This window comes from Thalassophryne amazonica, chromosome 6, assembly GCF_902500255.1.
Source record: "Thalassophryne amazonica chromosome 6, fThaAma1.1, whole genome shotgun sequence".
NCBI lineage: Eukaryota > Metazoa > Chordata > Actinopteri > Batrachoidiformes > Batrachoididae > Thalassophryne > Thalassophryne amazonica.
This window is the reverse complement of record NC_047108.1, coordinates 55,895,760-55,967,848: the sequence shown is the minus strand read 5'-3', so window position 1 is coordinate 55,967,848 and position 72,089 is coordinate 55,895,760. Positions and strand designations below refer to the sequence as shown.

General features: G+C 40.9%; 1 long non-coding RNA gene across 1 annotated transcript; it reads left to right on the top strand.

Moving 5' to 3' along the window:
- Positions 1 to 31,180: 31,180 nt before the first annotated feature.
- LOC117511627 lies at positions 31,181 to 42,569 on the top strand. The gene is made up of 3 exons (XR_004561007.1): positions 31,181 to 31,192; positions 35,622 to 35,625; positions 42,425 to 42,569. It is a non-coding gene; the product is annotated as an uncharacterized LOC117511627 (long non-coding RNA).
- The last annotated feature ends 29,520 nt before the right edge of the window (positions 42,570 to 72,089 follow it).

Below are 72,089 nucleotides of genomic sequence, written 5' to 3'. Positions count from 1 at the left end.
CAGAAACTTTGCTTCTGTGATCAGGACAATGATATTTTGAAATGTGTCTGTTTTCAAGAATATTCTTGATTCACCTTCACTACTACTGAGTAGTCTTCTAGAATATTCTTTAACTGCTAGAACTGTCCAGAATTTTCTAGAAGTTTCCAGAATTTTCTAGAAATTTCAAGAAACTTTTAGAACTTTCTAGAACATTAAAAAAAATAAAATCAAAGTTTGTGCTGAATGTAGTCATTTTTCCATAGACTTTAGACATAAGCAGTTGAAATATAACACTTGAGATGAGACCCAATGAGACCCAAACTGAAGACTTCTGTGGGGTTGATAGACTGACATCTTTGAACATGTCAGAGTAGCTTAAAATCCACTCCACGTTTTAGATGCAGTGCCCAGAGAGTGTCAGACACTGCTGTCGTCACATTAGGACAAGTCTCAGAAGCTGCAGTGCTCTGATGATGTGAGTGCTCGTCAACACAAGGTCACTCACAAGTAAGACTTTCATTTTGAATGACTTTTTCTCCAGTCGTGCTCTGGATTTTCTCCTGTTAACCGAGACCTGGCTGAAACCAGGTGAAAATAGCGCCTTTTCACAGCTCCTCCCCCCCGACTGCTCGTTTTTCAGCTCCCCACGAGCATCAGGTTGAGGTGGTGGTGTGGCCATGGTTTTTAGACAGCTTTAAATGCCGATTTTTATCTGCTAATGTCTACTCCACTTTTGAACTTCAGTTGTTTGTGATGGAGTTTGACTGTCCTGTGCTCTGTGCTGTTGTTTACAGTCCACCAAAATTTAATAAGGATTTTATTCAAGAGTTTTCTGAGTTTCTGGCAGATTTTATCCCAAAATATGACAAACCTTTAGCCTGTGGTGATTTTAATATTCATATCTGTTGTCCTTCTAATCAGCTGGCTGATGATTATAAAAGTCTCTTGAACTCTTTTGGTCTAACACAAGTTGTGGATGGACCAGCACATAATCTTGGACACACTTTGGACCTGGTCATTTCTTATTGGCTCTCAGTTTCCCTTCAGGACATATCAGACATTGCTATTTCAGATCACTTTCCTGTTGTTTTTGAATTTACTGCTCCTCCATCTGCTGGTAAACCACTTGTTCCTGTCTGTCGCTGCCGTTTGGTTACCTCCTCGACGGTGGGGGACTTTGCTGCTGCCTTCATGGACTCTCAGTTTTATGCCATGAATGGACTGGTTTCTCCATTACTCCCAGATAACATCCTCTCTTCTTTCCACTCCACATGCACAGTAATTTTGGACTCTGTTGCACCGATGCGCTGCAAATCCAGGAAATCAAAATCCGACCCCTGGTTAAATGCCACGACCTGTGCCCTCAGGCAACGCTGCAGACAGGTGGAAAGAAAATGGAAAAAGGACAAACTACAGGTGTCTCTGGGTTTTCTGAGGGACAGTCTGACTATCAGAAGGCTGTGAAGGAGGCAAAAGCACAATATCTGTCTCATATTATTTTTAGTAATTGCCATTGTCCCAATGTGTTATTTCAAACTATAAACTCAGTTGTAAATCCACACACCTCTGTTCTGATGGACGCTACAACCACAACTTGTGAGGAGTTTCTTCAGTTTTTTATTGACAAAGTTTCATCAGTCAGACAGAACGCTGATCAGAACTGTAATGTTGAGTTGTCTGTTACTCGTGCACATTCTGCTGTGCTCAAGCAGTTTGAGCACATTTCTTTTGCATCTCTTGGTGAAGTTGTGAAACACATAAAACCTACAAGTGTTGGGAAAGTGTAAGTACACGGACCCACAACAGGGGGCGCAAATGAACGGACAATGGAATAGGTCAAATAACAACACTTTACTGTTGCGAACGTGCACAACAAATACAACAGATTACACAATAGATCAGAGGTCAAATTACAAGGTGTCGTGTGGGCAGGCTCGAAGATAGGAGACACCTGTCCAAAGCAGAACCGGAACCACACGATTTCCTCCGCCACCAGACCCCGGGAATACTGGAGCCGCCAAGTCCCGAACTCCCAGGTGGCCACTGCCTCCGCGTGTCGGACCTGGTACTGCTGGAACAAAAACACAATTAAACGTGGGTGCGTCTGCACCCAGCAATCTGCACGGCAGGGAAGCTACCTCCACCTCTCGTTGGAGAAAAAGTCTGTTATCACTCACAAAAATCACAAAAAGGGCTTTCTATCAAGCAGTCAGGCTGAGGATATTACCTTTCAGGTAGAACGATATCTCGGCAAAGAGGTGGAGATGACGTCTTGCTGATATACCGATGCAGATCAGATGAGTGGTGACAGCTGTCACAGGTGATGAGTGTCAGCTGTCACCCCGGCTGCTCCTGTGAGGCGGCAGCGCCCTCTGGTGCCTGGAGCCCGCACTCCAGGCAGGGTGCCCTCTGGTGGTGGTGGGCCAGCAGTACCTCCTCTTCAGCGGCCCACACAACAACAAGTTGTCCTTTAGATGTTGTTCCAGCTAAGGTGTAGAAGGAGGTTTTTAATACTGTTGGGGCGGTTCTCCTAACTTTTATCAATGCTTGTCTTAGATCAGGGTCTGTTCCAGCTGCTTTTAAACATGCTCTTCACACCATATGACAAGGGGTTGAACCACAGAGTTCAACCCCTTCTTAAAAAACCTAACCTGGACTTGTCAGTTTTATCCAATTTTAGACCTGTGTCTCATCTGCCATTTCTGTCTAAGGTTCCAAAACTTCCTTTACCTGAATGATTGTAAAACTGAGATCACAGTGTTTGAGTGGTCTGTCATACCAAATGTGGTAACACCAAATTTTGGTGCTCTGACTAATTATGTAAAACCAGCTGTCAAGAATTTGGGAGTGATATTTGACAACTGTTTGAGGTTCGATCAACAGATAAACTCTGTTGTCAAAGCAAGTTTTTTCCAGCTTTGACTTTTGGCTAAAATAAAGCACTTCCTCAGTAGACATGATCTTGAGATGGCCATTCATGCTTTCATCAGCTCCAGACTTGATTATTGTAATGCACTTTATCCTGGCATTAATCAGTCTTCTCTTGCACGTCTCCAGTTGGTGCAGAATGCTGCTGCACAAATACTTTTAGACGTGAGCTTATTACGCCTCTCCTGTACTCACTCCACTGGCTTCCAGTTCATTTTAGAATTGATTTTAAGATTTTTTTGTCTGAAATTTTAATTTGCGCACTTACAGTAGGACATTACGGGCATCTGGCCAGCTTTACTTAGATGTTCTGAGGTCAAGATACAAATGCTGGGGTGATCATGTTTTTGCGGTAGCTGGCCCCAGACTGTGGAGCAAGGTACCTCTTGAATTATGTACTATTACTGACCTAGCACTTTTTAAATCTAAGTTAAAGACATATTTATTTAAACTGGCTTTTTAACACCTAGTGGGGACGTGACATGTTCTGTTTTTATGTGTTGTTTTAAATTTTTTTTGTATTTGTGTTTTATTTTTGTGAATTTGTGTTTTTAATGTTAAGAGCTTTGGACACCAGTTGGTGCTCTAAAGCGCTCTATAAATAAATGTTGATTGATTGATTGATTGATTGGATCTGTTCCAGAACTGTAAAGTGGAACCGTGCCAGATTTGGGCCAGGGTGCAAAAACTGTCCGGACCGGATCCGTTTTCCGGATTGGTACCAGATGTTGGACTACACCTGGCCCGGATCCATTTGCTGTCTAGGCAATGTGTAGGATTTCAGCGTGTTAGCAGAAAAGGAATAAAGCATTCATAACCATCTGTTCATTAGTGTATAATTAATTCCCTGGAAAACTGAGTTGATGTATTTTCATGATCTTATAATGAGTCCTTCTTATCTACATAGCTGGGCCACCTCACTGCCATGTTGCACTACCTTGTTGATATAGCAGCCCCAAAGGGACATACAGTACCTGCTCCATCTTTTGCATTTGCAGTGATGACTGAAGAAAAAAGAAAGGGAATCAGAGGTACCACCCTAATTCATTACCGTGGAAATTGACAAAGCAGCATTAGCGGGGTATTGTTTTCACTGGTGTGTGCATATGTTTGTGAACAGCTGGATGGATTTTCTTCAAGCTTGGTGGGAAGAATATTTAGAGGTGATCAGATTTTGGAGTAGTTTGGTCAAAAGTCAATGTTAAGGAAAACATTGTCTGACAAACACTTTAATTTCATTTATATAGCGCCAAATCACAGCAAAGCTGTCTCAAGTAGAGGTGAGCAATACCAGGAATTTTGGTATTGATCCGATACCAAGTAAATACAGGCCCAGTATCGCCGATATCGATACTGATACTTTTTCATATTTAAGCTTCATAGATCCAAAGGATCCAAAAGACCTAGGATATCATTTTGCCAAACATTGTGCGTGACAACAAAATACTTTATTATCACAATCAACATTTTTGTTTAAAAAAATCACTCAACACAACTTAAAACAAAATCTCCTGAGGTAGAGGGCTGACAAACCACAATACAAGGGTGTGCTGCTCCGTGTTGTGTGACACAGCGCAACGCTGCCCTTACAAACAGAGAGTAGACTTTGATGAATCTGTGTGCGCAGCAGTCAGTGCTTGCGGGAGAGAAAAAAAGCTTGAGTATCAATCTTTTTACATGAGGATCGTTCAGTATCAATACCAGCATTGGTATCTATTTTATCGATATTAGATCGATCCGCCCACCTCTAGTCTCAAGGCTCTTCACACAAGTAAGGTCTAACCTTAACAACCTCTAGAGCAAGCACACAGGTAAAGAAAAACACCCTGTGATGATTTGAGGAATAAACTTCAAGCAGTCCAGACTCAAAGGGGTCACCCACTACTAGGTCACACTGATAAAAAAAACACTTTTAACAATGCAGAGGAACATCAAATTTTTGAGAGTTCAAAAAACAAGAAGCGTAGATATATGATGTGAAGCATATATTGATCAGTAATGTATTTGCGATTGATAAGTAGGAATGAATTCCTGAAGAAGTCACACATAAGTCATACATAGTCAAAAACACCATTACATACATATGTATTTTCCCTTGTACATTTACAGTAGTGTTCAGAATAATAGTAGTGCTATGTCACTAAAAAGATTAATCCAGGTTTTGAGTGTATTTCTTATTGTTACCTGGGAAACAAGGTACCAGTAGATTCAGTAGATTCTCACAAATCCAACAAGACCAAGCATTCATGATATGCACACTCTTAAGGCTATGAAATTGGGCTATTAGTAAAAAAAAAAAAAGTATGAATGAATGAATGAATGGATTTATTCGGCACACACACAAATCCGAAAGAACAGAAACATACCAATAATATGAATGTTATATAAACAAGCCTGTGAGTCCGAAAGGGTGTGGGCAGAAGCAAAGCTTATCAAAGCCCACCCCTGCTAGAATGAGTCCAACAATTATAACAGTCATAACAACATATACACAAATTCACAACACACTACATATCACCACAGACATACACTTCAATATTCAATTACATTTCAATTCATGTATAAGTATGTTATGTATAAAGCGCCAAATCACAGCAAACTTGGCCCAAGTCACTCCATATTAACCCTGCCAACCCCCAGAGCAAGCACTAGGCAACTGTGGTGAGGAAAAACTCCCTCTTAGGAAGAAACCTCAAGCAGACCAGGCTCTAGGGGGTGACCCTCTGCTTGGGCCGTGCATATATACCTGTATACGTACATACATACACACACATTATATACATATATACACTTATACACACACATATACACACTCACATATGTACCTATATACATACCCACTAACACATAAATAAATATACACTACATATATATACACATACATACATTTATACCTACACATACATATACATACCCCTACACATATACACATATATATATACACGCACACATATACATACATACACACACACACATGTATACATATATACACATACATACTACATATATGCATATACATATATACACACACATATACACGTACATATACATACATATTGACTGATGGATCATTTATTTTGAGTTTTACAAAATAAGCATTTCTTTGACATCCACATTTACCCACATTGGGTTGAAAAGAACAGGAGATACAAACATACACGCATACATACCCGCGCACTTAACCCGAAAAGGGGTGGGATGAAGACGAACTTATTTAATCCCACCCCCAAATACCCATACGTTATTACGACTACCGAGTGTGACCAATATTCCTTTTTTATTACTATGTAATTGATATCATATATTAGTGATGAGTATCTATAATAATAATAATAATAATAATGATGATTAAAAACAATTCCCACCATAATAGACAGTAATAATGACAATAATTATTGTCAATCAAAATTTTTAATTTTTTTATTTTTTTATTTCTATTATTATTATTACTACCATTTTTTTTAATTGCTATTGATATTGCTGGTGTCATTCCTTAAGCCATTTTCATATGTCAATAAATTCCCCACATTTACTCAGAAAATGACTATTTAAAAGGACTATTCTTGTGTATGTCGATGGTCTGTCTCAATATATATATATATATATATATACACATCATACATGCGAACATACATACACAAAATACACACATACATCACCTATACACACGTATACACATAATACATATACATATATACAATTATGCTACATTCATTTTATTTTATTAATTTAATTACCTTAACATTTTATTAATTTATCATTATCATTATTATTATTATTATTTTCTTTTTTCTTTTTTTTTTTCCCCTTCCCCTCCTTCCCCATTTGTCATGTGTGTGGTGCATTAAAAGATGCAAAGTATTTTGTAAACCTGCTGCCAGCGAGGGGTCGCCCCCTGACACAGGTCCACCCTTTGCTGAATGTCCTAGGCTCTGCATTAAAAGACAAGGTTTTGGAGTCTGCTGGCAGAAGGGGGAGATCTTGGAGCAACAGACCCCCACTTGCCGACCCTGATCTGGTGATAATGATGTAAGTGATGTAAGAGGGGGAAACAAGGAGGAAAGAAAAGGAAAAGTCTTTTTATGTATCAATAAACTTACATATGTACATATTTATATAAATGTAAACATCAATATACATATATGTATATATACATACATACACACCCACATATACATACATATTATACATACACATATATACATACACACATACACATATATATATACGTACATACATACATACACACACGCATACACATATATATACGCATACATATATACATACATACACATACATGTTTCCCCCTCTCTCTAAGTTATTACCATCATCACCATACTTCTATTTGACTAGCATTTCAACTACAGGATCATGATGTATAAAAATAATACTTTTGACCATGGTTACGACACCGGCAATAACAGGTATTATGTCTTTGATCATCCTGGAGGTGATCAATGGGTGAGCCTTTGCCATTCTGGTTATTCTTCTATCCATTTTGATGGTTGTTTTCCATTTTCTTCCACGTCTCTGTTTTTTTTTTTTTTTTTGTCCATTTTAAAGCATTGGAGATCATTGTAGATGAACAGCCTATAATTTTTTGCACCTGCATTTAAGTTTTCCCCTCTCCAATCAACTTTTTAATCAAACTACGCTGTTCTTCTGAACAATGTCTTGAACGTCCCATTTTCCTCAGGCTTTCAAAGAGAAAAGCATGTTCAACAGGTGCTGGCTTCATCCTTAAATAAGGGACACCTGATTCACACCTGTTTGTTCCACAAAATTGACAAACTCACTGACTGAATGCCACACTACTATTATTGTGAACACCCCTTTTCTACTTTTTTTTACTAATAGCCCAATTTCATAGCCTTAAGAGTGTGCATATCATGAATGCTTGGTCTTGTTGGATTTGTGCGAATCTACTGAATCTACTGGTACCTTGTTTCCCATGTAACAATAAGAAATATACTCAAAACCTGGATTCATCTTTTTAGTCACATAGCACTATTATTAATCTGAACACTACTGTATATTGCAGTGCATAGAGTGCCCAGGATATGCCTCAGCCTTCTGATGCCTTTCATTTGTAGTTTGGTGGTTAAGGACGGAGAAACAAACAGACTGTTGGGACATGGTGGACGTATGTGCTCTCTGAAGCCTGTGGGAAATTGGTGTCCAAAGCGTAATTTGCCCCCACATGGGTGCAGTAGTTATAAAAGGAGGACAGATGGACTGGTGTACTAAACACAAATGTCACATTGGGAATGATGTACTGCATGTACTTAGTTGTGTTCTAGTTTTTCCACCTTCCCTGTAGCTGGAGGGTCAGCATTTGGGCTGTTGTGTGGCATATATAGAGCCACACACAACACCAGTGCATGCTTCTCATCTTGACCTGTCTTGCCATTTCACTATGTTGATCATGTTGAGTTGTTCACAAGTGGTAATAATTTACCTCTGCTAAAATGAGCAAACCTTCATCTTTAAAGCACCCTCTTTTCCTCAGATCATATTTATTTCAGTAAACCAACAGCTCATGTATATTTCAGTAACTGTACCTCGAGGCAGATGACACAGGCAGAGAGGAGGGACAGAGATAAACACACATTAAAACACACAGTGGAACAGAAGCGCACCAGTTTAGTACTCATTATGCAGCATTAATCATCTTTAATCTGTTCCTAATCCAGTATATTTAACTCACCTTATTAATGAGCCATATTTCAGGATTGGAGATCACCATAAACTTTGAGTGTCAGACACATTAGGAAAGGGAGGAAAGAGATGAGTGAGGGAGAGGTTGATTCAGGAAAAAAGAAATGCAAAAGAATTAAAAAGCAAATTGTTAGATTTTTCCTATGTGGGTGAATATGATCTAAGTACATTTTTTTTTTCTCTCTACACAGTATCTAAAACAAGCACCATACGTCTTGGTGCATGTCCAGACCCTGTCCTGACAGTAGGCTTTGAATATGAAATTCAAAAACAGTGAGATCATGCTTCATTCTCTTGTGTTTTAATGGTTATAAACCAAATCAAGTTTAACTCTTTGAAATATTAAATGAGTTGGTGATGTATTGAGGCACCATATAGCACAGCTCACAGTCATTCGTTTAATTTGGAGTCCGGAGCACCTTTTGAAACAGATTGCAATATTCTGGATCAGGGTTTTGAATAAGCATCATTAAAGATTTGGCACCATCCAGTGACATGAAATGATATGAACGAATGAATGAATGATTGAATAAATAAGATTTTTTTATTATTATTATCATCCCAAGCCACACAGTCTATCTATCGTTTACTTCAGCTTTTACGAGGTCTGTCAATAAAGTAACGGTCCTTTTTATTTTTTTCAAAAACTATATGGATTTCATTCATATGTTTTTACGTCAGACATGCTTGAACCCTCGTGCGCATGCGTGAGTTTTTCCACGCCTGTCGGTGACGTCATTCGCCTGTGAGCATGCCTTGGGAAGGAGTGGTCCAGCCCCTCATCAGATTTTCATTGTCTGGAAATGGTGGAATGAAAAGGACTTTGTTTCCAGAAGCTGTTAGAGACAGGCACCTGGAAACCATTCGAAAAATTTATCTGGCTTTCGGTGAAAATTTTACGGGCTTCACAGAGAATAAGGTCTGTTAGTACAGCTTTAAGGACGCTCGGCATGCCACGCTCCGAGCTGCGACGATGCGGCACAAGCCACCGGACCATTTCTAAACAGATGGCTCTGTGGATACAAGACCGTCGTGTGCTCTTTCTCTGGTTATCACAAGAGCTGGACATCAGCCATTTTCCAGCAGATTTCACTTTTAACAAGAGATTTTGTCATGGAAAGCCGCGCGGAAGCTTCGCATGTCACGACCGATTCGCTTTGGAAGCGAGACAAAGGAACACCTCCGTTTCGGCGTGTCAGAGGACAAGTTTGGACATGTCCAGCTCTCCACAATTTCACTGATACTTACTGGACTGGTAAGCATTGAAAGCCGAGATAGACATGGGCCACTAAGAGGGCACTCCACCACAACCTGTGAAAGAGTCCAACAACTGCACCTCAAACAGGGAAAGAGAGAGTACAGAGCTTTTGAGCATTTAGTATTTTTGAGTAATTGTCAGCACAATCCAGCTGGGATGGACAAACTCATTCACCCACTCATGTAACTGTTTGAATACAGAGATGACCCAATGCAGAGAACAGACAGGATGGAAAGTTCAACATTCTTTAATCATAAAGCAAGGATAGTCCAATGTCATACACAGGTGATTATTAAGGCGCCCTTCGCACACAAATTTGGTCGATTTGCGAATAAAGTGCACATGAAGCAAGAATTGTGTGCAAAACATGTAAAATCATTGGTGCCTCATACACCTGTTGCTACAACTATTTTCGCACACCAGCGGCTGAAAGAGAGAGTGTGCGCTGTGCGAGCCCATCGAACCCTCTAGCGTCAGGTGTTGGGCAAATTCCAGGTGACACACACGAACATCACTCGTTTGGCACTTAGAATATTTGTAGCCACTCACACTATCATGATGAAAACAGTCAGTAGACAATCACTGTCAAGGTGGATGTGAAATTTGTCTAAGTGCCCACGACTGTAAAGTCACCGAGTGCACATGTGGCCTGCCAGAGTGTCAGCTCCCCCCATAACATGTGTGCGTGTGTTTTGTGTGCCCTCCCAACACATGAGTACGTGTGGTTTGCGCACCCCCCAGCAGGCAAGGCATCTCTCATCTGATCACAGAGTAACATCTTGGTCTGTGCGTTGACAGGACAGGGGGCGTGGCAGGCTGCCCACAGCTGCTGAGATATCTCCAGTTTTGGACATCACAGCTCCTGTCCCGTGTTTTGATGGACAAGCGCGTGTGTGTGCTTCTGTGGAAATACATAAAAACGGACCATCATGTGGACACGCAGCAGGCGATCTGAATGTCACCTCTGACAGGACATGCATGTCGAGCCGTGAGGGCTGTGAGCAGCATGCTGCAGGACCAGGACAACCACACAGTGCGACAAATATGCCACGTATCAGCAGAAATACGCTGTACCAAACGCTGTTTGGTCATTTATCACGACACTTTTTTTTCCTTTTTCTTTAGAAAATACATTTATCTGCTTGTTGATTTTAGCCATTTCACACTCCTGTGACAAAACCGTGATTGTAGTGCAGTGGTAAAATTTCTGTCTGGTAATGAGAGCGTGCGGGTTCAAATCTTGTGAGTGGCTTTTTTCATTTAATTAACCAGGGTTATTTAACTGCGGGCTTCTGTATTGCATCCCCTTTTATGTATTATTTATATATACCCAGTGATATTCAGTAATTATACAGATGGTTTTTATTTTATTTTCCTTCACATCAGCGGCATGATGTGGTGCAGCTCGTCCCACCAACACAGTGCGAGCTGCTGCAGCTGCTCACACTGTGTTCCTGCTCAAAAGACACCATCACGTGCCTGTCGGCGCGATGTTTCATGGTGCACAGTGAGAACGACCGGTATGATGGGGTCAACCATGCAAGGGCATTCCCAGTAATCCTAAAATGTATCTCCTGCCTATTGAGTAGAATATGATGATCCATGGTATTAAACACAGCACTAAGATCTAATAGCACCAGAATCGTAGTGTCTGAATCCATTGCAAGCAGAAGATCATTCACCAGTTTAGTGAGAGCTGTCTCTCAATTCAATTCAATTTAATCAGCTTATAAAGCGCCAAATCACAACAAAAGCCACCTCAAGGCACCTCACACAGAACAGTTAAACATAAAAATTTAAATAAATAAAAATTAAAAATTCAAGTACATAATTAAAAAAACAGAAGTAAAATAATAAAACTGATAAAAAAAAAAATGCAAAGTATTCATAAGAAAAAAAAAAAGGTTTTAAGTCTTGACTTAAAAATGTCCACGGACACCGACTGCCTCACAGTCACAGCGGAATGATATTTTCTAAAAGCAGACTGCAGTGGCTCAAAAAGATTATTCTCAGTAAGATAGTCCACGAGCTGCTATGAAACCACCTTTTTCAGAATTTTAGAGCAAATTGATAGATTTGATATCAGCCTATAGTTTTTCAATATACTAGGGTCAAGGTTAGATTTCTTAAGTAATGGTTTAACACTTGGAAGACCAAGGACTGGTCAAATGACCAATCTACCTCTAAAGGCCCACAGGATGGTCAAATGACCAAGATCCCCTGTGGAGAGCTACTTCTGTTATGTAAACAAGGAAGTCTCAGAACACCTCAGGGGAGGGGCTGACTTGGCTAGCCACATTCTTGTGTTTGCATATTTAATGTCTGAAAGGGCTGCTGATTTGTGCTTAGGTGGATAAATAACTTTACCCAGGGGGGAGAGATGAAATTTTGTTTTCTGAATTGTATTGAAATGTACCAAAAAACACACCAAAAGAAAACTTTTTCTGAATTGTATTGAAATGTACCAAAATGTACCAACAAACACACCAAAAGAAAACTTTGTTTTCTGAATTGTATTGAAATGTACCAAAAAACACACCAAAAGAAAACTTTTGTTTTCTGAATAGTATTGAAATGTACTAAAAAACACACCAAAAGAAAACTTTGTTTTCTGGATTTTATTGAAATGTACCAAAATGTACCAAAAAACACACCAAAAGAAAACTTTGTTTTCTGGATTTTATTGAAATGTACAAAAATGTACCAAAAAACACACCAGAAAACCAAAATATATACAATAGGTACAGGTTACAGTCACTCACAATGACTAACAGTCCCCACACTGCCATGGAAGGTCTTTTTTACATTTGCCACAAGTATACCTGTCGCATTTCAATACAATTCAGAAAACAAAATTTCATCTCTCCCCCAGGGTAAAGTTATTTATCCACCTAAGCACAAATCAGCATCCCTTTCAGCTAAGCAGGCACTTCTTCTTCTTCTTCTTTGTCTTTCGGCTGTTCCCGTTAGGGGTCGCCACAGCTGATCAATCGTTTCCATCTCATCCTGTCCTCTGTATCTTCCTCTGTCACACCAACCACCTGCATGTCCTCCCTCAGCACATCCATAAACCTCCTCTTTGTCCCCCTCTTCTCCTCCTGCCTGGTGGATCCATCCTCAGCATCCTTCTCCCTATATACCCTGGGTCCCTCCTCTGCACATGTCCAAACCATCTCAATCTCGCCTCTCTGACTTTGTCTCCAAACCGTCCCACCTGAGCTGTCCCTCTGATATGTTCATTCCTAATCTTGTCCATTCTTGTCACTCCCAAAGAGAATCTCAACATCTTCAGCTCTGCCACCTCCAGCTCTGCCTCATGTCTTTTTGTTAGTGTCACCGTCTCTAAACCATACAACATAGCTGGTCTCACTACTGTTTTGTAAACTTTCCCCTTCACTCTTGCTGATATTCTTCGGTCACAAATCACTCCTGCCACCTTTCTCCACCCACTCCACCCTGCCTGCACTCTCTTCTTCACCTCTCTCCACACTCTCCATTACTTTGGACAGTTAACCCCAAATATTTAAACTCATCTACTTTCACCACTTCTACTCCTTGTAACTGCACTATTCCACTGGGCTCCCTCTCATTCACACACATGTACTCAGTTTTGCTTCTACTGACTTTCATTCCCCTTCTCTCCAAAGCATATCTCCACTTCTCCAGACTAGACTCAACTTGCTCTCTACTCTCACTACAGATCACAATGTCATCTGCAAACATCATAGTCCATGGGGACTCCTGTCTGATCTCATCCGTCAACCTGTCAATCACCACTGCAAACAAGAAAGGACTCAGAGCTGATCCTTGATGTAATCCCACCTCCACCTTGAATGAGTCTGTCATTCCGACTGTGCATCTCATGCAAACACAAGAATGTGGCTAGCCAAGTAAGCCCCTCCCCTGAGGTGTTTTGAGACTTCCTTGTTTACATAACAGAAGTAGCTCTCCACGGGGGATCTTGGGGTCATTTGACTCTCCGTGGACTTTACAGGTAGAAGAGAAAAGCTTGGACCTCCCAGTGTTAATCCCTGCATATTTGAAACATTTAGGCACAGATCCATAAGTTAATGAGAGATTAACAATTTCCGGCACACTTGGCCCAGGAGTGGGCCACAGGTCCTTAAACAGTTTTGTTGGTATAGAATCACATAAGCAGGTTGTGCTTTTTGTAACAATTACAAGTTTTGTCAGCATACCCAGTGAGATACACAGTAAAATCACCAGTGTAAAACTAACACTGACATTGTTAAATTAACACTGCCACTGTCAGTGTTAATTTAGCACTGGTGATTTTACTGTGTACTGTCAAATTCTGTTAATCTAGGTAATACCTCAGTAATGGCACCCACCTCAATAGCAGGGTGTAGTGACTGGGTTAAGGCATGCTGGGATATGTTTAACCTAATGTCATCTATTTTCTTCTCAAAGTAATCTAAGAAATCTTGTGCTGTAAAAGGAGAGTGACTTACAGGTGGTTGCCCATGATTAAGTGTTGCCACCATGTCGAACAAGAAACTTTGAGCAATGCTTGTTTTTGTTGATCAAATTAGTGTAATAGGTCCGCTTTGTAGCCATAACGCATGCTTATAGTCTAAGATAGCATCACGCCACATGAGGTAGAATACATCTAATTTTGAAGTATGCCATTTTCATTCTCGACCTCTAGCCTTATGCTTGAGGCCACACAATCATTGAACCAAGGTGACGGTGTTTGGTGTGGCGTGGTTTTAATGGTCTGCTTGAGGTTTCTTCCTACAGTTTAACAAAAATGCCTAAGGGAGTTTTTGCTTACCACTGGTGTTGATGTGCATGCTCTGGGAGGTGGGTAACATTTGACCTTGTTTTGTGAAGGGCCTTGGAGGACCTTATGCGCTGATTTGGCGCTGCATAAATTAACATGATTTGAATTGAGCTACACTGACAAGGTCCAAATGCATACAAAACAACATAAAATAAGATATAACATGCAACAGGTTTTCATTTTCTAAAAGTATATATATATATATATATATATACATATAAAGAAAAAACTGTCCAATTACATCTACATTTATCACTGGATAGAACACTATAAATGCTTGATGTGATGTATTTGTTACAGCAATTTTACCTTTCTACTATAATCAAGTTGTGTTGAATCCCCATTAAGTGATGAAAATTACACACTAAATTAAGTATTTGATTACAATTCTATTTGGTTTCTGTACCCTGTTATAGCAACATAATCTCTATAATTTAGCTGAGTGATAATGTAATGCTTACTACAGCCTAGATGACAGGTTACCCTATCATCATAGACAATTAGGCACCCGGGAGATGATCCGCATTGCTGGTTGTTTGTCAGTATGGTCTGATATTTTTCAGATCCCTTTCACACATAATACCTGTCTACACAAAGCAACTAATTCACATTAAGAGACATACGATAATCAGAGTGAATGAAAACACTGCCAACAGGTTTTGAGAATTTTCCAAGTTAGGCTAGTGACTGAGAGATAGAAAACAAAATACTATCCATCAGTATGATTATTCAGTAAAAATAACCTATTTAATTGATCAACAGCTGAAGGATATTATCTTTACTCATCAATATCTCACTGAGGAAACAGTCACCAAGATGTCTGCAGTGCCTTACACTTAGATCTATTCTCTTTTAAAAGGGACCTCCTTTAAAATTTTTGTGGGTGATTCATTCTAAATGGTACCTCAAACTAATATCTAGTTATTTTCATTTTTTTTCCTATTAATAATTATCGCGCTAAACAAATGTGCTAAAAATAATTCACCACTAGAGGCACTGCAGGTGTGATGTCAGTGTATGGCATGTGTTCACAGCATGTGTTCAGAGATGACAGAGAGTAGTAACACCAGACAGGGTTTGATTTTTGAACCTACTAGAACTAGGACATTTTGTGAGAGTAATGACAGTGATTTTGACTACATAGAGAGGAGTGATAATGAAGAATCATCCAGGACTGAAAATCTGCTTTGTTGTTTTTGTGGTCACTGTGGATTGACGCCGTCACTTTTGGAGTTGCTCTGCTGTTAAGAAAATGACGTGCTCGGACTGAAAATGGACCATGAACCTGCGACCAGGGGCGGTCCTGGAGGTGGGCTGACCGGGCAGCCGCCTGGGGCGGCATCGCGGGGGGGGGGGGGGGGGGGGGTGTGTGGACACTGAGCGTCCACAGAGTTCAGTAGCGAAGCAAAGAGTGCAGCGAAATGAGGCGAGTCATTGGATAAATGCTGGGCTTTGTCCCGCCCATCGGACGCTCAGCGTGTCTGGGGGTCTATGGGGCAGTGGGCTGGCCTCGGCCGGCCCGGACGCTCAGCTTCTGCATGATGATTGGATGATCTGTCTGAGGCTGAATCCCTTTTTGATTGACAGCGAAATGAGCGAATCAGCGATCTTTTCATGTAAACATCCATGGGAGCATTTTTTAATTTTCATTCTGTTCTGAGTTGAACCGGAGACTTTCCTAATCCTCTTAGCGGCATTTTCTTTATTAAAAATGACTAGCAACAAATCGAGCTTCTAATTCTGGTGGGGGTTTTTTGTAGCTGCTTGTGTTTGGAGACTGACTTCTATCACTCTTTCTGACTTCTGTCGCAGTTTCTGTCCCTACCGAGCAGCGGGTGCTGCTGAGCCCCTCCACCGTCAAAAAGCACTCACAGGTGGGCACACTTCACACTAGCCTCGCGCCAGTCCCAGCTAGCGAGCTAGCTAGGTAGCAAGCTGCACATGATGGCAGACAATTTGAATGTTGTGGACCAGATTTTGGCGAAGCCATTTGATAGTCTTCCTTACGAAGAAGCCATGGCTGCTGTCATGGCTTCAGCTGTCAATGGTTTGCAGGCCAAAGTTAAAGCAATAGCCCCCGGTGCAATGTTTGTGCATTGCTATGCACACAGACTGAATCTGGTTCTGTCTCAGGGGGCTAAATGCTTATCTGAGTGCAGAATATTTTTTGCATCACTCTCTGGGTTTGCCACATTTTTCTCAAAATCCACAAAGAGGATGTCTTTTCTTGAGTCTGCAGGCTGCTCAAGGTTGCCCAGAAATGCTCCTACTCGATGGAATTTCACATCACGGATAGTGAGCACTTATTTATATGGCGTGACTTTAATGGAGGTTTAAGTCTTGTTCATTATGGTGAAAGGTACTCTATGATAATGCAAAGTGCACTCTTTGGTAAAACTGAATGACGTGCAATATTTTGCCCATCGGGTGGTGCTGTAGTGCAGTTGTGCTTTCTTAAATACCTGTACTGTACATAGTTGTAATGTGAAGTCACTGAGTCTTTTGTTTTTTATGTTCAAAAACTTTATTGAGGTAATTATTGTTTACCTTTGTGTTTGTTATTGCAGTAGTCATTAAAACCGGAAATTTGTTCTTGAAAATAGCTGTTGTGAGTTAATTTGTGGGATTGTGGGTGTTCTGGACGAAGTTAGTGTTTTCATGGGTGGTGGGGCGGAGGTGGTGGCCACGTTAGTGTGCGCGGGGGGGGGGGGCGCACGCAGGGGGTTTCGCCCGGGGAGTAAATCACTCTACGACCGCCACTGCCTGTGACTCACTGCATCTCCAACGTGGACTCGTTCAAAAGAGCTTGCCTCGAACCAGTTATTTTGGAAATTATAACGGCATCACTCAAATACGTTGCTGGTGAAGATTTGAGAAACCCTTTTTCAAACACGTCCATATGTATTTCACAGACTTTAGTATGTCTGTAGGTGTGGATATTGTCATTTTACAGGTAATTCGCCAACCTTTTGCATCGGTGTGACATTTTTATGTCAAAATATCTGACCAAAATTGCCACGGAAATGGATTCTTTTAAAAAGTGTGACGTGGAATAATAATTGTAAGACATTGTTTAATTGTATATATTATTTGTCAGTGTCTTGTCTGCAGCCCAGATTGTTTCAGTAATTCACCACTTCAATCCCCCAAATTATATTTCTATGACCACATGCTGCAGAGACCTGATGAACATTAAATGTAATTTTTCCCCACATTAATTTGGCATCAATGCTCCTCAAGAATCAATAAGTTTAAAAGCCTTGCTTGGGGTTAATTTCTCCCTTAGGAGCAATTACAGATCAGTTGAGTTTGATTGGATATTATAAATATGTACTTATATATAAGAATAAATATTCTATAATGACTATCATATAATAATAATGATATTAGCAATGATTGCCAAAAGAATCCATATCTGAAATTTCACTCTGACACCTGTGAATGCATTGTCCAAAAAATGTTTTCTTAATTATTGAATTTTATTGTTTCAGATCGTACAGATAAACAGCATACTGCAGTTTTACCTGGTGGGTCTATGGCAAATGTGGGAGGAAATTCCGAAAGGTGATTCTGGCCTGTGCAGTTATGGCGATAAGAAACAGGTTCCCAGAAGATAATGTCATTGATGAAGGCTTCCACGCTGCACTAAGTTGGGACCAGGTCCAGCTTCTCCACAAGGATCAACACATGACTTCACATTTGTAAAATGACACTTGACAAATGAAAGATTTTGGATGTGGTTGCTTGATAGAAATAAAATCAAATTATAAACTGTACATAGTGCAGATTGCTTAATTGAAAGTCAAAAAGAATAATTGCTTATTTGTTGACAAACATTTATTTGAACCTCTTATTTTGGTAAACAGAGTGTTATTGATCACCCTCTGCAATTGTTCAATGAACAACTCATATTTACCACTAGGCAGATAAGCAAACTTGCAAATATTTATATTGATATAATTGAACTTAAATTTGTCTCACATGCATTTGTGAATGGGAAATCTTTGCATTTTTTCCATAGCAGCTCAAAACATGACAGCAGTAGATGTTACTTATTCATGTGTGACAGCCATATTTCTGTTACACATAAATACTCATTCAGCAACATTTATGGATTCTTGAGACATGATTTTGGATGGCTTCCAGCTGGTTTGGCTTGTACTTCTTGCTGATGGTTTTCCTTGCTTGTTGTGGTCCAGGTATGGCACCATCTTTGGATTGACCCAAAAAACAAAAAGAATAATCTGAAAACATCATATGATGTAGCAATAACTTCCCTCAAGTGAAACAAATGAGATTTCTCCCCAAGTTTATAGCACAATGGAAAATGTCAACAACATCCAATCTATGTTCAGGACTTTCTAAATAGTTGCTTTGACAAAACAACACAAGCAGGTCTTTTTTAGATTAGTATTTTAATTGGATTAGTCATTTCCCAAACACACACACACACACACACACATATATATACTCAACAAAAATATAAACGCAACACTTTTGGTTTTGCTCCCATTTTGTATGAGATGAACTCAAAGATCTAAAACTTTTTCCACATACACAATATCACCATTTCCCTCAAATATTGTTCACAAACCAGACTAAATCTGTGATAGTGAGCACTTCTCCTTTGCTGAGATAATCCATCCCACCTCATAGGTGTGTATGGTTTCTTTTGTTTGTTTGTTTGTAATCATTGCAGTTTTCACCTTTAACTCATTGTGCAGCACACAGTTTACATTGCAGGCTGTTGCAAGTTCACAAATAAGCAGCCCTAGTAAGGTACCATTCAGTACAGAAAAAGGGTCAACCTCAAGGTCAAAGGTCAAGGTCACAGGAAGGTCAAACACTACATTCACTACACAACTTTCCTGGTCACAATTTTTGAAATATAACAGCCGTAGTAAGGTACCTTTCAGTACACAAAAGGATCAAGGTCAAAGGTCAAGGTCACAGGAAGGTCAAACACTAAATTCAGTGTCCTTGCCAAGAGGCAGGGCAGAGTTACATACACAGTTACATTTACATAGAAAACAGACACTTGAATGAGATAATACAATCAGGTAAAACATCTACAGGTCAGAGCCATTAAGAGTGATTATAAGTGTTAAGTGGCACTAGCTCTTTCAGTCTAAACTCATTTTGGAGTTAATTCCAAGAGTGGAATGTTGGAATGTTGCCTGTCAGGGGTGTGTGTGTGTGTGTGTGTGTGTGGGGGGGGGGGGGGGGGGTGTCCAAGGTGGGGTGGAAGATATCCTAGGATATCTTCACCCACGGGGGGATGCTATCCAGGGGGAGCTATACTGTTACACCGGATCACCTCCAAAATTGTATGTAAGTCTTCCATGGCCTAATATGTCCTGTCGTGGAAATCTGATGAGAATCTGTGAAATAATTTTGATGTAATCTTTCAAAGTCTATATAAAGTGAAACTTGATCCAGAATCCTGATCCAGATCACCTCCAAAATTTAACTGAGTCTTTCATGGCCTAAATATGTATCTGTGGTGAAAATGTCATCAAAATATGTGCAGTAGTTTTGATGTAATCCTGCTAACAGGCAGACAGACAGACAGACAAATAAATAAATAAATAAACTCCAATGATTTTATTATGTCCTTGGTGGACGTAAGTAGTCCAAGTGATAAAAAATGGGGTTCAGCTATTTAAAAGACTTACGGATGCAGGGACAAAGCTTGACAGGGCTCTATTTGTCCTGGAAGTAGGCGCTCTGTATCTGAGGCTTGAGGGTAAGAGGTAGAACTGACTGTTTAGAGTTTTTTGATGTCCTGTGTGATTTGTGTAGCTTTCTGCTTAGTACTTTTATTGGATGGTTCCTGCTCTTGTCCAATTTATTTTGCTGCTCGGCTTTATGATTCTGTTGGATGTTGAACAGGGCTCCAAACCAGGAAGTGATATTCAAGTTCAAGTTTATTATTATAGCCATTTCAACAATATAATAAAATAGAGTTGATAGGAATGTGCTTTGGTATGCTCAGATATCTCACATCACAATGACAACACAACATATACAAGACAAGAAGCCAAAAAAGACACATAAATAACAAAAAATACAACACTAATACACATAGAAAAGTGCATGGTTACAGAGAATAGCAGCAGTAAGGTTCAGTGGTGCAAAAAGTGCAGAGAGAGGTAGACCATGTTTGTGAGGTAAACCACAAAGTGCTTAGTGCATGTTCAGGTGTTATATAACTTGTGGATAGGACGTTGTCATGGCTGTCCCTCCTTGCTGAGGATGATGGTCTCCTAGTTGTTGGCATGGACTCTTCGGTGACTTAGGAGTCCCAGTTGCGTAGCGCACTGCCTCCCGCAGGTTGGACAGGTGGTAGTTGGTGGGAGTTTCTGCCTGTTGGAGTTTTGAAGTCACTCTTTTTTTCTTCTTCTTTTCTCTTTTGTGTAGTAGGTCCTAGCCTCTTCGAAGGCCTGAGTGCCAAGATGAATGGCGGATCTCCATTTTGGCCAATCTTTGGCTGCAGTTTCCCAGGTGTTCCAGTTGATGTTGCAATTCTTCAGGTTTAGTTTGAGCAGCAGATCTTTGTATTGCTTCTTCTGTCCTCCCTTGCTTCGGTGGCCCAGTTCCAGTTCGGAGTAGAAGACTTGTTTCGGCAGCCGGTTCTCATTCATCCGGACTACATGGCCTGTCCAGCGAAGTTGACTTTTGATGACAAGAGATTCAATGCTACACAGTTTGGCATCTTCAAGGACACTGACGTTTGTTCTGTAGTCCTCCCAGGTGATGTGGAGGATGCCTCTCAGGCAGCGTTGGTGGAAGCGTTCCAGTGCTTTGATGTGGTGATGGTAGGTGGTCCATGTTTCCGAGCCGTATAGGAGAGTTGCGATGACAATAGCCCTGTAGACTCTGCTGTTGGTCTCAGTTCAGAGGTCTCGGTTCCGAAAGACGCGAGTGCGTAGTCTACCGTAGGCTACGCCAGCGCACTGAAGACGGTGCTGGATCTCCACATCGATGTCTGCCTTGGACGACACGTGGCTGCCAAGGTAGGGAAAGTGGTTGATGTTTTTGAGGGTTTGACCCTGGAGTACGATGGTTGGAGGTTGTGGATTAGCATCGTTTGGGCGCGGTTGCAGGAGAACTTGCGTTTTCTTCAGGTTGATGTGAAGGCCGAGCTTTGTGTAAGCAAACTCGAAGGCTTCAAGGGTGGTCTGGAGTCCTGCTTCCGTGTGTGATACAACGCTGTTGTCATCTGCGTACTCGAAGTTACAGAGAGATTTTATCTTGGTCAGGTTCTTGGATCGAAGTCGGCTCAGATTGACCTTCCTGTCCGTCCAGTATCTGATCTTGATCGCCAGTGGGAGTCTGTCTTTAGTCAGGTGGAGGATGGCGGCCACGAAGATGACAAAGAGGGTGGGGGCGATGACACAGCCCTGTTTGACATCAGAGTTGACTCTGAAAGCGTCTGACCTTTCTCTGTTGGCTTGCACGGATGCCGTCATGTCATCATGAAGCAGTCGTACAACCTTGACAAACTTTTCTGGACAGCCAAACTTGGCTAGGATCTTCCAGAGAAGCGGGCGGGAGATGCTGTTGAAGGATTTCGTGAGGTAGATAAACGGCAGGTACAGTGGTAGGTGTTGTTCGCGGCACTTTTCCTGTAGATGTCGGACTGTGAAGATCATGTCCGAGGTTCCTTGTGATAGACAAAAGTCAGTTTGACTTTCTGGAAGAAAGGTTTCTACCACTGGTCTTAAATGGTTGTTGGCGATTCACACTAGGACTTTTCCCGCGATCGACAGCAGTGAGATACCATGGTAGTTTCCGCAGTCTGCCCTGTCCCCTTTCTTCTTGTAGATCATCACAATGACAGTGTCTCTCAGGTCCGCTGGGATCTTGTCTTTGACCCAGATCTTCACGATGAGCTAGTGCAGCTGTATTAGCAGGAGTGGTCCGCCCAGTTTGAAGACCTCAGCAGGGATGCCGTCCAGACCAGGGGCCTTGTTGTTCTTCAGTCCGTGGATCGCCTGGCTTGTCTCCTGGAAGCTTGGCACTCTGGCAAGATGTTCAATGATGTCATGCTCCGGCAGAAGGCTGAGGACCTCTTCCTCATCAATGACGGGGTTGATGTTCAGTAAGTCTTCGAAGTGCTCCTTCCACCTTGCACTGATCTCCATTTTGGTCTTCAGGAGTCTAGTGCCGTCTTTGCTTTGGAGTGGGGCTTGTCCCTGGGTTGATGGGCTATAGATGGCCTTGGTGGTGGAGAAGAATCCCCTGGTGTTGTTTCTGTCAGTGAGGGCTTGAATTTCAGTGGCTTTGTCGGTCCACCATTTGTTCTTCAGATTTCAGGTTTCCCTCTGGACGTCTGCCTTCTTCTGTTGGTGTAGAGCCCTCTATGCGTTGGACTTGGGATCTTTCTTGACTCCAGGAAGGCTTTGCGCTTTTGGTCCACTAGTTGTTGCAGTGCGTGGACGCTGCTGTCGAATCAGTCCTGATGTTTCTTCTGGTCATAGCCAAGGGTGTTCTGGCATGTGGCGCTGATGGATGTCTTGAGTTCTTCCCATTGGGTGGAAACTGGGGCTGAAAACTGCGCAGGCAGCTCCTGAGCGAACCATTGCTGGAATTCCTATCTGATCAAGTCGTCCTGTAGCTTTGCAACATTGTACTTCCCAGCAGTTTTGCATCCTGGTCTTCTCTTTGGCCTGATGTTTAGCCTGAGTTTGGAGCAGATGAGCCGATGATCTGTCCAGCAGTCCAGTGCGCCGGTGAGCGCTTGGTCGAGAGGACATCTTTTTGATCCCGCTTTCGGACGATGATGTAGTCCAGCAGATGCCAGTGCTTGGAGCGGGGGTGTTGCCAAGAGACCTTGAAACTCTCTCTCTGTTGGAAGACGGTGTTTGTGATGACCAGACGGTGTTCGGTGCACTTGGTGAGTAGCAGGGTTCCGCTGTCGATGCACTTTCCGACCCTGTTCCTTCCGATGACTCCGTCCCAGAGTTCTACCGACTCTGGCGTTGAAATCGCAGAGGAGGATGATCTTGTTGAATGTGGGGCTACTGCCAGGATGTCTTTGAGATGCTGGTAGAAGGCTTCTTTCATTTCATCAGAGGCATCCAGGGTGGGAGCATACGCCCTGATGACGAATGCATGCTGCTGGGATGTGAGTTGGAGTCGGAGTGTCATGAGTCTTTCGTTGACCCCAAGCGGGAGCTCAGTCAGCTTGGGGAGGAGGTGATTGTTGATAGTGTAGCCAACACCGTGAATCCAGCGTTCTTCTTCGGGGAGTCCTTTCCAGAAGAATGTGTATCCTCCCAGCTCTTCCCTCAGTTGACCCTCTCCTGGTCTTCTTCTTTCACTCAGGGCAACAATGTCCAAATTATACCTGGTGAGCTCTCTCGAGACAGCGGGGTTCTTCTTTCTGGCCAGTCTGTGTTGGTTGTATCCATTAGGGTGTGCATGTTCCACGTGCCGATTTTCAGAATCTTCTCATTGTTTCGACCACATAGTGGTGACCCTCTGGGCATGGTTACCCAGACAGGCGAAATTGAAGCAGGCTATGTTTAGGGCACCTTTTCTAGCTCCCTCCCTATTCAGGATGAGCAGAGTGGGTCCTAAAAATGGCTGCTCAGTCACGGGTGTAGCTGCCGAAAGATCCTCCTGCTTCGTCCGAGGAGTCAGTCGACTGAATCAAGTACCTGCGGCTTCCGTGCCGGGTCTGAAACTAAGGGCTCCCAGACTCACAATTCTGCCCCCGTTGCTCATTCCCAATCGCCAAAAGACTTGGAGTAGAAGGCAGATGGCAACGAAACAGTTGCCTAGGCAAGGAGACGCCTGTGTGTGTTTGTTTAGCATGGGGATGACGTTGCACTCTGTCAGGCCCACGGTTCTTGACAGTTCCACGACTGGTTCCAATGGCTGGGGAAACCAGACAAATGGGGTCAAGGTTCTGCTGCAGCCTTCTTCCACTATCACAGCCATTTGGTGTTGTTGAAACACCTTCTCCGCCTGCTCCACCATTGAGGACTTTGTTTGCTGTCCATGAGTTTGGGATTTATATACTACCAGCAAAAATGGTGTGTCAGTGGGTGGTGCTACACCTTGCCTAAGGGCGACCCAAGCACAACAGTGATTAAGAGGGAGCACCATTTCTCAAACCTCTGAACTCCCAAACAGAGACCTCACTGCAAGATGTAGTTTTAGGTCATACCCAGGATCTTGTGGATAGGTACTATCCCTAAAGCATGATGTTTAACATGTGATCCTTCTGTACCTCTTCCCTGATGGTAAGAGGATAAATAGATGGTGTGCTGAATGGGAAGGGTCAGAGGTGATGCTACTAGCTTTCCTGAAAATCTTGGTGTTATAGTGTGACTGCTATAGAAGGTAGACTACAGCCAATGATTTTAGAGGCCCTACGTACTACCCTCTCAAGCTGTTGTTTGTCCTGTCTGGTAGCACTATCATACCAGACCAGGATAGAGAAAGTGAGCACATTTTCAATGGTAGCATGATAGAAGTGGGTCATGCCTGCTTGACTGACCCCAAAATTCCTCAGCTGACGGAGGAAGTGTAGTCTCTGATGGGCTTTGGAAATAATGAGGCTGGTGTTCAGATTCCATGATAAAGACTGGTGGATGGTGGCCCACTCCACTACTTGGCCATTCATGGAGATGGGAACTACTGGCCTGGCTTTTTCCTATAGTCAACTATGAGTTATTTGGTTTTTGTTGCACTAAGGATTAGATTATTGTTGTCACACCGCTGCACTATCTGATCGACCTCACTCCAATAGGTAGATTCGTCCCCATTGCATATGATGGCTATTGCAGTGGTGTCATCTGCAAACTTGTAGTTTGACACATGCAGAATTTTATGTACAGTTGTTGGTATAAAGGGAAAATAACAGAGGTGATAAGACACACCCTTGTGGGGCCAGTGTATTGAAGGTGATTATGGATTCAATGAAACATCTTTAGAATACTGTGAGACCGGATTGTGAACCTGGAGTCTACAGAGTTTATAGAGGAAAAAGAGATGCTGCTGACATTTGGAATGGATGGTGTCAGTGTTTATTTTGAAGTTGAGTTTGTGATCAATTATTGTCCTGAGGTATATGTATGTTCCTTCTCTATCTGCTAATAGTTGACAGTCAGAGTGGGAATGGTGGAGGTGGCCTTACGGAAGTCTATTTTTCTTTTTAGTGGTAATATTCAGATCAAGACAGTTCCACCTGCACCAGTCTGAAAAAGTGACCAGCTCAGTCTGTACCTGATCTGAGGAATTGGTGAAATCCATGATGACAGATGGTGCCATTTACATGGCATGATTATAATCTGATCGTTCAGTCTGCTTGTTCAATCAGATTACTTTATGCTCCATGTACCACAGCTAGTGTCATCAGAGTACTTAATGTATGTAATGTCCAGGTTTGTGCTTCCGCACTCATTGGTGTAAAGAGTGCAAAGAACTGGAGTCCTGTGGAGCACCTGTAGAGGTCATTTTGAATGAGCTGAGGTGACGGCTGACTCTCACTTTCTGGTGTCTGCCTGTAAGAAAGGAGAGCTCACAGAGGATGAGTAGGGATTGACATCTATCTGGAGAAGTTGTTGTCCCATCAGATGGGGTTGCATTGTGTTAAAAGCACTCGAGAAGTCCACAAATGACTTGGGCTTCTCAACGTGTGTACGCTCCATGCAGCCGCATTAGTGTGGCCCTCTGTGATGTTTGTACATAAACTGAAGCAGGTCAGCGTGCCTACTGGCCTCTGCCTGCAGTTGGGTGAGAACGAGCCTCTCCAAGCCTTTTATGACCAGCCATGTTAAGGCCAAACGTAGATAGACATGGTCATAGATGGGGTTACTCTTTTTATGCATGGGGCATATGATGGAGGATTTCCAGACTGAAGGGACTGAGTGTTCGGCCAGGGAGCACTTAAAGAGATGACAGTAAACTGACTGCTGCAGGCCTTCAGCAACTGGACACAGATCTGGTCTGGCCCTGGTGCTTTAACTGCCATTAGCTTCTCCCTCTCTTGTGTGTAGTCAGATTGGTCAAACCTGCAGTAGAACTGGTTAAGGTTCTTTGCCATTTTAACACAAGCTTCTGTGGTGGGTGTTGTGGGAGGAAGCCAGCTAGAGTTATGATGCCTGGCATCCCTTGGCTTACCCTCCAGAAAGAGTTTCTCAGCTCTCTCCTTGTATTCCTTATTCACTGCTCTTATTATTATTTTTTTTTTATTTAGCTTATTTTCAGTGAGCTTGGACTGAATTTTATTTCTAAAGGAGAATGCAATTTTCTTTTCATTCAGGGTTGATTTCAGGGCTTTTGTTAACCAAGTCTTATTCTTAGAGAATACGTTAATAGTCTTAGTGAGGACAACCATCTCCTCACAGAAAGTGATGTAATTGGTGACCACATCAGAAGCCTCCTCTAGGCTGTTTCCCTGTGTTAGGACTTCCCACTCTCTGCACTCCAACCAGGCCTGCAGAGTCTCTGTTGCAGCTGTTGTGTGGGCCGCCCGAAGAGGAGGTACTGCTGGCTCATCACCAGAGGGCGCCCTGCCTGTCGTCGGGTTTCAGGCACTAGAGGGCGTAGTTGCCTCACAGGAGTCCCAGGAGCCCGGAGCTGACAGCTGTCAGAGATCTGTCATCATCACCACACACCATAAAAGCCTGGAAGAGACACCACAACTCCGCCGAGTTATCAGCTTACCCGTCAGGTAAACTCTCTCAGCTGTTTTGTGCCGTACGCACATGTTTTTGCTTCTGAACTCTTTGCAGTCGTAACCTTGTGTATACTTGTAGCTTGGAGCTGGTTTTGTGGGAGTTTGGAGGAGCTGGCGTTTCCACTCCTCAATTTCCTAAGTATTACATTAGGCACTGCACATACTCAGTTTTCCTGCTCTCTGGGAGTGGTGGATTTTTTCCCTCAGGAAGGAACTGTGACTTTGCTGACTGTTTTGCTGGGTGTACACACACCCACCCTAACCTGTGTCTGTTCCTGCCAGCAGTACCGGATCTGACAGCTGGAAGCAGTGGCCACCTGGGGACTCAGGACTTGGCGGCTCCGGTGTATTGCAGGTCTCCGTTGGCGGTGGAACCTCATGGGTCCCGGCTCTTCTCTGGATAGGCGTCTCCTACCCTCGGGCCTGCCCACGTGTCACCTTTTGTGTAGATTGATTGACAGACTAAAAGCATATTTGGATGTTGTGCACATTTGCAGAATAAATTGTTATTTATTCGGACTTCCTATTGGCCGTTCATTTACGCCCCCTGTCGTGGGTCCGTGTACTTCACTTTCTCAACAGCAGCAGTATCCCACATTTTCACCTGCTTCTTGATGACACCCTCTCTTTGCAGCCTCATGCAATATGCAGGGATAAGATCGAAAACATTATGGTCTGCAGTGCTAAGGGGAGGTTTTTTACATAACATGTAAGCGTTCTTTGCATTACTATAACAGAGGTCAATTGAGATAATTGTGCAAGTAACCTTGTAAAGATGCTGAATTCCACCTGTGTGTAATTCAGTGCACATTTGTCGAGGACTGAATTACTATAATTAATACCCCTAAGATACTGAATAGGGCTACGTGCCCTGCCCATATATGTCAGAAGTGTCAAATCAGAAATCTGAGGAGTAACTTTAGTAATCAGAGACTGATGTTCTGCTAACAGAATTAAGGGACCTCCTAAAGCCAGTGAATGAGAAAAAAATATTTTACTCTTCAATTTATTTCATTCATCTGCAGCCCACCCAATTAATCAGATTTATTTATTTATTTATTTATTTATTTTTTACCTGGGCTGAATCTGAATTTGCCAGAATAAATGCTCTCAAGCCCATGGTTTGCATGTAGATGAGATGAGATGAGATGAGATGAAATGAGATTTGTTCTCATTGTCATTACACGAGTGCAACAACAAAATTACGTTTACACTCCAATTACCTCATACAAAATACAGCAGTTAATCCACAATTATTACTAGTTGAATGTAATAATGGCACACATTAGAATTAAAGACAACGCATATACATTTGACATTGTTTATGTGAACTAAACCTGAAGCAGTCCGTCATCCGAATTGAGGCAAAGTGGGTGAAGGCCACAGCAGGGGGACCTGTGCCGCCCGTGATGGCAATAGATTTGCAACAGACTGCATAAGATCTCTGCTTTTCCCCAAACTGTCACAGTTAGCCTCTGTCTTTTGTCTCTCCTGTCTTCAACATGCCCATTTCAGGGATTCAAGGTTGCAACATGATAGCACAGTGAATGCATGCAGTTACACTAATTTGGGAGGCGCTGAAGTCTGCAGCCATTGTTTTCCTGATGTGATTGAGACCTTAAAGAGCAAACATTTGAAGTGAACAAAGATTGTCCTCTTCTGTATCATCAAGTCACTCAGTTTGGTTTTTAGTTTAACAAAACACTCACTGCTGTAATCAAAAACGAAGAAGGCAAATACCATGAGGTGAATGTGTCAAATCAAGCATCAACACAACATAGACACCTTCCCAGGTGTCAACATTGGCAGTGATGATTTTGGTCCTCTTAAACAGAAACACACAAAAAATAAACAACCTAATTTTTCCCAAGCTGTAATAGATTCAACTTGTGCAAAGTGAAGAAGGATCCTGACGTAGCAGTCTTCCAGGCAGACGTGAAATGCAGGTTTGCTGCACAGAACTCACTAATGCAATGATTCTAAAACTTTTTCTGATGTGCCCCACTTTCAAAGAGAATAAGGTTTTCATGCCTAACTCCCACTAACCGAATCAAAGTGGCTGCAAATAGCCAAGTTAAATTTCATTAAAATAACAAGATCATGAACATTTTCCCTGCCTTTGTTTCAGTAATACAGTATATGATATGCACATGAAAAAGTAACCTCACAAAAAACAAACAAACAAAAAAACTAGAGCACCACACCTGTAGAGCGCAAACCTCCACCAATAATAGTTTCCAATTACAAAAAATTTTACCTTGGAAAAAATTTCACATTCAAAGTCCTGTTAGAAGGAACTTTTCATAAGCTAAATTAGATGTAATCAAATGTCAGGAGTGTGTATTTAGTTCATGCCCTTGAGTTGAAGTTTTCTTGTGGTGTTGTCAGGTTTTTTTTTGTATCTAATTGTTTTTCAGATAATTGTCGCAGAACACTGGTTATCTCAGGCCCGGTGCCAGAAAAAAAATGTTAAGGGGGCAAAGAGTTTATCACAGGTGGCGGGGTCACCCCCCCCCCCAAAAAAAAGTGCACACCAGAGGGGACGTGCCTCTGAGCGTATGTAATGAATTGGGTTCTTTCCTGGAAAGCTCGTGTATTTAGGCCACACCGTTGTAAGAGACTGACTAAGAGTAAAGAGTGATGACAGTATTTTTTTTAATTATTATTTGAACGATAGACCCTTGGTCAAGTGATCTCCTGCATACCACAAAACCAAACCAACAACTGATCTGAGAAACCACACGAGACAGTAGATTAACCCCACATACAGCCCTCTATCACAAGCGCAAACACAGTGCAATTGGGCATGACAGTCACACAACTGGTCAAAGATAAAACTTTCATGTAGATATATTTACAACAATACATAACTTTAATATCTGTCATTGCGGGCGACTGGCCGTGAACGGAGGGACTAAGAAAATGCATACCGCACAACAACAGCATGTTATTAGCATTATTATCACTTTTTACTGAGATACACAACACGTAACACGTAAATAAAAAGTTGGCTCACTTAACTTTTGTCGTGTCAGCGAGCTGGCGCACGCTGCTCTCCAATTTAGCCAGTGCGTCCTCATCAAGCTGGCTGCTTTAGCTGCTGTTCATTGTCGTACTATCCATGAGAAAATCATCCGGAATATGGGACCAAAACACACATCTCGCATTTTCATGTTTTCCTCTGCGGACAGGTTTTTTTTTCCCCCTCTGCGGACAGTTCTTGGGCTGCGCGCGCTATGACGTCATTTGTTTATGCATAGCGGGTGGGTATAGCCACGTCGTAAATCTACGATACAAGCCCAGCAACGCCCCGGTAAAGTGATAATAATATTGAATAACTAATATTTTGCTATATTTTCCAGTATTTCTTTTTCTTTCTTTTTATTTTTTTGATAACTCTCACATCAGAGGGGGCGGGATTGATGACGTGAGGGGGCGTCGCCCCCAAACGCTGCCTCGTGGCGCCGGGTCCGGGTTATCTCTACTATGCACAATTTGTCATTGCTTTTTCACACTTGGTTTCTGACTGATAACTGGATGATAGACAACAGGCATAAAATTGGAACCTCCATCCAATTTTGGTGGTGTAGGTAAATCCATAACAGAAATATGAGCGTGATTGAGGCACGTTTGATTGAGCTATAATGCAAAATGTACCCCAAATGGGGTTTTCAATATTAAATTCAAATGTCCACAAAATCCACAATCCAGATCAGATCCAGATCAAACTTTGTCATGCGATACTGAGTGCCAATCTGTACCTCACATTGAAATATAACATTGATGGAGTGTGTATATATGTATATATGTATATATATATACAGACTAATTATCTTCCGATACATTTTTTTCAATAACTTTTAGACTGATAACGTAGTAAACAAAGCTGAACAGCAGCAAACATTTTTAAAATTTAAACTCATTGAGCACCTACCTGTTAAAAGTTTCCTAACAGATGTGTAGTTCTAGCCTCTGCAAACAGAAAAGCGCTGCTTCAAGCACGCACGCACGCACGCACGCACGCTTCCAAGAGCTTCCAGCAGGGGGCAGCATGTTTGAAGTGTGGGCTCATAGAAGTGTGGGCTCATTGTTTGGGGCTTTTGATGCTTCCAAAAGAGATTGTGGTGTTAAAACTGAAATTCAGCTTGTTAGTAGTTGCAAATGTACCAGAGACAATACCAGAATTTATTGGTTGTAACTTCTAATATATTTTTGGGTGGTTTATCTTTATCAAAGATAACTTTGCAGTTATCTGATTTTGGTTATCTGTGCCCACCAGTGTATATATATATATATATATATATATATATATATATATATGACTGACTGACTGACTATTGGGTTCTTGGTCACCTCCTTGACTAAGGCTTTTCTTCATTGATCTCTCAGTTTAGATGGCTGCCAGCTTTAGGAAGAATCCTGGTGCATCAGAACTTCTACTGTTTACAGATGATGGATGCCACTGTGCTCAATGGGACCTTGAAAGCAGCAGAAATGTTTCTGTATCCCCAGATTTGTGCCACATGACAATCCTGTCTCAGACGTCTACATACAATTCCTTTAACTTCATGCTTGGTTTGTCCTCTGACATGCACTGTCAGCTGTCGGACCTTATATGTAGGCAGGTGTGTGCCTTTCCAAATCCTGTCCAATCAACTGAATTTGCCAGAGGTGGACTCCAGTTAAGCTGTAAACACATTTTAAGCATGATTCAGGGAACCAGGATGGACCTGAGCTCAATTTTGTGCATCATGGCAAAGGCTGTGAATGCTTTTGTGCATATTATGCCTTAGTGTTTACTTTTAATAAATTTGCAAGAGAGATGAAAATGACTTCAATGAGGTAAAATATAATAACTTGTCGTATTTTTGTTGTCAGTAACGTTAACAGTGTTGTAACGATGGAAACAGTCACATTTCCTGCTACTAAAAAAAATAACATCTGTTGTAACAGTGTTTATTTTAATGGTGCTATTCTCATCAGTGGCCACCCTTTGGTACATATATTGGGGTATCAGTCAAACACATTGAACAGTGTAGATGGAGAAACCTTTATTTATTCTGGTACAGACAATGGCCCAAATCTATGACTCTTCCTTTGCCCTACCACTTCACCCTTTCACTTCCTTTTGTACATTGACATGAAAGTGCAAAATGAAAAGAAAGAGCGGAGTGGTAGGGTGAAGAAAGAATTTTGGTTGTTGGGCCATTGTTAACCATAGACAAGGAATGGGAATACTGATGTCAAAAAGATCAACAGGAGGTCTTTTAGAATAGAAATAAGTGAGAAATAACTAAATATACAGATGAACAAGAAAAACATTAATTCTACACAAGGCTGCAAGATGTATCAGGTGAAAAGAATGGATGGATGGATGAATGGATGGATGAGATTTATTGTCATTGTCATTACAAGTGCAACAACAACGAGATTACGTCCACACTCACATTACCACAAACAAACACATTTATTACTTGTTTACCGTAATAATGGCACACATCAGAATTAAGACAACACATATACATTGACATTGTTTATGTGCACTAAACTTGAAACAGTCTGTTATCCAAATTGAGGCGATGTGAGTGTGTGGTAGCCGCTGCAACTGGAGTCGCGCCGCTGCTAGCTTGGGGGGAATGGGGACCTGCCGCAGCTAAAACTGCGCAGCCCCCAGAGGGGAAAGGGGTGGCATGAGCAGTGACTGGGATGGGGTGTGTGATGGGGGACAGGAGGTGAGGTAGAAGGGAAAGTGGAGCATGCTTCGGTCTTTGTCCATGTGTGAGTCTGTCTGTCCTTGTGTACTGGAGTAAGAAAAATAAGGAGGCAGCCAATCTTCCCAAGGCCATAGAAATTCTTCTGGAGGATAAACAATGGGCATTTTATCCTTGACAGGCTGATAAGTCTGCAGTGTTTGTGGTTGAGCAGTGAAAAACACTTTTTCAGCTTCACATGAACAAACCAAAGCTTAATTATGAAAAATTCTCTGGCCTCTGAAATCTTCACTTTCTCCTGCAAGGCACGCATTTGCTCTGAGATGTTATCCAATTTGCGTCTGAGTTCAAGGGTTAATGCAGTCTGAGTATGCATCGCCTTGCCCAATTCATTAATCATGATGGACAAGCGAGGGGTTGTGGCTTTGGTGGCAGCGGTCTTGCCAATCTTCCGGTAGGTCAGGGCAGCACATAAGCCAATAAGTACCAGCCCTCCTACTATGAATCCAAATATGAATAAATCCTCAACGTCCGCCACAGAGAAAACTGGAAAGCATGTGACCTGCCAAGTCTCCCAGGCCTCGAGAACATAGCCCGCAGGGTAAGTTCCATCTGGGCACGCAGGGTCCCCAGCCCTGATCTTCTTGTGAAAAAAAAATGGTGTCAGTAGCGTTCAGAGACCAGCTGATCAATTCCATGATTAATCCGATATAGTTTGAAGAATTCACAGCCTGGTGAAGTAGGGACTTTGAAGGTTGGAGCAGAGATAGAGGAGAGAGGAGGAGATACGACCGCCCTCGCCAGAGTCCCAAGCTGAATGCACATAATATGTTCATTTTCATGTGGGGCATGAATGGTATGGTCGGAGATGAAACTGGGATTATGAAAGAATCATGGTTAAACATTGTGCAATATGAATGAGTTATTAATAACAGGAACATTGTTCCTACACAAGACCATTCACAAAGCAATGTGGGTTTCGACTAGGGATGAGCGAGTTCACCACTATCTGTATCTGTATCTCTATCTGTTCAGCCATGTAAATGATCTGTATCCATATCTGTGCTCATAGTGGGCGTGGCCTAAAGCGGAAGTGGGTGTGGTTTAACCTGAAATGGCTGGGGCTTAAATCAGTACATTATTTTAAGTCTGAAGTTGATATGGATTGATCAGAAGTTGCAATATTTAATGTTTATTTGAAAACTATTTACAGAACAGCCTCAAAGTTGAGATTCAAATCAAGTTTTTTTATGAACTCAGAACATGAATATTCTTAAGTGTATGAATGAATAACAGAACAGCCTCAGAATTGACATTCAACGTAGTAGGAAATTATGAACTACTAAGTATGCATGAACAAGAGTTGTCATACTCAACACAACTTTCTTTTTTAATTTTATGATCAAACTGATTTTTTTCAATTATTTATTTATTTTTACTACCTAACATTATTGGAATTTTTTTCCACACAAAGTTAAACAATATTGATTAAGGTGTGTGTGTGTCTGTGTGTGCATGTGTGTGTGCAAGTGTGAGTGAGAGAAAGGTTGTTATTTTTAAGAACTGCAGTGAGAAAGTGTCAGATACTGCATGCAGCCATATTTAAAAAATATATATATATATTAATATAGGTGTGTTCAGTTCAGGTATATGTGTGTATGTGTGTAAGTGGTCTGCAAGACTGTTTATTTTTTTTTAATGATCTGTGTAAACTTGGTGATTCATGCAAACATCCAATCATAGCAAACAGGGAAATAATATGTCAGCCTTGTTCACTGTGTTCGTCTCAAAAGCACTGCATTCAGTAGGAGCAAAGTTTTCCAACTGACTTTATATCACCCAACCAAATGAAGAGCAAGCAAACAGTTAAAATTAATTAATTCATTCATTCATTTAAAAAAAACGACCGGAGTGGAGGCAGTGACTGATGCGACATGAGCCGTTTTCAGCTCTGTCTTGTCAAATGCACTGCATACGATATGAAACAAGTTCACCAAGTAACTTTAAATATCATACAAAACAAAAAAGAGGTGAGCTGAAGAAAACTTGAGCACTGAGAGAGCAACACAAGGTAGAATCAAGCCAAGCACAGAGAGAGATCCTGTCTGCATGTGTGAGAGAAAGCCACAAGTCTGGCTGCAGAGAGACGTGTCTGTGTAGGGAGGGACGGAAGCTGTGTGTGACTGACCAATCACAGAACGTGAAGACGGTCAGTCAGCCAATGAGAATTTTCCTTCAGCACGAGCACAGATATTGATGAGTTTTACTTGTATCATGCTTGTACTCGTCAAAAATGCTTTATCCGTACCGGATACTCATCTGAAATGAGTATCCAGCTCAACCCTAGTTTCTACAGATGGGAAGGTGAAGAACCAGGTGGAACATGTGCTAATTGGAAAAGGGTTCAGAAATTCAGTGAAAGACACAAGAGTCTATAGGTCTGCACAATGGAAGTAATCACAATGTTGTACTTACAAGTCAAGCTGAGATTGAGCTAGCAGCCAAAGGAAAGGAAAAACAGCTGAGTCAAGTAAGATACATGCATGGTGAAAAATGAAGATGTGTTGAAGGTGTTTAACATCACAGTGAAAAATAAGTACCAGGTGGTGGACAAAGAAAAAGAGAAAACCATCAGTGGAAAAAGAAGTGGAGCCAGACTTTCAGATGAGGAAGCCACATTCAAATGCTGCAGAAACAGTCCTGGGTCAATGTCAGAAGAATAAAAAGCCATTGATCAGTGTAGAATTATAAACCAACAAGAGGACATTAATATGAAAATCTTGAGTGCAGATCTGAAAGAGTCAAGGGGCAGCTTAGGAAAAACTCGAATGCAGCGAAAAAATGAAGCAGAGCACAGCAATGCTGGATAAGAACTGAAACCTCAGCAAGACAAAGCCAGGTATCAGCCAGATCACTTTAAAGAAGAGAACAACCAGAAAATCCAATATCCAGTGAGGAAGAAAATGGGTTTGAACTGGGTGAAGTAATTGAAGAGACAGTTGTCAATGAATCAACTATAGATGAGGTAAAAGAGACAATCAAGAAATTGAAGAGTGGGAAAGCACTGGGAATTGGCAACATCACAGCTGAGTTACTGAAGTCCAATGCTGTGTGTTCGGAAGCTATATGGAATATATATTGAAATACAAAATCATTCCAGAGTCGTACAGATGAGGGCTGACTATGAAACTGGAAAAGAAGGGAAATCTAAAAGGGTGTCCGAACATCAGAGGCATTATCCTAATGTCCATTGTTGGGAAAATACTGGGGAGAATTGTGACTGACAAGTAAGAAACAGAGTTGACATGAAGCCCAGGAAGGAACAGGCAGGTAAAAGATGAGAAAGAGGGACAGAAGATCAAAATATAGAACAGATGAAATGGTCATAAGTATTTTCATATCTGAAGTTCACTGTCTTTGAAATGGTTTTTGGTTGTGTCCACACAAAAGCTTTTAGGTGATTATATGCAGAAGTACATAATCCCTGAGAAGATATTGCAAATAGTGAAATTGTTCTACATTTTCAGTGTTGAAGCAAAAATCTGAGTGTTGGTCATAGTGAGAACAGTAGATGATGGAAATTTACATCAAACCCTGACCACTTGGAGTTTGCAGAGGATACAGTTCTGTTTCCCTCTGCTGAACAACATATTCAAGACACAACCATGACACTCAGTGAAGTCAGATGTTAGGTCTAAAGATCAGTGAGGAAAGATGAAGTTGTTGAGTATACATACAAGGAACCAAGTAAAGATAATAATATCAGTGTCAATGCCAATATCAATGGCCAGAATATTGAAGCTGCTGATGAGTTCACCTCTTTAGGAGCTCAAGTGTGTAAGAAATTAAGTGAATTGAAGTATCTTAAAAACAGACTTCCAAAAGTGAGGGAGGTTTCATCAGACTCAAGAAAATTTTGAGCTCACATAACGTCTCAAGAAAAACAAAATTAAAATTGTATAACATGCTAGTGTTGCCTGTCTTGCTGTATGAGAGTGAAACATGGAAGACAAATATAGGAGACACTAAGTAAGTTAACATGTTTAACAACAACAGTTTGAGAAGGATCCTGGTGGCAAGATCATGTCAGTACAGATGAGTTGCTAGAACAGGGAAGCTTGAAATTGATGAGCAAAGAGGTGAAACTCTGCAGATGGAAGATGATGGGCCATATTCACAGACAATAATCATGACTGTAATGACACTTGTATTGGCTTTGACATAGGCACCAAATGGAAACAGAAGAGTGAAGGAATATATGAAGAGCTCTTTTCCAAAACGCTATAAATCCATTTTGATTGTTTTGAGAAAAATGACTTTTATTTATCCAGATCCACAAATTTTGCAAATATTTAGTTTGTCCTGTTGTAATAGATGGTTTGTTCAGTTTGAACATTTTCAACAATAATTGACAAATCTAACAACATTATTGTTTATAATCCAAAGTTTATTTTATTTTTTTCCAAAACACTATAAATCCACTCATTCTTTTTTCAAAATGCAAAGCAATGCAAAATGCAGTAAATCCATTCATTTTTTTTTCTGTCTTTCTGATTTTAAAATAAGAGAACATGTAGATATAAGGAAATTTCATCAAACAATTTGTAATAAAAGCAATAATAAAGTAACATTTCAATAACATTCATTCATTTTGCTTAATCTTACGTTTTAAGACTATCCAGCATGGAAAACAACTAACTAAATAACAGTCAGTTCATTTTTTAAATGCAATCCATTCAATGTGCAACCCTAAATAGCATAACAAAACCACCAGTTAAGTGCTGAACCTGTATGTGTGTGTACGGCATCCTGAGAGAGGTAAGGGGGATGTTTGACAACTCTCAAGTGTGTGTGTGTGTGTGTGTGTTAAATAACAATAATCAATATTGATACAAAATACATTCAATAGCCAAGTTATTCACTAAAGTGTTGAACCTGTATCACCAAGCTATTATCAACTTTGACAAAAAAAATACATTCAATAGTCGAGTTATTCAAGTTATTCAGTAAGGTGTTGCACCTGTATCACCAAGCTATTATCAACTTTGACAAAAAATACATTCAATAGCCAAGTTATTCAAGTTATTCAGTAAAGTGCTGAACCTGTAAAAGTAGCAACTTTACCTGTTATATAAAACAAAAATTAACACACATAGAAATTACTTTAGTGCTCAATATTAAATTAATTCTTAAATCTTGAACCTACTGAAGTGCCACCTAAATAGCATGACAAAAACACCATTTAAAAACAATAATCATTGATAATACATTCAGTAGTAAGTTTAGTGTTGAACCTGTACGTATTTGTGTGTGTCCTGAGAGAGGTTAGGCTAAGTTGTGTTTGACAACTCTGCTAGACCACAGGTGTGTGTGTTATTCTGAGAGAGGTAAGAGGGATGGTTTTACAACTTTGCCAGACCAAAAGTTGAGTGGGATTGTTTGTGTGTGCACCATCCTCAGAGGGGTAAGGAGGATGTCTGACAAGTCTGACAGACCACAGTATGTATGCATGTATGTATGTGTGTATGTGTGTGTGTGTGTTTCTGCATTTACTCTGCATCCTCATCACTCTGGTATGCATTTTCATTCACCTCAGATAATGCTTCATTATAAAAAGCCCTCACTCCATCAGACACACCTATTGCTTCCAGAAGTGCCAGCACATCATGCTTCTTTGGACCTTTCACTGTGGACTGCTTTGGAAGTATGGCAGGTTTCAAGTCAGCCCATCGCTTGCCCCGTTTCAACACACTGTGAAAGCAGTACTCCCCGTTGTACACTGTCTTGAAGCCAACCTTGTTGGTGCTCAAGTCAAGCATGCATGCATCGCTGATCTTAAAGCTTCTCTGAGCCTTCACACATTCTTTTGTGGCTGACCTATAATCAAATGCCTTCCAGTCTGTGCCATAAATGTAAACATTGCCCAACTGCTGCAGGAGAGTATGATATTCTTGTGGTAGCAGAATTGAGTCAATTTTCCTGATCTTCTGTTCAATCCTACCAAAGACACGGTCAGCTGGGAGATAACTGTGCCCTCTAACTGGAAAGGTGTGCTCAATGCCAAGGCTGGGAAAAAACTGTTTAAGTTCCATGAGCATGGACACCACAGTCAGATTTTTGTCTTGCCCAACCCTATTTAAAATGTCATAGAACATGCGAGCTCTGCAACGATGCAAAATTAATGATGCAGATTCTATCTGCTTCTCTCTTTCAGTCAAGTCTGGATCAGAAATTCTGATTTTGTATTTGGCATAAACAGAACATGCGTCCGTAGCTGGGTGGCCAAAGCCAAGATTGAAATCATTGGCAAACACAGAATAGTACAGGGAGTAGCTCGTGTGTGTGGCTGAGAGCTTCAAAGAGCTCATGCATCTTGCGTACATTCAGATGACAAGGGAGATACTTGTGGCCTAGTGCTCCTCTCCGTTCATAGTGGCTGGCCCTGCATGTGAAGGACTGTATGTGTTCAACAATTAATTGCCTTCACTGTTTGTTCTCCTGAATATTTCGTGCACCACCTCTTCTCTCTGGACATGTCTCAGCAGTATCAGCATAATACTGGGCAACCAGGGAGGCACGGTCTTTCCTGATGCCTGTAGTAAATTAAAAGGAAAATATTTCTTAGACTTACTTACTAACTTCAACTTTGAAACCAATACAAAACACACCATTTCCACACAAGAAACATACTAGCACAATGATTGATTTTTTTCTTGGAAACAAGGGACATTCCTATTTCTACAGTAAATATCAACATTATAATAATGAATGTGTTAGCTTCAAAAATCATGGACAAAGTTTGTTTTTACTGGGGACAGATAGCGAAAACTCAGGGATGTCCAGGGTAAAATAGAGTAGGCTAAAGGTTTGATTAACCTGTATACACCCACCTCTTTCTGGCTTGTGCACAAATGTATTGCGTACCCAAATGCCATTGGTCAGTAAAATTAGGTTATAAATCCCACATGTTTGTGACATATCTCATTTGAAATCTCTTGTCTTCTAGTTTGTGGGGATATGTGCATGAACTCTCTAAGTGCTACACAACTTGAGTAATGTAACTTCAAACATGTCTAAAAATTATTTTTTTTCCTCCTTTAATAAAAAAGTAATATTATAGTGTGTATGTTTATACTTCATAGTAAATGGTAAATGGACTGCATTTATATAGTGCTTTTCCATCTGCATCAGACGCTCAAAGCACTTTACAATTATGCCTCACATTCACCCCGATGTCAGGGTGCTGCCATACAAGGCGCTCACTACACACCGGGAGCAATTAAAGGCCTTGCCCAAGGGCCCTTAGTGATTTTCCAGTCAGGTGGGGATTTGAACCCATGATCTTCTGGACTCAAGCCCAACACCTTAACCACTAGACCATCACCTCCCCTAGTAGTAGTAGAAGACCTTACAAACACACTACACTTGTTGTTTATGTTCTGGACAACAACTGTGTAAAATATCAGATCTCTAGTCATAAGCTCTGCGAAACTGTGAGCCTCTTTGTATTTAAAAGTGCCATTTGGCACAATTGATCCAAATTAGCTCCAAATGTGCCAAACAGGATTATTTATATTTTATGATTAATTTCACCATAAGTCCAAAAAAGATGAAAATAAGTCATGTGAAATGATAAAAGACGATGCTTAAAACTCCTGCGTGCTCTGGCCTCATTCGCTTTCACCTTTACACATGCTGATATTGGCCGCCTTTGTAGTTAAAGACTATAATTCCCATGATGCACTGGGAAGCTTATCTCATTGGCGAACAGAAAATATGAGTCATGGGTTTGAAATGTCACTGGGTTTGCTAGCTCTGAATGGCCAAAATCTTCAATGCGTAAGTGCCTTGGAACGCACGTTTTACTCCAAAACGTCAACCAGAAGAATGCGCGTACCAAGAATGGAGCTTACGCTGGATTTAGAGAGTAAACAGGTTAGTGAATAAGCCCAAGTCACATGCAAACTCCGAAAGTATTGGAAACACGGGAAAGACACGTTTTTATTGTCATATTTTTACTTTTTCATGGAATAAAATGGACGTTGATGGATTATAACAACACACAGCATTACTTTATGGGAAATACAATTGGATATTATTTTTCTGTGGTGTGTCACGAACAAATGAGCCCACTTATGGCTGGATTCGATGTGTTTTGAAGTTCCAAAAGACGAACAGAAGGTAAGAAGCAAAAATTATGAATTATAATATGATGACAAATTATTAGTTACTGGCGTTTGTGGTGGATGGTTGGCTGAGAGTGGAGTTGATGGTCGCTTTCTTTGAGATTGCCTGATTCAAAGAGGTACAAAATTGTACTTACCCAACACTGTGAGGAATGTTGATTTGCAAACTGGTACTTCATGCGGATGGTCATTACACAGCAGACTGTATTTCACGGAGATGTTCCTGTCCTTTCTTCGGTCTTCATCGTCAAACTTTTGACGCTGCCATTTAACTTCTGTTATTGTCATCAGATGTTTCGTGTCTGTCATCAGAAGTAGAGCCCTGTCCTGTTCAACCTTACCAGGCATATCATAAAACTTCAGAAAATTCATTACGATTTCATCCAGTGTTAATGTATGTGCATGTCAAAAGTTTTTGGCAGCAGTGTGTTTAAATCCAATGGAGGGAATCAGCCCACCACCAGAATAGCGAATTTTCCTTGTTTTCTCTCATTCATGGTTGTCTTTGTTTAAACAACGTCTTCTACCACCTGATGTAGGTCTCACAGGTTCTTCGGAACCATCAAAAGTATTCACAACAAACATTCCCGAAAGTTGTTTGGGCACAAGAACTTACACAGCAACAAAACTCCCCGCTTCAGATCGCTGCCATGTTGGACAACGCTGACTGAACTCTGATTGGTCTAGAGGAAATGTTGCACTCAGCCAAAAACCGTGTACAGTGCCAATCGAGGTTTGGAAAGAAACAACAATTTGCAGCACATATAAACAAGGAAATATAGCGATTTGGCATGAAACATTAATGGAGCAGTGAATATGGTCAGTACACAGCAGAATAGCGTGGCAAACTCGTTTTTTTTTTTTAAATTGCCGTTTATCGCGTTTTGGAAAAGAGCTCTTCATATATCCTAAATGTGCTTAAATATGCATTAACCATTTGTGCTTTTTTCCCCATTCAGAATCATCATAATATTATTTATATTTTACTGAACCAAGAATATGTTGTTACATTTATTAGTGTGTTCTAATGTTTGGAGGTGATCCTTTATATATTAATAGAGCTTGTTGCTGTTGAAGAATATATTACTCATATGCTCATAGTGATCAATATTTATCAATGCTTATTAAACACGTAATCAATAGCTAAGGTTAATTACATGACATCTATATATTCAAACACTTTTGAAATATATGTTTGTATGCTTTTGAACTGTGTATTGTGTGTACCAAATTAAATGTATGTTATGCTTATTATTATATTTGCTTTTGTTTCAAGATTTGCTTTTGCTTTAGTAGCTTTTGCTGTTATAAAGATGATTTACTTATATACGAGGTCTGTCAATAAAGTAACGGTCCTTTTTATTTTTTTCAAAAACTATATGGATTTCATTCATATGTTTTTACGTCAGACATGCTTGAACCCTCGTGCGCATGCGTGAGTTTTTCCACGCCTGTCGGTGACATCATTCGCCTGTGAGCACTCCTTGGGAAGGAGTGGTCCCACCCCCTCGTCGGATTTTCATTGTCTGGAAATGGCGGAATGAAAAGGACTTTTTTTCCATCAGAATTTTTTCAGAACCTGTTAGAGACTGGCACCTGGAAACCATTCAAAAAATTTATCTGGCTTTCGGTGAAAATTTTACGGGCTTCACAGAGAATAAGGACGCTCGGCGCGCCACGGTCCGAGCTGCGACAACACGGCACAAGCCACCGGACCGTTTCTAAATGGATGGCTCTGTGGATACGAGACCGTTGTGTGCTCTTTCTCTGGTTATCACAAGAGCTGGACATCAGCCATTTTCTGGCAGATTTCACTTTTAACAAGAGATTTTGTCATGGAAAGCCGCGTGGAGGCTTTGTGCGTAAAGACGATTCGCTTTGGAAGCGAGACAAAGGAACACCTCCGTTTTGGCGTGTCAGAGGACAAGTTTGGACATGTCCAGCTCTCCACAATTTCACTGATACTTACTGGACTGGTAAGCATTGAAAGCCGAGATAGACATGTCCAAACCTGACAGACATTGAGAAACATTCACATGTTGCAAACAGCATATGGAACAGGATGCCAGTACTGTCCACAAACAGTCAGATAAGGAGACTAAACTTGATACACGGGCATTATTAGACTTGTTTGTTAGAATATTGTGCAATTTTGAGATGTGCTAATATTCGTGTGGTATAAGCGTGTGGTGAGATTCGCTGACAGTCTTTCAGTTTGCAATTTTCTGGCCCAAAACAATTTCTTATCAGTTTAGGCACAGGTGTCACTTTAGGAGAAAGAGGAAGCAAGAACACTCCACTGCGCATGTGGGCAGGACCAGTGCCACGAAGAAGAGGGATGAAGACCACTCAGATGAAGGACAACGCCTAAGATTAGCATGAATCACTGTATTACCATAGGAAGACAAAGGAGTATAAAAACAGAGCCCAGCCCACTGTTCGGGGTTCCTCGTTGCTGAGAGCTTGCTGGAACATGAGATGGCAGGTTGGGGGCTCTCAGTTTTGGGGACCCTCAGAACTTCTGGGTGTGGTTTTGTTTATCTCACTCATTCTGTAAAACTTTCATTCTGTTAAATTCTGTGACATTTAAATTCTGTTTAATAAATCTCTGAGTGGTGGTCTAGCCCTCAGAGTAATTATGTTCAAACTTAAATAACTGGTCAAAACCTTCTTTCAAATCAACGGACGCGCGGGATAAGAGAGACAGGGGAGAGCGAGGTCACTGGAGAAAACCAATGCACCACAAGGCCAGAGGATAGGTAACAGATAATAGTTACTTTGGTAATTGATTTTCCCTCACAATGCAATTGGATCATCTGTTCTCAGTCTCCCTAAATAACACTTTGACACAAAGTAATTCTGGCATTACCCAACAATCCTCCAGATATTCCAGATCCATAGACATTAAGTTGTCATATTAAAGCATGAGTTAGCATTCTGGCATTATAACATCTACACAGTAAGACTGGAAGTACACTAAAGATTTCAATGTTCATGCTCTTACAAAAGCATTGGTGCTTCCAAACATGTTGATATGTTGCCACAAACAGATACATTTCTGATGGCTGAGTCCACGAAATCATTGACACATGGAAATGGATACAGTCTGTTTGTTTTATTATTTTTAACTTGTGCTATTTATGCAACGGAGTCTCTTCTGATGTATGATCGCTAAACACTGCTGGTTCTCCAGCACTCGGTCCAGGGTGGGGTGCTTTCGTTGGTGGGTGGATAGAATTTTCTGCCTTCATTTTTATCAGGTTCCATCTTTTCTGTGCCAGGCTCCTGCACTGCCTTTTGGCCGAAAGCGCAGTCGCTGCTGCGGGAGACAAAGTGGCCAGCTAGTGAAGCTGAAGTTTCATTTGGCTCGCTGTTTGGTGTCTGGACATTCTGTGCACAAACTTCTGGCAGGATCTGTGCTGTCTTGGCACCTTGTGGATCCAGTTGAAGCATGCGTGGTGCCTGTGGTCAGCTTCGAGGACTGTTGGCCTGGCCAACCACGTCTTCGCTGGATTGATTTACACCAGCGGCAATCTCGGAACCTAGGTCTGCTTCACCGCATTCCTCGGCAAGTTGAACTCTACGGTCCAGGTCCGGTCCCAACTTCAGCCAGAGTTGGCCTGGTAAATGCCAGATCACTGGCTAATAAATGGACAAAATTGGGTGTGGAGTTCATTGGCTCAGCGGGGAATTTGGTGCAGAAAATCCACTGTGTTGATGGTGGTTTTTCAGGGAGAGATGTTTGTCAAGTTGAGACTGTGGCTTGTTTTCATAGACATGTCTCTGGAGATCGTGGAGGGATGTGTTTTGCAAACTTGGCTCCCATTGCTATGTTGGATGACATTGAAATCAAGGACGGCCCATTGGCTGTTCCAGCAGTATTAAATATTTTGTGTCTGCAAACTAAAATCCACGCGAAATGTCTTAAACCTAAACCTACTTCCAGGCACCTTGTGTATGTTGCTCTGGAACCATCCCTAGATTTGAACAGTCAAACTGTCAACCCCACTGAGATCCTTAGTTTGAGTCTCATTAACATCAGCTCACTGTCCTCAAAATCATTCCTAGTTAATGATCTATTTATGGACAATCACCTAGATATGATTGGGTTATGTGAAACCTGGCTTAAACCTACAGCTGTCCTTCCTCTGAATGAGGCCTGCCACTGGCGTACACATTTAGTCACTAAAAGTTTCAAATCTGCAGTGATTAAACCATTACTTAAGAAATCCAATCTTCACCCGAACGGTTTCATTGGTTACCGGGGATGCTTTTCATGTAATTGCTATGACTTGTGACATCGGTTCACTCTCTGGGCAGCTTAGCTGACCTGGATGTTTTTATCTCTGCAGCGCTCCGTAGTCTGGGCCGTCAGAATAAAGGTTTATCATCTTTATTCTCTATCAAAAATCTAAAATTAGTCTTTCGTCGTCATAACTTTGGAAGCCAGGTCAAATCAAAGCTCATTACAAATAGCTGACTTTAGGAGAAAAATGTTCACGAAAGGAATTTGGAGTTGAAGAAGAAACAGGTTTTAATTTGAAAAATTAAAAAAGGAAGTTAAATGCGCCTGCTGGATTGAAGTTGGCTTGTGATCAACAAGTTGATGGCAATCCTTCAGTGAGCTGTTTTATTTTTTCTTGAGTCAAATTGGAAAGACATATACTCAACAAAAATATAAACGCAACACTTTTGGTTTTGCTCCCATTTTGTATGAGATGAACTCAAAGATCTAAAACGTTTTCCACATACACAATATCACCATTTCCCTCAAATATTGTTCACAAACCAGTCTAAATCTGTGATAGTGAGCACTTCTCCTTTGCTGAGATAATCCATCCCACCTCACAGGTGTGCCATATCAAGATGCTGATTAGACACCATGATTAGTGCACAGGTGTGCCTTAGACTGCCCACAATAAAAGGCCACTCTGAAAGGTGCAGTTTTATCACACAGCACAATGCCACAGATGTCGCAAGATTTGAGGGAGCGTGCAATTGGCATGCTGACAGCAGGAATGTCAACCAGAGCTGTTGCTCGTGTATTGAATGTTCATTTCTCTACCATAAGCCATCTCCAAAGGCGTTTCAGAGAATTTGGCTGTACATCCAACCAGCCTCACAACCGCAGACCACGTGTAACCACACCAGCCCAGGACCTCCACATCCAGCATGTTCACCTCCAAGATCGTCTGAGACCAGCCACTCGGACAGCTGCTGGAACAATCGGTTTGCATAACCAAAGAATTTCTGCACAAACTGTCAGAAACCGTCTCAGGGAAGCTCATCTGCATGCTCGTCATCCTCATCGGGGTCTCGACCTGACTCCAGTTCATCGTCGTAACCAAATTGAATGGGCAAATGCTCACATTCGCTGGCATTTGGCACGCTGGAGAGGTGTTCTCTTCACGGATGATGCGAAGGAGATGTGTTGCACTGCATGAGGCAAATGGTGGTCACACCAGATACTGACTGGTATCCCCCCCCAATAAAACAAGACTGCACCTTTCAGAGTGGCCTTTTATTGTGGGCAGTCTAAGGCACACCTGTGCACTAATCATGGTGTCTAATCAGCATCTTGATATGGCACGCCTGTGAGGTGGGATGGATTATCTCAGCAAAGGAGAAGTGCTCACTATCACAGATTTAGACTGGTTTGTGAACAATATAGCCAACCACCATACTACTGGTGGTTGGCTCTCACTGCGGTATTGTATCACTTCCTGTTCCGGAGCACAGCGGTGTTTTTCTGTATCTGTTAGCTGTTTAATCTGCGCAGTTAGATTGGGCTAGTTGTCTAGATTACGATTTGTTTCCCAGTGTAATCTTTACGTGCCTTAACTAAAGCACTCCTTCTGCTGAATCACCTCTAAATTATTTACACATTATTCACTTTGCGTGTTTTTAGGAATCCGCTAGCTTAGCGTAGCTACTAGCTACTAGCTCTTAGCCGATTTAGCATGGCGGCTTCTCCTGTCTCTCCCACACTTTTCTGCTCTGGGTGTGAAATGTTTAGTTATTCCTCGGCCTCCTTTAGCAGTAATGGTACTTGTAATAAGTGTAGCTTATTCGTAGCTTTGGAGGCCAGGCTGGGCGAATTGGAGACTCGGCTCCGCACCGTGGAAAATTCTACAGCTAGCAAGGCCCCTGTAGTCGGTGCGGACCAAGGTAGCTTAGCCGCCGTTAGTTCCCCCCTGGCAGATCCCGAGCAGCCGGGAAAGCAGGCTGACTGGGTGACTGTGAGGAGGAAGCGTAGCCCTAAACAGAAGCCCCATGTACACCGCCAACCCGTTCACATCTCTAACCGTTTTTCCCCACTCGACGACACACCCGCCGAGGATCAAACTCTGGTTATTGGCGACTCTGTTTTGAGAAATGTGAAGTTAGCGACACCAGCAACCATAGTCAATTGTCTTCCGGGGGCCAGAGCAGGCGACATTGAAGGAAATTTGAAACTGCTGGCTAAGGCTAAGCGTAAATTTGGTAAGATTGTAATTCACGTCGGCAGTAATGACACCCGGTTACGCCAATCGGAGGTCACTAAAATTAACATTAAATCGGTGTGTAACTTTGCAAAAACAATGTCGGACTCTGTAGTTTTCTCTGGACCCCTCCCCAATCGGACCGGGAGTGACATGTTTAGCCGCATGTTCTCCTTGAATTGCTGGCTGTCTGAGTGGTGTCCAAAAATGAGGTGGGCTTCATAGATAATTGGCAAAGCTTCTGGGGAAAACCTGGTCTTGTTAGGAGAGACGGCATCCATCCCACTTTGGATGGAGCAGCTCTCATTTCTAGAAATCTGGCCAATTTTCTTAAATCCTCCAAACCGTGACTATCCAGGGTTGGGACCAGGAAGCAGAGTTGTAGTCTTACACACCTCTCTGCAGCTTCTCTCCCCCTGCCATCCCCTCATTACCCCATCCCCGTAGAGACGGTGCCTGCTCCTAGACTACCAATAACCAGCAAAAATCTATTTAAGCATAAAAATTCAAAAAGAAAAAATAATATAGCACCTTCAACTGCACCACAGACTAAAACAGTTAAATGTGGTCTATTAAACATTAGGTCTCTCTCTTCTAAGTCCCTGTTGGTAAATGATATAATAATTGATCAACATATTGATTTATTCTGCCTAACAGAAACCTGGTTACAGCAGGATGAATATGTTAGTTTAAATGAGTCAACACCCCCGAGTCACACTAACTGTCAGAATGCTCGTAGCACGGGCCGGGGTGGAGGATTAGCAGCAATCTTCCATTCCAGCTTATTAATTAATCCAAAACCCAGACAGAGCTTTAATTCATTTGAAAGCTTGTCTCTTAGTCTTGTCCATCCAAATTGGAAGTCCCAAAAACCAGTTTTATTTGTTATTATCTATCGTCCACCTGGTCGTTACTGTGAGTTTCTCTGTGAATTTTCAGACCTTTTGTCTGACTTAGTGCTTAGCTCAGATAAGATAATTATAGTGGGCGATTTTAACATCCACACAGATGCTGAGAATGACAGCCTCAACACTGCATTTAATCTATTATTAGACTTTATTGGCTTTGCTCAAAAAGTAAATGAGTCCACCCACCACTTTAATCATATCTTAGATCTTGTTCTGACTTATGGTATGGAAATAGAAGACTTAACAGTATTCCCTGAAAACTCCCTTCTGTCTGATCATTTCTTAATAACATTTACATTTACTCTGATGGACTACCCAGCAGTGGGGAATAAGTTTCATTACACTAGAAGTCTTTCAGAAAGCGCTGTAACTAGGTTTAAGGATATGATTCCTTCTTTATGTTCTCTAATGCCATATACCAACACAGTGCAGAGTAGCTACCTAAACTCTGTAAGGGAGATAGAGTATCTCGTCAATAGTTTTACATCCTCATTGAAGACAACTTTGGATGCTGTAGCTCCTCTGAAAAAGAGAGCTTTAAATCAGAAGTGTCTGACTCCGTGGTATAACTCACAAACTCGTAGCTTAAAGCAGATAACCCGTAAGTTGGAGAGGAAATGGCGTCTCACTAATTTAGAAGATCTTCACTTAGCCTGGAAAAAGAGTCTGTTGCTCTATAAAAAAGCCCTCCGTAAAGCTAGGACATCTTTCTACTCATCACTAATTGAAGAAAATAAGAACAACCCCAGGTTTCTTTTCAGCACTGTAGCCAGGCTGACAAAGAGTCAGAGCTCTATTGAGCTGAGTATTCCATTAACTTTAACTAGTAATGACTTCATGACTTTCTTTGCTAACAAAATTTTAACTATTAGAGAAAAAATTACTCATAACCATCCCAAAGACGTATCGTTATCTTTACCTGCTTTCAGTGATGCCGGTATTTGGTTAGACTCTTTCTCTCCGATTGTTCTGTCTGAGTTATTCTCATTAGTTACTTCATCCAAACCATCAACATGTTTATTAGACCCCATTCCTACCAGGCTGCTCAAGGAAGCCCTACCATTATTTAATGCTTCGATCTTAAATATGATCAATCTATCTTTGTTAGTTGGCTATGTACCACAGGCTTTTAAGGTGGCAGTAATTAAACCATTACTTAAAAAGCCATCACTTGACCCAGCTATCTTAGCTAATTATAGGCCAATCTCCAACCTTCCTTTTCTCTCAAAAATTCTTGAAAGGGTAGTTGTAAAACAGCTAACTGATCATCTGCAGAGGAATGGTCTATTTGAAGAGTTTCAGTCAGGTTTTAGAATTCATCATAGTACAGAAACAGCATTAGTGAAGGTTACAAATGATCTTCTTATGGCCTCGGACAGTGGACTCATCTCTGTGCTTGTTCTGTTAGACCTCAGTGCTGCTTTTGATACTGTTGACCATAAAATTTTATTACAGAGATTAGAGCATGCCATAGGTATTAAAGGCACTGCGCTGCGGTGGTTTGAATCATATTTGTCTAATAGATTACAATTTGTTCATGTAAATGGGGAATCTTCTTCACAGACTAAAGTTAATTATGGAGTTCCACAAGGTTCTGTGCTTGGACCAATTTTATTCACTTTATACATGCTTCCCTTAGGCAGTATTATTAGACGGTATTGCTTAAATTTTCATTGTTACGCAGATGATACCCAGCTTTATCTATCCATGAAGCCAGAGGACACACACCAATTAGCTAAACTGCAGGATTGTCTTACAGACATAAAGACATGGATGACCTCTAATTTCCTGCTTTTAAACTCAGATAAAACTGAAGTTATTGTACTTGGCCCCACAAATCTTAGAAACATGGTGTCTAACCAGATCCTTACTCTGGATGGCATTACCCTGACCTCTAGTAATACTGTGAGAAATCTTGGAGTCATTTTTGATCAGGATATGTCATTCAAAGCGCATATTAAACAAATATGTAGGACTGCTTTTTTGCATTTACGCAATATCTCTAAAATCAGAAAGGTCTTGTCTCAGAGTGATGCTGAAAAACTAATTCATGCATTTATTTCCTCTAGGCTGGACTATTGTAATTCATTATTATCAGGTTGTCCTAAAAGTTCCCTAAAAAGCCTTCAGTTAATTCAAAATGCTGCAGCTAGAGTACTGACGGGGACTAGAAGAAGATGAGCATATCTCACCCATATTGGCCTCTCTTCATTGGCTTCCTGTTAATTTTAGAATAGAATTTAAAATTCTTCTTCTTACTTATAAGGTTTTGAATAATCAGGTCCCATCTTATCTTAGAGACCTCGTAGTACCATATCACCCCAATAGAGCGCTTCGCTCTCAGACTGCAGGCTTACTTGTAGTTCCTAGGGTTTGTAAGAGTAGAATGGGAGGCAGAGCCTTCAGCTTTCAGGCTCCTCTCCTGTGGAACCAGCTCCCAATTCAGATCAGGGAGACAGACACCCTCTCTACTTTTAAGATTAGGCTTAAAACTTTCCTTTTTGCTAAAGCTTATAGTTAGGGCTGGATCAGGTGACCCTGAACCATCCCTTAGTTATGCTGCTATAGACGTAGACTGCTGGGGGGTTCCCATGATGCACTGTTTCTTTCTCTTTTTGCTCTGTATGCACCACTCTGCATTTAATCATTAGTGATCGATCTCTGCTCCCCTCCACAGCATGTCTTTTTCCTGGTTCTCTCCCTCAGCCCCAACCAGTCCCAGCAGAAGACTGCCCCTCCCTGAGCCTGGTTCTGCTGGAGGTTTCTTCCTGTTAAAAGGGAGTTTTTCCTTCCCACTGTAGCCAAGTGCTTGCTCACAGGGGGTCGTTTTGACCGTTGGGGTTTTACATAATTATTGTATGGCCTTGCCTTACAATATAAAGCGCCTTGGGGCAACTGTTTGTTGTGATTTGGCGCTATATAAAAAAATTGATTGATTGATTGATTGAATATTTGAGGGAAATGGTGATATTGTGTATGTGGAAAAAGTTTTAGATCTTTGAGTTCATCTCATACAAAATGGGAGTAAAACCAAAAGTGTTGCATTTATATTTTTGTTGAGTATATTTTTAGGATTTTTGGGGCAGATATGTCTTCCTGTGGTCTGTTTTTTTTATATGAAAGGGAGCTGGCAAATCTGTTCTTGGATTTTGATAAGACGTTCACAGCTCCATGAGGAATGCACTTTGAGGAATCTTAAATCCTGGAAAGGGTGGGAGTTTATGACACCGAGCTATCCTGTGTCAGCTTGGAGGGTCTCGCTTTGACACCTGGAGATATACCAGGCCTTGCTGTGTTGTGTTCTTACTTTTTGAAGAAACTCAAGAAAATGGCAGAACTACAGGATGTTCACAAAGATCTTCACCTCAGGGAGGCTGATGTTGAAAGTGTATACCGTATAGGCGCTCGAAGATACAACGGCAAACCGCGCATGTTATGCGTGAGACTGCATCGCCCAGAGGTCAAGAAGAGACTGCTTGATAACGCTAGCAGTCTTAGAAAGATTGCTGGTTGGAAGAATAAGGTATTCATAGATCTGGACCTGCCTGTGAAATGAATCGCCAAGTGAGAGAAGAACTTAAATGCAGGAAGGAGAACGGTGAGAAGAATTTGATCATCAGAAACTTCAAAGTCATGACAAGGCAAGACACTCTACGACCAGAAACTACATAGGACCTAGGCACACATCAATGGACTGCTACAGACAATGTGCCAGTCCAAAGATTTTTGCAGCATTCTTACATTAGTAAACATGCAATTAAATGTGTTGCTATAAACTTTGAAAGTATTTTTAATAAATTCGATCAAAGGTGGATGAGATAAACCCAGATGTAGTTTTTGGTACTGAGTCATGCCTTAAACCTGACTCAGATGAAGTTTTAATAAACATTCCAGGTTTTAATGTTTTTAGGAATAACACCAACAAAGTTCAGGATGGTGTACTGTTTTATGTTAGGGATCATTTTCAAGTTGAATTATGTTTGGAACTTAACAATATGAATGTGAAAGATACCTTGTGGCTGTGGTTAAGAGGAGATAAATCGCCTGATAATCTCTTTGGTGTGGTGTATTGTAAAGGTGATAGTGATGACACACTGAATAATTGTATAATGGAACAATCTGAGCTTGCTATGAGACTGAGTAATGGTTGAGTGTTGATCAATGGAGATTTCAATTTGCCTAATATTGATTGGAATGATAATGTTGTAAAAGATAGTGGGACATCATTTTCCCAGGTGTTCTTTGATAAGTTAAATGATTTGTTCCTTTGTCAACATGTAACAGAGCCCACAAGGCAAAGGGGATTGGACACCCCAAACTGTCTTGACTTGGTTATATCAGCTAGTGAGTCAAATGTATCAAACATTGTGGTTGACTGTCCCCTAAGTAAAGGTGATCATTTTGTGATCTTGTGGGGCTGTCAAGTTAGTTTAGAAAGAGTCTCTGAGAATGAATTGTATAGATACAACTATCATAAAGCTGACTATAACAAATTGAGAGAATTGGTAACAAGTGTTGACTGGTCTAATGTTATTGAATTAGGGGATGATGTATCCTGGAAATTCTTTCATCAAAAGTGACTAGATGTTGTTGACATATGTGTGCCTAAGATTAGCATTACTTCTGGAAATAGAATAAACCCACCTTGGTTTAATATCAAAGCCAAAAGATGTGTGCGTGGTTAAGATGCATAGAAACAAGGAGTTATGCTAGATATAGGGCATATGTGCAAATGAGAAACAGAGTAACAAGAAAGTTGAGAAAAATCAAGAGAGAGAATGAGAGGAATCTGTGTAGAAAGATAAAGAAAAACTCTAAAGCTTTTTATTTGTACATAAATAGTAAAACCAAATGTAGATGTGGAGTGTTAAGAGTTAAGGGTAGTAATGGGGTTGCAACTAGTGACCTCGAGACAGCTGAGGAACTAAGTTCTTCCAATTTGTGTATGTGAAAGAGGATGAGAATTGATTTACTTCAATGATTTTGTACACAGTGTGATAAGATAAATAGATAAGATAGATAAGGATGCGCCACAACCCTTCAATTTTCTAGGTGTACCAAGTACTGTTTGTATTGAGGATGTGATCTTTACACAAGATAATGTTAAAATTTTGTTAAAAAATGTGAACCCAAACAAAGCCATGGGTCTGGATGATGTCCATCCTAGAGTGTTGAAAGAACTTGCAGACCTCGTATATTTACCTCTGTATTACATATTTAGACAGTCCTTAGATAATGGACTATTGCCTGATATGTGGAAAGTCGCTAATCTTACTCCTGTTTTTAAGAAGGGAGATAAAGCTCTGACTGAAAATTATAGACCTGTTAGTCTAATGATGCAGGTGTGCAAATTATGTAAAAAATTGATTAGGCAAAGAATTCTAATTGTTGTGTGGGCCGCTGAAGAGGAGGTACTGCTGGCCCAACACCAGAGGGCACCCTGCCTGAAGGCGGGCTTCAGGCACCAGAGGGCGCAGTCGCCCACCAGGAGCACCAGGAGCCCGGAGCTGACAGCTGTCACCACTCACTCATCATCACCATCCACTATATAAGCCTGGCAGAGACATCACAACCCTGCCGAGAAATCAGCTTACCCAACAGGTAAACCTCTCAGCCATTATTGTGCCGTTCACACATTTCTTGTTTCTAAGTTTGGCAGTCGTAACCTTGTATACTCGCAGCTTGGAGCTGGGTGGTGGAAGTTGGAAGGAGTTGGCGTTTCCCACTCCTCACTTATCACATAAGTATACTATTGGTACTGCACGTACTTAGCGTTCCTGTTTCCTGGGAGTGGTGGATTATTCCCTCAGGAAGGGACTGTGACTTTGCTGACTGTTTGCTGGGTGTGCACACACCCACTTGATCTGTTTGTGCTTCCTGCCAGCAGTACCCGATCTGACAGCTGGAGGCAGTGGCCACCTGGGGACTCAGGACTTGGCGGCTCCGGTGTATTGCAGGTCTCTGCTGACAGTGGAAATCGTGTGGGGCCCGACTCTTCTCTGGACAGGCATCTCCTATCCTTGAGCCTGCCCACACGTCACCTACTGGTTAATTGACTGTTACCTAAAGTTGTATCTGTATTCCGTTGTGCACATTTTCACAACATTAAATTATCTTTTGGCATTTTCATTGTCTGTTCATTTACGCCCCCTGTTGTGGGTCCGTGTCACTACACTTTCCCAACACTAATGTTTCTGGAAGAAAATAACATATTGAGTGACGAACAACATGAATTTAGGAAGGGAAGGTCGTGCCTGACAAACTTGTTAACTACCTTAGGGCCCTGTCCCACTGGGGAGAGGATTAATTGCGCATGAATTGAGTATACAAGTTGCGGGTGTTCGTTGTCGTCCGCAACAAAAATGGCCAAAATGACAAATGTCCCAGTATGAATTACGGATATGTCAATAATATATAGTGAATATATCAAATCAAATCAATTTTATTTATATAGCGCCAAATCACAACAATCAGTTGCCCCAAGGTGCTTTATATTGTAAGGCAAGGCCATACAATAATTACGGAAAAACCCCAACGGTCAAAACGACCCCCTGTGAGCAAGCACTTGGCGACAGTGGGAAAGAAAAACTCCCTTTTAACAGGAAGAAACCTCCAGCAGAACCAGGCTCAGGGAGGGGCAGTCTTCTGCTGGGACTGGTTGGGGCTGAGGGAGAGAACCAGGAAAAAGACATGCTGTGGAGGGGAGCAGAGATCAATCACTAATGATTAAAGAGTGAATACGTACTGTGTATGAATTGAGTATGTATTGAGCATGTAAGGCGGATGTCATCCGCATCCAGATTTTTGAGCTACTCAAAAATCCTGACTGCGGACATGCGTGCCTCTGCGGATGATCACAGGTGTGTTCGGATGGCGGCCGACTCATTGCGGATGTTTGGCGAATATGGAACAATTTTGTGCACAATCCATATGCAAATCCTCCTAAATGCCAGTGGGACAGGGCCCTTAGAGGAATGGACAAGATTGTACAATGAAGGCTTGCCATATAACACTTTATATCTTGATTTCAGGAAGGCATTTGAATCTGTTCCCTTTTCTAGACTATCCTACAAGCTAAATAAGTATGGCAAAGCTGGAAAACTTAATGTATGGATTGAAGATTTCCTCAGGGGTAGAAAACAATGTGTCAGTGTGAACGGTAGTAAGTCCTCAATGTTGAGGGTTACTGGGGTTGTTCCCCAGGGCTCGGTCTTGGGACCTGTCTTATTTTTAGTATTTGGGAATGACTTGCCAGATATTTTGTCAACAAATTGCAAATTTTTTGCTGACGCTACCAAATTATTTCATCAAATACTGTATTTAGTTGATTCCAATTGTATCCTGCAAGATCTCAAAAAGTTTTCTGAGTGGTCAGCTGAATGGCTACTTGGATTTAACAGTAAAAAATGTAAGGTGATGCATTTTGGTTTGAAAAACCCATGTTATGAGTATTTTATGAATGGAGAAAAATTAGAGAGAGTTACAGAAGAAAAAGACTTAGGCATTTTGTTTGATGACAAATTGTCTTTTACTAAGTATATCAGCAATGCAGCAGTGAGAGCAAATAGATTACTTGGTCTAATAAGAAGGTCATTTAGCTATATCGATAAAGATTATTTTCTAGTATTATATAGGAGTTATGTTCAACCGCACTTGGAATATTGTGTTCAAGTGTGTTCCCCTCACCTACAGAGGGTCAAGGATATACTTGAAAGAGTACAACATTGTGCCACAAAAATTGTGCCAGGTTTAGAAATTTTATCTTATGAAGAGAGATTATGACAGCTTGGTCTCACAATCCCAGAGAACAGGAGAGTTCGTGGTCATTTTATAGAGGTGTTTAAAATACTGAATAATTCTGAAAATATTGACAGTTCAACATTTGTTACAAGCAGAGTTTATGCTGGCCTTAGAGGTCATTCTGAAATGTTACAAGTAGAAAGATCAAATTTAAATGTTACAAAATTATTTTTTAGCAACAGGGTAGTAGCCCTTTGGAATAGTTTACCCAGCCACATTGTAAGCTCACCTACTGTAAACACTTTCAAAAACAGATATGATCAGTATTACTATGGTTTTTAGAGAAAATTTTATTCCACTGATGTGTGCTTTTATGTACAAACATGGACAAAACTTCTTTTTTTTCACACAATAAACATGTTTTCATTGTTTTTTAATGTTGTCTTAGTGGTGTATTCAATTGAATATAAGTTGAAGAGGATTTGCAAAGCATTGCATTCTGTTTTTATTTACATTTTAGACAACATCCCACCTTAATTGGAATTGGGGTTGTATACATTACATTTTATCACGGCAGCACAAATTCATTCTAATACATTCTGTGATGGCTGCACAAAATTAAAAGTGAAGCGGGGGGGATCGGGGTGGTTATGGTTATGGATGGGGGAAGGAGTAAGGTTAGGTTATGGTTAAGGTTAGTGTTAGTAAGTTAAAAAAAAAACCCTGTCACGAAAATTTGACTCATTTTGTGACGGGAGCACGAAATAAAACGTGAGACTGGGCTGTTCCTCTCCACTCCTCAGGCATTCTCTCACTTTCAAGATTTTATTAAACAATCTCGTCCACTGCCTTCTGTCCTAGACATTGCCATGCCTCCACCAGATTGTCATCTGGACCACCTGCCTTTCTACTCTTCATCCTTTTTTATAGCTGCCTTCACTTCATCCTTACTTATCCTTTGAACTTCCAAATTTACTCTTTCCTGTGATGCTTAATCCCCACATCATCCAGCCTTTTCTCTCTCATTTTCTTCATGCATCAGCTCCTCAAACTATTCCCTCCACCTTCTCAACACACTGTCCTCGCTTGTCAGCACATTACCATGTGCTTCTTTTACCACCCTTACCTGGTGCACATTCTTTCCAGCTGTCCCTTTGAATGGCCAATCAGTACAAGTCCTTTTCTCCTTCCTTGCTGTTCAACTTTTGTACAGCTCACTAAACAGATTTTCCTTAGCTTTTGCCATTTCTCTTTTCACCTTATGATGCATGCCGTTGTATTCCTGTCTACTTTCTTCATCCCTCTGACTATCCCAATTCTTTTTTGTCAACCTCTCTCTCCTTGACACCATAGCTACACATTACTTCCTCATCACCTCTGTTCCCTTTGCCAACAGGCCCATTGAAGTCCACTCCAACCAACACTCCTCCATGTATGGGTACACTCTCTACCACCTCATCTAACTCACTCCAGAATTCTTCTTTCTCCTTCATGTTGCAACCTACCTGTGAGGCATATGCACTGATGATATACATCATCATCCCTTCAGTTTTCAACTTTACATTCATCACCCTGTGAGACAATCGCTTAACCTCCAACACACTCTTAAGGGCCCTTTCACACATCGTGTGAATTTGGTCGAATTGCGCATGAAGTACGCATGAAGCAGGAATCATATGCAATACATGTAAAATTGTAGCTGCCTCTAATGCCTCGTACACCTGTTGCTACAACTATTTTACATACCAGCGGCTGAAAGACAGAGTGTGCGCTGTGAGAGCCCATCAAACCCTCTCACGGCAGGTGTTGACCAAATTCCAGGTGACACGCACAAACATCTAAACACCGCTCACATGGCACTTAGAAGTCTTTATGATGAATTGAGAAGAAGTGTTTTCCATTCATCATTGCAATTTACAGAGGTAGGACAAAGTCACTGTCAAGTCATTCTCGAGTCATGAATCAGCAAGTCTCAAGTCAAGTCTCAAGTCAGCTTGCAAACACTTGATGGTCATTATGACGTGAGACTAGACTTGAGACTTGCCGATTCATGACTTGAGAATGACTTACTGGTGACTTCGACCCACCTCTGGCGATTTACACTGAGCACTCAATATTCAACTGGTTCTTGTAAATGTCTATTCATATGATGGTTTGTGTGTAGTGACAGGTGTCACTGTAATGACATAAATCAATGCTATTCACTTTACCTGTAAGTAGTCACAATATTATGGTACATTGGTGCAAATTGACTGTAGATAGCAATGTTTACAATAGAAACAAAAAACAAACAACCAAACAAACAAACAAAAAAATGTTTGACATTCTGGGTGGTACAAATCTGTGCAGACCCATGCTGTGCACAGAGCACATGTCTGCAATAATGTCAACACAACTTGAGGCTCACTGAAGTTGTACATTTATGGAACAGCACTTAAAGACTTTTCTTTTTAAATAAGCTTTTAGTTAGACAAATGTGTTTTTTTTATTGTTTCATTCTTTTTAATTCTGTATTCCTGTTTTTAATATCATTGTTTCAAATGTGTCTTTTCTGTATTTTACATATTTTACTTGTTTGCTTCATGAAGTATTATCGGTGAAAGGTGCTATAGAAATAAAATTTACTTACAGTCTAACCAATCAGAAGCAGGGAGTTCATTTTCTCACGTTTTCTTCACATCAGATGTCAACATCTGAACCTGACTCATGCGAATTAGATCCACAGCAGGACAGACAGATTAACACACATTTATCCTGTAGTTTGATCTGTGCTGAGCAGAGACAGAAAGACAAAGAAAACTCTCCAGACAGAGTTCTGAAATTGAAATTAATAAACAGTTCATTTGCATGATATTTTAATTAGGGATGTTCTGATATCCTCTCCAGTCATCTTACAGAGATGTCACTTTGCAACTACAGGACTGCTTATGAAACATTTCTTTTGAAAAAAGAAATCCTTCAATATCAAGTGGCAGGAGAGTTTTGTTTAACTTCTGCTTTATTGGTGTCTGTCACGCATTGGCATTGGCTACAATGCTGCTGGAATTTAAAACCAAATGTAAACTTTAATATTTTTGTCTGCCTGAGCATTAAAGACTGCACACTTCACTTCCATCTGCATGTGTGAATGAGACACCGCTGAAAACAACATTTGAATGATTTCAGCAGAGTCTGGTTACTTTAACTGCTGCAACAATCTGGAGGCTTTTAAAGGTGAAAAACCTCAACATAAGGTTCACTCAGTTGACAAATGAAATGTACAGCTCTTCAGGAAACAGCAACGTTGGAGCCTTTTGTAAGAGTCGCTGCTCGAAACTATTTAGAAAGCTGTCAAACACATTTGAATCGTGATATTGTGATTTTGATTGATTTTTAAATTATGCAGCACACAAAAAATAAACAAAATGTTGTAAAATAATTTATTTCAGCAGAAATAAATTCTTACAACATTTAGACCTGGATTCTTCTGAATCCAGGTCTAAATGTTGGATTGCAGTTCTTTATACAATGAGCTACCTGCTCTTCACTGAGTGTCAGGAGGAACACCGTGTCCTATGGGATTTATGTCATTATGGGAAACACTTTTCTGACCTGACGCTGGAAACTGAAGGCAGGATTGGAGGGTGATCAGCAGGCTGCTGCATGGTTGGTGTTTGCCCAGCACTGTGACATGCACCTGGAGGTGTTTAAAAGCTGGGCGTTTATTTTTATTTCTGTTGTGGTGGCCTGGCCATGTATATGTCATGATAGGTGTATGCCAGCTGTCACGTCCCGGTCAGCTATGTTGTGTGGCAGCCACCTTGCCTGTGACATACATCAAGTTGTTGTGGGCCAGCAGCATGCCGTGTGCACTTGCACATCGTGTTACAGCTGTGATGATCATAATGTCTCACATACATTATGTAACCAATGGGAGAGGATGACAATTTATCTGTTAAATTAGGTCTATCATGGACATAGCAGCCTGTCCAGATGTGCACACTCCATTGGACAGCGATCACACTGCACTCCCACCACCATTCAAGCTTTCACCACCTCAACCACACCTCGACTATGGTGTCATGTGCACTTCATTCAAGCTGGCTGCTTGAATGAGCCCGGCTGTTGTGAGTGCACATCAACTGCTTTTGGAGGTCCTTGGATTGTACGACCGCAGAATGTCGTACCATTCAGAATGTTGGACCATTCAGAATGCAGTCAGAATCGAAGACATTCTGAATGGTCCGACTTGTGTACCAACTTGCAGTACGAATATTGCCACATCAGTGAGATTGTGGTAAGACTGCATCTTGACCGTCATTCAATTGGGTTTCCAGCACGACGCGAATGTTGTGAGCATGTGTTGTGGTTGAACGGATGTGCCAACTATTGTGAGACTGTGGGGTGTTCAAGTGCAGTTTGAATTTGCACAGCTGTTGTCCGAATCCTCCTTCATGTGCCAATTGGCCTCATCCGTGCTATGTGTGAAGGGGCTTTTAAGATTGCACCTTTAAACTCTTTCACTCTGCTACATCATTCTGTAATTGCTCCTTCTCTTTCTTCTACTTTCCGTGTGCGTCTTGTTTCACCTACCCAGCTACTTTAAAACAGGCATGTACTGAGTCACAGGTTGTATGTTTCCCTAGTGATGAAAGGTAAGTAGGCACTCTCATTCAGTGATGAAGGAAAACAAGCGTGTGCACACATACACACATGCAGACACATTTCAGCTTTTTCCCTTCTGTCTGTGTGTTTTGTAAATGTTGCCTAAAGAGTAAAAAACCCCACTTCATGAGAGGTTTTTAGATTTGAAAAAGAACACCATGGTTTTTTTTTTTTCTGTTCTACCACTCAAGATGACTGAGTAATATACTAAAATGTTTTTTGTTTTTTTTTGTCTGAAGAAAAAGCTTTAAAGCCCATATGGATGCAGCCCAGAAGTGACATTCACAATATTTAAACATCACTATTTCTCAACAAAGTGGCAAAATGTGAATACCTGCAGATAGATTATTTCTACGGAGAGCTGTAGCACAAACGTGACATTATATTATGATGTGATCCCAAGGTAAAGCTGACAAAAGCATAGCATAATGTAAACCACATCTCTTGCAATTTGCTGTGATGTGAAATTTTAAAGTCCTGCTCTGTAAACCAACAGAAAACAACCAACCAGAAAACAAGATTTGATTAAAAGGTTGGTGTCCCAGAGGTATACTGACTGACTCTGTTCTGGCATCTACTCTGCTTCAAGCATGTATCACTAGTAAATAAAATGTCAAATGAGCTGACTATTCTAAATAAATGAAAAATTATGAAAATATTGATGTATTGCATTTTATTTTTCGTGCCATGTGCCCTGAAAATCAGGACTCACACAAGTTAAAGAATTGGAAGTAATGATTTATATTCTGGTATATATATTTTTTTAAAAGAGAGTGTGGACTGGAGGGCAGCACAGTGGATTACTGCTTAGCACTGTTGCCTTACAGCAAGAAGATAATGGGATCGATTCCCACCTGTGACCTTTCTGTGTGGAGTTTGCATGTTCTCCCCGTGTTTGCATGGGTTTCCTCTGAGTGATCTGGCTTCCTCCCAGATCCAAAGACATGCAGTTTAGTTGGACTGGAAAGTTTAAATTGTCCATGCAGGTGTGAATGTCTTTATTTGTCTATATGTGACCCTGGAATGGAGTACGTGGTCGACTGGAGTGAGATATGCATTTAATGCTTGCATGGACAGGATGTTGAAAAGATTATAAAGTCCACATACTTGAGTGCAGCATTCCTTTTGCAGCATGGCCTGACTACAGCATTTTAGAAGCTTCAAGAAAAAGAAAGTTTGGGTTTGTGATTGCTGGGGCTGAAGACTGATTCTTTTACTTACAGTAACATCACATATCCATAATTCCACACTCAATACAGGCAGGGCAAATTGAAAATGGTGGCAATAATTGTCATTTTCAGGGACACACTTGGCACACTGAAATGGGATTAACAGTCTTGAAGAATAAATCTATGAGCCACTATGTCTATGCTAAGGAGGTGAGTGGTGGCCACATTATTTGTGTAGTCACTGGTTTACAGTTTTTTCTCAATTGCTCAGACAGAATTTTGGTAACAACTCATCATTTTCTCAAATCTTCTATCACAATTTTAAAAAGTCACACCCAACAGTTCACACATTCAACTTCTGGGTCCCAATCAATTTTTACCCTCAGACAATACACACAAGCTGTCAACACACAGATTACATGAGTGTTTGTTTCACACTGGAGGGATTAATTCAACATGCTGCCAACAAAATGTCCAGAATAGAGGTTAATCATGGCATTTCTATATTCTGCTTATATATGGGTCCATCAGCATCAGTATCAACATCACCATGATCTTGTCTCAGGTCATGGTCAGCCCATAATATTTCAGCAACATCACACATTATGTCCTCTTTTGCCAGGCAGCATGGGAAATATCCCCTTGTGTGTAAGATCCAACACTGGATAGATTTCAGAGAAATATCCTGACAGGCATTCATCATTGCCTCTAAGAGAAAGTGCTGTGTGTATGGGTTGTAGTCACACACTCATTACAAACACCAGTCTGCATCTAAGGTCCAACAGTTGAAAGTGCATGTCAGAGCACAAAGCATGAGCATGAAGCATGAAGTCAAAGGAATTGTCTGTAGACCTCAGAGACAGGATTGTCTTGAGGCACAAATCTGGGGAAAGGTACAAGAAACATTCCTGCTGCTTTGAAGGTTGCAATGAGCACAGTGGCCTCTATCATCTGTAAATGGAATATGTTTACATCCACCAGGACTCTTCCTAGAGCTGGCCGCCCATTTAAACTGTGTGGTCGGGGCAGAAGAGCCTCAGTCAGAAAGGTGACCAAGAACCTGATGGTCAATCTGTCAGACCACCAGCATTCCTCTGTGGAGAGAGGAGAACCTTCCAGAAGGATGACACACCAATCATGCCTGTACGGTAGAGTGGACAGATAGAAGCCATTCCTTCGTAAAAGGCACATAGCAGCAATCCTGGAGTTTGCCAAAAAGCACCTGAGGGACTGTCAGACTAGTAGAAACAAAATTGTCTGGTTTGATGAGACAAAGATTGAACTCTTTGATGTGAATGCCAGGCATCATGTTTGGATGAAATCAGGTGCCATCCTTCCAGTGAAGCATGGTGGTGGCAGCATCATGCTGCATGGATGTTTTTCAGCAGTGGGAACTGGGAGACAAGTCATGATTGAGGGAAAGATGAGTGCAGCAATGTACAGAGACATCCTGGATGAAAACCTGCTCCAGAGCGCTCCTGACCTCACAATGGGGTGATGGTTCATTTTTCAGCAGGACAATGACCCTAAGCACACAGCCGAGATATCAAAGGAGTGGATTCAGGGCAACTCTGCGAATGTCCTTGAGTGGCCCATCCAGAGCCCAGACATGAATCTGTTTCAACATCTCTGGAGAGATCTGAAAATGGCTTTGAACCGATGCTCCCCATTCAACCTGATGGAACCTGAGAGGTGCTACAAAGAAGAATGGGCAAAAATGCCTAAAGATAGGTTAGCCATGTGTGTGGCATCATATTTACTCACACTTGAGGCTGTAATTGCTGACAAAGGTATGTCAACATTGTACTGAGCAAAGGGTGTGAATGTGTATGTACATGTCATTGCTTAGTTTTTTTTTTATTTTTAATAAATTTGCAAAATAAAAAAATGAATAAATGAATTTAATGAAAAATTAATTTACTCCATTTTGGAATAAGGCTGTAACATAACAATGTGGAAAGAACACTGAAAAAATATATAATTTGGCTGTAAAAATGAAAATATGAAATGTTTTGTTTTAAAATGAATCCTCAAATCTGACATACACTGTCAACTGTTATATGTAGACAGTTATGTGCCTGTCCAAATCAAGTCCAATCAATTGAATTTACCCCAGGTGGACTCCAGCAAAGCTGTAGAAACATCTCAAGGATGATCAGTAGAAACAGGTTACACTTGAGCTCAATTTTGAGCTTCATGGGAAAGGCTGTGAATACTTATGTACTCATGATATAAACTTTTTCACATTGTTATTATGGGGTATTGTGTGTAGATTTGTTTCGCAAAAAAATAAATAAATAAATAATAATAATAATAATAATTTCATCCATTCTGGAATAAGGTAGTAGCATAACAAAATGTGGAAAAAGTGAAAACACTTTCCGGATGCACTGTATACGTCTCGCCTTCAGGAAGCTAAGATTGTTATGAACAATTTCAATTCAATTGGATTTATTTCATTGATAGAGCACCAAATCACAACAAAGTTGCTTCAAGGCACATCACACACGTAAGGTCTAACCTTACCAACCCCCAAGAGCAAGCACACAGGCTTGGTAAGTGGTAAGGAAAAACTCCTTCTGATGATATGAGAAAGAAACCTCAAGCAGGCAATAAGCAACAAGAAAAACAGAAGAAATCCTAAGGGGATTGCTGGCCACGAGCCCAAACCTTCACTAAAAGACCCAGACTTTAGATAAAGTTGATGTTAGGATTTGGACTTGTTGCTTTATATCTTGCTTTATTTTGTTATTAGAATTTTTGTATGTTTGTTCTCTTGCTGGTTTTTTTTTCCTGCTTGGGTTTTCTCTGTCCCTATTTCTCTTGTCTTTCTCTTGTTGCTTGGTGGTGGGCGTTTTCCTTTGTCTGGCCACTCCCTTGTTCTGGCATTTTACACGCACACCTGTTTCTAATTTGCAGCTCATCACCCGGGTGTATTTTAGGTTCACAGTTTGCTCTGTTCCCTGGCCAGATTGATGCGCCTTGTGCCTTCTCTCCAGCTCTGTACTTTGTGTTTTGTTGTCCTGCTAGCCTCCTCGTGTGTATGGCCACCTGCCTGTTTACTTGACCACATTTAAGCCTGATGTTAGTTGTACTTTTGCTCTTGTTGGAGTGCCTTATTATGTACAAGACCCTGTTTGCTGTTTCAGTAAACTGTTTTTACATACAGAGTCCTGCAGTTGTGTCCAGCTGTTTCTGATCAACAAGCCTGATAGTTGAGGCAGCAGCCCGCTCTGTTTACTAATAAAGTTAATTTAAAAGGGTAAAAAGCATAGTAAAATACTATGCCAGTATGCTAGCCATATGAAAGGAAAAATAAGTGCATCTTAAGTCTGGACTTGAAAGTCTTTACAGAATCAGTTCTATTGACACAGCAAGATCATTCCATAAAGCAGGTGCACAATAAGAAAAAGCTCTGTGACCCACACACTTTTTATTAACCCTAGGGACACAAAGTAGTCCTGCACCCTGAGAATACAGAGCCCGGGCCAGTACGTAGGGTTTAATTAGGTCAGCTAAGTAGGAAGATGCTAGTCTGTGAATAAATTTGTTAGTAACAGAACCTTAAACTCTGATCTCACAGGGAAAGGAAGCCAGTGAGGAGATGCCAAAATGGGTTAATGTGGTCAAACTTTCTGCTTCCTGTCAAAAGACTGGCAGCAGCATTTTGAACCAATTGGAACATTTTGTTATATGTAACATATGGGCATTATACTATATACAGTTGTATGTAAAGGTTTGGTCACGCCTGATGATTTCCATGATTTTCCTTTATAAATCATTGGTCGTTTGGTTCAGCAATTTCAGTTAAATATAACATATAACAGACAAACAATGATATTTGAGAGGTGAAATGAAGTTCAGAGGATTTACAGAAAGAGTGCAATAATTCTTTAAACAAAATTAGGCAAGTGCATAAATTTGGGCACCCCAACAGAATAAAAAGTACACCAATATTTAGTAGATTCTCCTTTTGCAGAAATAACATTCTAAATGCTTCCTATAGCTTCCAATGAGAGTCTGGATTCTGGTTGAAGATATTTTGGACCATTCTTTTTTACAAAACATCTCCAGTTCAGTCAGGTTTGTTGGTTTCCGAGCATGGGCAGCCCGCTTAAAATCACACCACAGATTTTCAATAATATTCAGGTCTGGGGACTGAGATGGCCATTCCAGAACATTGTACTTGTTCCTCTGCATGAATGCCTTAGTAAATTTTGAGCAGTGTTTTGCTTCGTTGTCTTATTGAAAGATCAGCTTCAAAAAGATCCACTTCATCTTTGTCACTGATTCATGAACATTGTTCTCAAAAATCTGCTGATATTGACTGGAATCCATGTGACCCTCAACTTTAACAAGATTCCCAGTACCTGCACTGGCCACACAGCATGATGGAACCACCTCCAAATTTTACTGTAGGTAGCAAGTGTTTTTCTTGGAATGCTGTGTTCTTTTTTAGCCATGCATACTGCCCCTTGTTATGTCCAAATAACTCAATTTTAGTTCCATCAGTCCACAGGTCCTTATTCCAAAATGAAGCTGGCTTGTCCAAATGTGCTTTAGCATACCTCAAGAAACTCTGTTTGTGGCTCGTACACAGAAAAAGGCTTCCTCTGCATTACAGCATCATACAACATCTCCTTGTGCAAAGTGCGCTGTATAGTTGAACGATGCACAGAGACACTATCTGCAGCAAGATCATGTAGGTCTTTGGAGCAGGTCTCTGACTATGACTGTTCTCACCATCCTTCGCTTCAGCTTAACTGAGACACCTCAGGCCTTAACTAGTCCTGTGCCTGCGGTCTTCCATTTCCTCACTATGTTCCTCACAATGGAAACTGACAGCTGAAATCTCTGAGACAGCTTTTTGTATGCTTCCCCTAAACCATGATGTTGAACAGTCTTTGTTTTCAGGTCATTTGAGAGTTGTTTAGAGGCTCTCATATTGCCACTCATTAGAAGAGATGCAAAGAGGGGAAACAGTTGCAAATAGCTACCTTAAATACCTTTTCCCATGATTGGATTCACCTGTGTAAGGAGGTCAAGAGTCAATGAGCTTACCAAACCAATTTTGTGTTCCAATAATTAATGCTAAATGTATTGAAATCAATAAAATGACAAGGGTGCCCAAATTTATGCACCTGCCCTATTTTGTTTAAATAATTATTGCACACTTTCTGTAAATACTAGAAACTTCATTTCACTTCTCAAATAGTGTGTTCATCTGCTACATGGTATATTTAACTGAAATTTCTGATCCAGACAGCCAGTGATTTATAAAGAAAATCATGAAAATTATCAGGGGTGCCCAAACCTTTTGCAAACAACTGTACAAGTACTTGAAAAGTGAAATTATTGAAGGTATGGCAAAATCAAGAACATGCCCTTCAACACCAGAGGAAGAGTACAAGAACAGATAAACCAAGACCCGGATGAGGACAAATCACTCATCTAGTGAGATAAATACACAAAAACAAATGTTTTTTTTTTTTGAACAGGAAAATGCACATGCACATTTCATCGAAGAAACAAATTTTCGACACAAAGACAATCAAAGAATGTGGTAAGTGGTGTCATTCTTCATGACTCCTCGTCCGCTCACTTTCATCTTTGGAAGTTCAGACGTTCAACCTTGACAGCTGGTGAACTTCCAGTTTTACCCAGAATCCTAGGCAAGTCATTGGATATGCCGGCCATGTTTCATGCAGCGTTTCATGATGTCAGAAGAAACACTGCTACAAGTGCTGTGTTTTTAAAGCCTGCACCCTCTTTGACTGTGTTGTCTCTGACAGTCTTCATTTTCATGCTTTGCCATCCATTAAAGCAGAATTCTTCAAGTAGTATCTTTCACAACTGCTGCTTTGGAACTCTGTGAAGAAGAAGAAGAAGAAGAAAAAAACTTAACCATCTTTCACATCTTTATAATAAATTATTCATTCACATTCAGAATCAATTTTTTTTTTTTTTCCAGTGTATGCCTTATTCCTTTCCCTCTGTTTAATTTTCTTGCCTTCTTTAGTCTGGTTCTGCCTTTTTTTTCCTCAGAAGAATGCTGATTTCTAAGCCCACCTCTCCTGGGCATCATCTGTGTCAGCTGTGTTAAGAGTCAGCCAGCGCTCTATGTCCAGACTAATGCTTCAAAGTGTGTAAATGTTCATATCTAACTGTGTCTGAGTATGCTGTAGCATATAGTACGTGTACTTAAATCAGGGTATGCAGGAGGTTACGTGAAGAAACCCGGGCATCATTATTGATAGCATGTTCTAATCACATCCTGTCTTTTTTTCTTTCAGTCTCTCTCTTTACCTCTCACGGTGGACTATGGTGACCAGCAATGCAGAGAAATTGCCTGCTATCCAGGGGGTCGATTTTCACAGGGTCCCGTAAATTGTTTTGTATTGACACCCTGTCAGATTCAGGATCATCATGTTAACCCCCAGATCTGCAGATGGGGTGACTCCACAACATCAAACAAACCTCTGCTGGATGTATCTACCTGGGACATGCCAAGAATATCTGATTGAAATAATAATAATATAATTCCTTAAATGAAGCCTGGTTATAGTCCAAAACCAGATTCAGAGAAGGGAGATATTGTGTAAAATATTTTTCTCGCCTTCAAGACTCTGAGATGGCTGAAGTTTCATCAAGCTCCCAAAACTCTGTATATGCAGAATCTTGTAATCACTAAGCTACTTATGCTTTTATTTTTCATTCTTCAAAATTAACATTGAATCGGTGTGTAACTTTGCAAAAACAATGTCGGACTCTGTAGTTTTCTCTGGGCCCCTCCCCAATCGGACCGGGAGTGACATGTTTAGCCGCATGTTCTCCTTGAATTGCTGGCTGTCTGAGTGGTGTCCAAAAAATGAGGTGGGCTTCATAGATAATTGGCAAAGCTTCTGGGGAAAACCTGCTCTTGTTAGGAGAGACGGCATCCATCCCACTTTGGATGGAGCAGCTCTCATTTCTAGAAATCTGGCCAATTTTCTTAAATCCTCCAAACCGTGACTATCCAGGGTTGGGACCAGGAAGCAGAGTTGTAGTCTTACACACCTCTCTGCAGCTTCTCTCCCCCTGCCATCCCCTCATTACCCCATCCCCGTAGAGACGGTGTCTGCTCCCAGACTACCAATAACCAGCAAAAATCTATTTAAGCATAAAAATTCAAAAAGAAAAAATAATATAGCACCTTCAACTGCACCACAGACTAAAACAGTTAAATGTGGTCTATTAAACATTAGGTCTCTCTCTTCTAAGTCCCTGTTAGTAAATGATATAATAATTGATCAACATATTGATTTATTCTGCCTTACAGAAACCTGGTTACAGCAGGATGAATATGTTAGTTTAAATGAGTCAACACCCCCGAGTCACACTAACTGTCAGAATGCTCGTAGCACGGGCCGGGGCGGAGGATTAGCAGCAATCTTCCATTCCAGCTTATTAATTAATCAAAAACCCAGACAGAGCTTTAATTCATTTGAAAACTTGACTCTTAGTCTTTTCCATCCAAATTGGAAGTCCAAAAAACCAGTTTTATTTGTTATTATCTATCGTCCACCTGGTCGTTACTGTGAGTTTCTCTGTGAATTTTCAGACCTTTTGTCTGACTTAGTGCTTAGCTCAGATAAGATAATTATAGTGGGCGATTTTAACATCCACACAGATGCTGAGAATGACAGCCTCAACACTGCATTTAATCTATTATTAGACTCTATTGGCTTTGCTCAAAAAGTAAATGAGTCCACCCACCACTTTAATCATATCTTAGATCTTGTTCTGACTTATGGTATGGAAATAGAAGACTTAACAGTATTCCCTGAAAACTCCCTTCTGTCTGATCATTTCTTAATAACATTTACATTTACTCTGATGGACTACCCAGCAGTGGGGAATAAGTTTCATTACACTAGAAGTCTTTCAGAAAGCGCTGTAACTAGGTTTAAGGATATGATTCCTTCTTTATGTTCTCTAATGCCATATACCAACACAGTGCAGAGTAGCTACCTAAACTCTATAAGGGAGATAGAGTATCTCGTCAATAGTTTTACATCCTCACTGAAGACAACTTTGGATGCTGTAGCTCCTCTGAAAAAGAGAGCTTTAAATCAGAAGTGTCTGACTCCGTGGTATAACTCACAAACTCGTAGCTTAAAGCAGATAACCCGTAAGTTGGAGAGGAAATGGCGTCTCACTAATTTAGAAGATCTTCACTTAGCCTGGAAAAAGAGTCTGTTGCTCTATAAAAAAGCCCCCCGTAAAGCTAGGACATCTTTCTACTCATCACTAATTGAAGAAAATAAGAACAACCCCAGGTTTGTTTTCAGCACTGTAGCCAGGCTGACAAAGAGTCAGAGCTCTGTTGAGCTGAGTATTCCATTAACTTTAACTAGTAATGACTTCATGACTTTCTTTGCTAACAAAATTTTAACTATTAGAGAAAAAATTACTCATAACCATCCCAAAGACGTATCGTTATCTTTGGCTGCTTTCAGTGATGCCGGTATTTGGTTAGACTCTTCTCTCCGATTGTTCTGTCTGAGTTATTTTCATTAGTTACTTCATCCAAACCATCAACATGTTTATTAGACCCCATTCCTACCAGGCTGCTCAAGGAAGCCCTACCATTATTTAATGCTTTGATATTAAATATGATCAATCTATCTTTGTTAGTTGGCTATGTACCACAGGCTTTTAAGGTGGCAGTAATTAAACCATTACTTAAAAAGCCATCACTTGAGCCAGCTATCTTAGCTAATTATAGGCCAATCTCCAACCTTCCTTTTCTCTCAAAAATTCTTGAAAGGGTAGTTGTAAAACAGCTAACTGATCATCTGCAGAGGAATGGTCTATTTGAAGAGTTTCAGTCAGGTTTTAGAATTCATCATAGTACAGAAACAGCATTAGTGAAGGTTACAAATGATCTTCTTATGGCCTCGGACAGTGGACTCATCTCTGTGCTTGTTCTGTTAGACCTCAGTGCTGCTTTTGATACTGTTGACCATAAAATTTTATTACAGAGATTAGAGCATGCCATAGGTATTAAAGGCACTGCGCTGTGGTGGTTTGAATCATATTTATCTAATAGATCACAATTTGTTCATGTAAATGGGGAATCCTCTTCACAGACTAAAGTTAATTATGGAGTTCCACAAGGTTCTGTGCTAGGACCAATTTTATTCACTTTATACATGCTTCCCTTAGGCAGTATTATTAGACGGTATTGCTTAAATTTTCATTGTTACGCAGATGATACCCAGCTTTATCTATCCATGAAGCCAGAGGACACACACCAATTAGCTAAACTGCTGGATTGTCTTACAGACATAAAGACATGGATGACCTCTAATTTCCTGCTTTTAAACTCAGATAAAACTGAAGTTATTGTACTTGGCCCCACAAATCTTAGAAACATGGTGTCTAACCAGATCCTTACTCTGGATGGCATTACCCTGACCTCTTGTAATACTGTGAGAAATCTTGGAGTCATTTTTGATCAGGATATGTCATTCAAAGCGCATATTAAACAAATATGTAGGACTGCTTTTTTGCATTTACGCAATATCTCTAAAATTACAAAGGTCTTGTCTCGGAGTGATGCTGAAAAACTAATTCATGCATTTATTTCCTCTAGGCTGGACTATTGTAATTCATTATTATCAGGTTGTCCTAAAAGTTCCCTAAAAAGCCTTCAGTTAATTCAAAATGCTGCAGCTAGAGTACTGACGGGGACTAGAAGGAGAGAGCATATCTCACCCATATTGGCCTCTCTTCATTGGCTTCCTGTTAATTCTAGAATAGAATTTAAAATTCTTCTTCTTACTTATAAGGTTTTGAATAATCAGGTCCCATCTTATCTTAG